At 40.8% G+C, this 72089-nt stretch overlaps 1 protein-coding gene across 1 annotated transcript; it reads left to right on the top strand.

Moving 5' to 3' along the window:
- The first annotated feature begins 7653 nt into the window (after positions 1 to 7653).
- naf1 (nuclear assembly factor 1 homolog (S. cerevisiae)) lies at positions 7654 to 25296 on the top strand. Its single transcript, XM_071521066.1, has 9 exons — positions 7654 to 7714; positions 14764 to 15070; positions 19801 to 19930; positions 20285 to 20378; positions 20764 to 20846; positions 21445 to 21605; positions 21777 to 21828; positions 22554 to 22644; positions 23416 to 25296. Exons 2-9 carry the CDS (start codon positions 14769 to 14771, stop codon positions 23832 to 23834), a joined length of 1332 nt encoding a protein of 443 aa, XP_071377167.1. The 5' UTR covers positions 7654 to 7714; positions 14764 to 14768; the 3' UTR covers positions 23835 to 25296.
- The last annotated feature ends 46793 nt before the right edge of the window (positions 25297 to 72089 follow it).

A 72089-nucleotide genomic window follows, 5' to 3' on the forward strand; every position in this document is an offset into this window, starting at 1 on the left:
AAATTTGACAATTTTGATGACAAAAATTCCAATTAATCAGTGTTTCCCCCAAAGTTTTATTGTTGTCAGGGTGGAAAAGCCGCTCCAGTGAATCCAAGGTTTGCCCAACTACTGGAGCTGGCAAATATAATGACGATGAATGTGGTGCTATGCAATATGATGTCAAGAGCCTCAACCAAGGGCAAGTAAAAATTAGCTATGGTAATAACTTGGATGAGTTGGGCAGCAGGTTTGGTTGTGATGTGGTTACCTATGTGTTACCTACTGGTAACGAAGTACTGTACTGGTGATGAAGATGAGAAAGTTGATGACTAGTTTGACCACCAACAACATCCAAATGTGTATGATCTAGCTCCTGTCCAGAATGAAAAAGTTGTATTTGAAGATGAACCAGCACATTGTCCAAAGCAAATATGTAACAATTGCTGTGCAATTGTTAAGTTAAACAGTAACTAAACCCCACCCAAATCTGTGGTGAAGCCAAGCTTTGTTCAGACCCACAGAACTTCATTTTAAATTCTAGTCAAGATAACAAGTTTTCCAAAGACACCAAATGTGTCATGCTGAATTACAGGGAAATGTGTAGAAAATGATACACAAACATATAGATTTTGTCCATTTGATGTAATGGTGCAGCCATAAAAACATGGTGTCTTGTATTTTAATATTTCATTCAATATAAGCAGCTAGAGCTTCAAGAAAGAGTTGGAAGGAGCAGATACAGAATATGGATGTGACATTGTTGTACAGTTAGGATTTTTTTTTTTTTTTTTAACTGTGAAGCTGCTTAAGGGGAAATTTAAGGGTAAAGTTAGGTAAAGTCAGGGCACAAGGGGTTAAAGATATGATTTTACCTAAAAATGATCATGCTCATAGATTTACAAAGGAGAACTACTGTACGACAATGAGAAATGGGGGAAAAGTAAATCGGCCACGGCTGGTGATAGCTGGGAAGATAGTTGAGTCACACACATTTGAGTGGTAATGACTTCCAAAATTGGAAAAACCTCTCTGTAGCTCATTAGAAACAGCAGGAATAGTCGACTGAGCACCTAGCAAACATGGAGAGCTGGCGCCATCTGTTGGAAAGATTGAAGACAGATACAGCCATAGATGAAGTCAGCCAGCATTTACTGGCTCTTCAAGTTAACCACTGGAAGGTTTTGAACAGACTTATTGCAATAGTCAGTCATTTTGCTGTCATTGTTAGCCTATGTTGCTCATGAGTTGTGTGTTCACTGTCCAATGTTGATACTGAGTTATCAGGTAACAAAAAGTAGATGTTCAAGTAAAGGTTATTTGCCTATTTGATGTCAATGAATTATATTATATATTATATCTACAGTACTGTGCAAAAGTCTTAGGCACCCTAGATGTTTTATATGAATTTCTTAGAAGTCTTAGATGTTTATTTGTTTTCTGCCTTAGTGTGTCAATAGACTGCTGTTTATTGTAAATTTTTGAAGAAGAAACTTTTCATTTCATTAGTTTTGAAAGCATCTTCGCTTCATGGATTTCTTTGACATATGCCTAAGACTTTTGCACAGAACTGTATATATATATATATTATATATTATATATATTATATATATTATATATTAAATTATATTATATTAGAGCTATTTCATCAAAGTGCATAATATACATACTAGGAATGTAATAAAATAAAATAAAAAATATAGCCGCAAGCGGCGATTGAGGGGTCCAAGCACAATTTGATAAGACAGACAGATAGACAAAACATTACAGAAGGTAGAAAGACACACACAAAAACTGACATGTTGTGAAGATCAAACATGCAAAACATTACAGAAGGTAGAAAGACACACAAAAACTGACATGTTGTGAAGATCAAACATGAAGTCTAACACCGGCTTTTGTGTTGGCCCATGACTTCGGTCAAGTTAATCTTTTCATTCCAACCACATTGCTTGTTGTTCAACAACGGTTATTCACAATGGCCAAACTTTCTATTATTTGACTTTGGAAAGGACAAGTCTGGATTTGATCCCACAACCTTCCACATGAAAGGCCGATACTTTACCTACTGAGGGTTAGTGAGGAGAAACTAACTAAAGGGAGAAGTACTGTGATACTGCAACCTATGATTGACAGACTGACAGTGCTAATCACTTTATAGAACATTGTAGTGCTCTCCATTAACAAATAAAACAATAGTGAGTCACATGGGCCAGAAAACTGCTGCTGCACTGCTCTCTATGGGTTGAAAGGTCTGGCCACACCCCAGTCAGTGATGACATTCAGGTATTTTGCCATTGACAGATGATGTCAAACACCTGCTTTGAGTTTTCTGCACTGTGTGATTTAGTGTTGATTTACTTTTCATGAAACTTCAAAATGGCCACAGTTCAACAGGGGCTTGAACTCACAACCTTGTGGTCTAAAGAACTATTTTAGTGAAGTTTTATCAAACATTTGGCAAAATAGAAAATGATGTGCATACAGTAAGATATTGAATATCACTGCGGACTCACCGTTTGACCGATCTGAACACCATTTGACACACTTGATATCTACCATCTAGAGAATATCTGTGTCAATTTTTTAACGGTCCCAGTGTCACTCATTGTGTCACTGATGACAAAACAGTCAACATAGATGTATAAATACACACACATACTCTATTACTTTACTTACATTACCACTGTGACAGCTCCATTCCAAAGACAATTGTGACAAATTCATGTTAAAGAAATCAATAAACTAACTTTGAAAATGTCAGGGTATCTGTTGAACACCTCAACATTTCAGCTCCAAATTTGAATCAAAGTGTAACTACTCCTCTTCCATCCAGGTCCTTTGTAAAATAGATTTTTCAGTCAGAAAACCAGAGTCAAGGGATTGGAGACTTGATGGAAGAGGAGGACAAAGTGATGGTCATAGCAATGGTTCTGTGAAATGATGGAGGTATGGTCAGGTAGGTACACAGTGGAGGTAATCCCCAGGAAGATAGCAAAATGGCACTGAGAGAGAAGTAAAAAAAAAACAAGACTAGGTCAGGTGTTCGCCGGACACCCGGTGACGCATCATCGTCGGGACCCCCGCCGAAATCTCGGCCGGATCACCGGGAACAAATCGGCGCCCAGCTATCGGCACTGGCCAGAACCGTGGCCCCGGGAAACTTCTGGAAGGTCGGAAATAAGCCCTCGGCGTGATGAAACCTCCATGCTTGTTTGTGTCTCTCTCTCCGCTGACAGAACAGAGGGCTGTCAGGTGGACTGAGCTCGCGCATATGCATCGACATAAACGGTGATATGATATAATTGTACAGATTCTACTCAGCTTACATGCATGATATTGGTCAGCCTGCTTACTGTGTGGGAGAAACGGGCTCCCCATCTCAGCGGAGATACAAGATGGCGGAGAAAACGAAACTTAAATTTCTGGCTCTGTGATCCTATGATGTGCCACGTGCCACGGCCGACCAATGGTGTAACTTGATCACTCAGTCAGTCAGTCACTCAGTCAGTGACAGACATTCGCGTTTGTTGGGCTGGCCCCGCTGTTGTGGTCCAGACAAAAAAAGTATATATATATATATATATGTACATACATACATACATACATACATACATACATATATATATATATATATATATATGTATCACTGCAATTCATCACCACAGATTTCTGTGGTTTCAAGAAAACATGTTGAATCTGTAATGATGTAATGACGTTTTTGCAATTAGGAAACATTCACAGGGTGTCTTAGTACCTCTGCAGTTTTCACTTTGCCTCTTTGCTATCAATGTACTATCTACCTGTTGTATTGTGAACACCACACCAGTAATTTGACCTGCAATATTTGTTCCAATTGATTGTTACTGCAAACTGTAGAGCAATCTGGTCTCCACATTTTAAACCTGCGCAATATAGATTGGACACTAAATCACTGATGTAAGCTGCAGCAGCTACAATATGGTCTCTACCCAACAGCTATAATTCATTCATCTAAACTGAGCAACAGACATGCAGTGTTGTCTTCTTGAAGTGTCTTTTCTATCTAAAGCTAAAGGGGACATTAGATTGCATGTACTGTCTCTAAATAGCTAGTACAACATAATATATGCAATGTGATTTTAGCCCAACTGATAGGTCCCTTTTTCTGAAGTGGATCTAATGTAAGAAACAACTCAATCTTAATGTAGAGGACATACCGTGTTATTTCATTCCCACTGATGTAGACTTAGGATAAACACCAAGCACTCCAGCAATTCCAGCAATGGCTAAATGCGTGGCCTTTATCCCATTGCATTCCTATATAGTAACTAAACCCCAAGCCCAAATCTGTGGTGAAGCCTGACACCTAATGATGAAAGGTAGGGTACTGAACTGGCCTGAACTGGTCATCTGCTATTGGCTGGTCTTTGGTGCCAGGTGATCTCACCACCTGTTGTACTAGGTGACATCACCTAGCGACAAAGACCAGCCAATAGCAGATGACGAGTTCAGTACCCTACTTTTCACCATTACGTTTCAGGCTTCACCACAGATTTGAGTGGGGTTTAGATGGGGTTTAAAGTCCGGAGTGTGGTTCCAGCATGGGTTTAATGTCCTTTGTGTGGTTCCAGGGTGGGCTTAATGTCCAGCGTTTGGTTCCTGCCTCAACTTAATACCCATTGTGTGGTTCCTGAGTCAGCTCAATGTCCTGCATGTGGTTCCAGGGTCGTTTGGTTCCAGCGTAGGCTTAATGTGCGGTGTGTGGTTCCAGTAACGGCTAAATACTTTGCGTTTGGTTCCATCGTGGTCTTAAAGTCCACTGGGTGGTTCCAGCAGGTGCTTAATGTCTGCCGTTTGGTTCCAGCGTCAACATAATGTACAGTGTGTGGTTCCAGTGTGGGCTTAATGTCCCGCGTGCTTCCAGCATGGACATGATGTCCTGCGTGTGGTTCCAGTGTGGGCTTAATATCCTGCATGTGGTTCCAGCGTCAACTTAATGTCCATTCTGTGATTCCCGCATCAGCTTCAAGTCTTTTGTTTGGTTACAGTCAGCTTAAAGTCCCACTGAAACGGAAGTTAGAGCATCTTTAGCTTCTGTACTGTGACGTATTTCCCAGTGAAACGGAATATTTGAGCAGTGTACAGTTACAAGAGGGATTTAAATCAAATCCTTCGCATTTGATTGGACCGCTACACAGTGGGTGGGGCTTAGAGTTTAGCGCGATACAGAGCTACAGAGAGAAACGGAGCTACAGAGGACTGTTGGCTCCGCACACACCAGGTTGAAGAGTGATTGATGGGTGGATGTCATGATATTATTTGTAGGAGCCATTTCCAGCGTTTCTGTATATGAAAGACACCAAATTGGTCCAGTAGGGGTCACCATTGTGCTTTGGGTCACTATATAGGTAGGAACCTTTGTTCAGGTAACTAAACAGGTGTTGCTGGACGGAGGAGCACATACAGTTTTTTGACCGCCAAGCCACGACATATGAACGCTTTGTTTGTTGTATTGGTGAAATGTTTGGCTTTATCATGGAGATTTATGCACACATCGGTTATGGATTCTTGCCTTTAACACGTTGAAGACCACAACGGTGAGCAATAAAAAATCCCATCAAAGCAAGCAACAGAAGTTGGACTCTCCTTTTTTTGCATTTTCACAAATAGAATAAAGGTTTCACAAATCTGAAACTGTGTTTTAATGAGTCTCTGGGGTCTCCTTGGTAATCTAGTCCAGATTTGACAGGTCTAAGTATAGTGGTTTTTAATCTGGACCTGGTCTAATGTGGTCTGGATGGAGAAATATCACTGAAATCGCCATTTTTTGAATTTTCACAAATAGAATAAAGGTTTCACAAATCTGAAACTGTGTTTTAATGAGTCTCTGGGGTCTCCTTGGTAATCTAGTCCAGATTTGACAGGTCTAAGTATAGTGGTTTTTAATCTGGACCTGGTCTAATGTGGTCTGGATGGAGAAATATCACTGGAATCGCCATTTTTTGCATTTTAACAAATAGAATAAAGGTTTCACAAATCTGAAACTGTTTTAATGAGTCTCTGGGGTCTCCTTGGTAATCTAGTCCAGATTTGACAGGTCTAAGTATAGTGGTTTTTGATCTGGACCTGGTCTAATGTGGTCTAGATGTGAAAAAAGCAGTGAAATCTCCTTTTTTTGCATTTTCACAAATAGAATAAAGGTTTTGAGGTCAATAAGAAAAAAATGCTATAGTAAAAATGAATAAAACTCAGGATTATGATACCCTGTGATGTCCCCTGCCATATTGGAGTATTGGTTTCTTGAGACTTTTTAATAATGAGCAGGTAGGACCACAGCAAAAGAAATAGCAATAAGACTGAAAATCACTTTACCATGAGTAAGAACAATAAGAAAAAAATGCTACAGTTAAAATGATAAAAATCCAGGATTGTAAATCAATTAAAGACCATTTCATTCTATGATTCATTCTCATTTCATCTTTCCCCTATTTGTTACGGTTTTTCAGTTCATGAATTAGCTTGAAAATGACTGAACAACGCCATCTACAGGCGTTATGCCACTTTTAAGGTGGACCGGAAAATTCCATTCAGAAGCTGCGAATCGGATGCCAACTCAGCGTCGTGGCTTAATGTCGTGTGGTTCTAGCATCAGCTTAATAGCCGGCATGTGGTTCCTGCTGCTACTGTTGCAGTGGTAGTAGTAGTAGTTCCAGGAGTGGAAAGAAAAAAAAAAAAAAGAAAAAAAAAACAAGCTACTTCTGCTGCTACTACTAATACTGCTGCTGCAGTTCCAGGAGTGGCAAGAAAAAACCGCTGCTGCTACTATTGCAGTGGTAGTAGTAATAGTACCAGGAGTGGCAAGAAAAAAATAATAAAAAGCTACTTCTGCTACTACTATTACAGTGCGCAGCAGCTTTGCGCACATCCGGAAAAACATTCCCCACGTGTTGACTTCCTTGGTTGTTCGAGGTTCAGGCATGCTTTAGTTGCGTCAGGCTAACAGACAGAAACAGAGCGCGACCGGAAGTAAATCCCTTTTGCCTTCAAAATAAAAACGTAACATTTGCCACTCCTGGGAAAAGGAATAATTAGGTATTGGGCTTATAGCCTACAGAATAACAAAAAAAAATCGAAATATCAAAAAGATTATATTGTATTAGTGCATGATATTTCACTGTCAATCATAGATGGCACGCACAGGGCATTTCAGTGGTGGCTTATTCGGAATAACTTTGCACCAGGAACTGGGGCTACTGTTCTGTAGCCTTTTGCAATTGTTACCACTGAAATGGGTTAAAATTCACATATACAAAATTGTTATTCTGACTGACTTGACACTAGGACATTTTGCTTCCATTCTATGGCTTTTAAGAATCAGTGATATGAATTAAATCAACTTCTAAAAGGCAGTAAACATCTTTTCCAGTTGTCTGGTAAATCAATATGCCTATATGACATCTTGCCCATGTCTTTATTGCTATTAATATATGCTGTGAAAAGGAGTTTTTGCTAAATATAATGAATTGTACTTTTCATTTACTACTTAGATATACTCTTTATTTTCACTTCTGTAGTTTGTATTACTCCAAAATGAAACGTTGAAAGCAGTAAGGCTATTATTTTGAAACACGTTCGTCATTAAGGCTTTTATTTTTAAGGTTAGTGTCGGAAATAGAAGGTTTTGTTCTGTCGAAATTGACACCCGTAGAAGACTCATGAGGTTGCAGCACTGATACAGTAGCTCTCCACGCAGGTATGTAAGTTAAGAAAACAACCTTAGCAGTTTGTTCATGTTTTTGCAAACCTGTTAAAAGTGTTAAAAAGTCTCTCAGGTCACGCTGGGTAGCTGCTATTCTCATTGAACCCGACTTGAGCCTCAGTTTTAACGTAGTTAGCCATAGCTTGTTAGCTAGCCGACACTAGCTTGCATGCATTTATCAGAACGTTTCTTTTCGCTTATTTGTTGATTTCGCTAACATTTGTCGTTTAACAGAGAAATGAACTGCTGATATTATAACGTTAACCGGGTCGCTGTTCGGTGAAGAACCGTGGTGTTCAGATTTACGTTCGAAGGGGAAAAATTGCCTGATTTTTCACAAGTGTTAGTTTATTTTTTATGTTTTTGAAACTATGAGTTATAATGGATTACTAAACAGTAACTCATGCACGAGCACCCTGGTTAAAGCGATTTTTTCTCACTCAGCGCATGTAATGCACCATTCAAAACTACAACTATTGTTTTTATTTATTTATTCGTAAATTATATTGTAAAGTTATGGCTTAAAGCCTAACAAGCAATTGCTGGTCATTATGCTCAATAGCATTTTCATTTGATTATGTTGAAATCGTAAATCAACTGTAAACGAATCTATAGCTTAAAAGGAAAGCTTCTCAACCTCTCTTTTCAAATTGAAGTGGAAATTGAATTGAAAATGTTTTTTTTCTGAATACCTTTCTAATTTCTCAACGTAGACACTTACATTAAATCTGTTTTAGTCAGGGCCACGGCACTATAGGCACTTGTCACAACCTTTCTTTTTTCAAAATGCCCAATCAAGATGGTCGACCTCACTATTCTGGGTCTTTTCTACTCATTTATTCTCAATAGCTTTCCCATTTTCCAAGATGGACACTAAAAAAATCAACTCTGTTTTAATCAGGGCCTTGTGAGATACTTTTCACAACCTTCCTTTTTCTTGGAGGACTTTGTGGTGTTGTTTAAGAATAGTGAAGACTAAGACCAAATGTGTGAATATCGAATCTCAATCTAAACACACCACAGTCCATTCAAAAATCTGGCATTTTAGTGTTGGCTTGCTTATCGGCAAAGGCACATACCTGGTAGAACATGACTTAAGTACTATTTTACTAATCTCCAATAGACCATGCAGCTCTAATTTACAACTTTTAGTGGTCACAAACGTCTCCCATTAAAATACAGCATGGGGGCAGTAGCAAGCAGTGGGAACTAATTCTAAAAGTTGAGACTTCATTGAAATAAAGTGCTGCTTGATGGATGATTTATATGCAGAATTTACCATAAGACCCCAACGCTTCCTTAACCCTTTAACAGTCACACTAAGAAATACATTTGCAAAAAATTATTTATTGGTAAAATTGTGTTCCTGGCTCAACATTTAGCAACTTTTCAGTTTTTTTTTTCAGATGACCCATTCAGGCAGCGGATACGCAAGTCAACCAGCCAGTTGACTTGCCCAGTTAGGGTAATTCTAGGCATGAACTAACAAGTATTAGGCATCAATGGAATTTTTTCATTTGTGCAACTAAAGTTGAAGTTTTTTCATATAAAAACATTACAGACAGTAGAATATGTTAACAATATTCATCAATTTATTAAAAAAAATCATTTTCTTATTATAACATACAATAAATGCATTGTAAAAAGTGCAAGTCAATGTAATTTAATAGAAATCTAAAAATAAAAGTAACATGATAAAATAAACAAATAGAACAAAACTAAATAATAATAATAAAAATAATAAATCCAGTAATAACATCTGTATAAAATGTATGGTAAAAGACGAATAGTCAGTGTAATATAATAGAAATAGATCTGAATAGAAATAGAATATAATCAAAATACTAAAATGCATCTAGTAAAAACATCTGTATAAAATGTATTATAAAAGGCGAACAGTCAATGTAATATAATAGAAATAGAATATAATCAAAAATGCTCAAATGCATCTAGTAAAAACATCTGTATAAAATGTATTGTAAAAGGCAAACCGTCAATGTAATATAATAGAAATAGAATAGAATCAAAAATGCTCAAATACAACAACAATATCTGTATAAAAATGTACTATACTATGTATGCATAAAAAAATTATTGTACTGTACATACTGGACCACAAAGTGTGACCCTATGATCCTATCAAACACATACATTCACCTCTGGTGATATGCAGCAAAGCACTGCTTTTTGTTGTTCAAACAAAGGAACAACTTCCCATCTCCACACTTGGAACATCGCCAACGCGACACTCCACCTTTGCACAAGTTGCACCTCCCTCGCTGAGTGCCAAATCTAGGCCAGTGTCCGACGCCATCGTAGCGGACTTCCTGGGTGGGGTGGAGAACTTGGGGGTTAGGGCGACGGACTTGTGGCTTGTGCTTTGCACACCAACCCTGGCTGGTACCTTGTTGGCTCCCTTCAACGTAGCTGCCACCGACAGATGGAACTTTTTGAGGGGCATCGGTTTCTCTTTGAGAAGGTCGCAGTCCATCTTGTAGATGAGCCATGCATTGGCGATGCTCACGTCGATGATGTACCCAAACAAAGGCAGGTACCAGCGCCGTGCCTTCATTGGCGTTTTATAGAGGTGCACAAGCATATCTGAGAGATCGATGCCCCCCATGGCTTGATTGTATGCCAGGACGACGGATGGGCAGGGGATGTCGACCTTCTGTTGTGCCTCCTTTGTGAATCTTTTCACTGAAGACAGCGGCTCCACCCCACAAGCGTTGCTCAGCAAGGTGATACACTTATTGTGGAACCACTTCACTGCAACGACTCCCTCTGATGAACAGAAATCGACAGCACCTCGGCCTCGCTTCACCATCTCCTTGTCGCTCATCAATGTTGCACCACCTGAAAGACACGGAAATATAAGATAATTTGTGTGTGTGAGCATGTCTCCTAATAACACTAATACAATTCCTATAAAAAAAACCCACAAGAATGTGTACAGTACATCAGCATCAGAAGAGAAAATGTATGTGCATACATGCATGGTGTGTGTTTGTGTGTGTACGTGTGTGGTTTTGATTGTATAATGATTAACATATCACTGAAAGTGCATTACCTGAGCGGTTTGCCCTGACGGTACCCACACTTCTCATTCCAGCATGAGCACTGCATCATGCCAGCACCATAGCTCCTGCATCACATTGCTAGCTTGCCTGGGAAGCTAAGCAGGTTTGGCTGTGGTCAGTCCTTGGATGGGAGACCACCTGGTGCTGGAAGTGGTGTTGGAGGACCAGTAGGAGGTGCTCTTCCCTCTGGTCTCATGCATAATATCCCCAATGCCCCAGGGCAGAGACAGGGACTCTGTCCTGTGAGTGAGCACCGTCCTTCGGATGAGACGTTAAACCGAGGTCCCGACTCTGTGGTCAATAAAGATCCCATCGGCACTCATCGCAAGAGTAGGGGTGTAACCCCGGTGCCCTGGCAAAATTCCCAAACAGGCCTTCCTTCCATCATGGCCACCTAATCATCCCTTGTTACCTAATTGGCTCTTTCAGTCCTCTACTCTCCACTGTGATAGCTGATGTGTGGTGAGCGTTCTGGCGCAAACTGGCTGCCGTGCATCACCCAGGTGGGTGCTACACATCGGTGGTGGATGAGTTGAGTCCCCCCCCCCACTATGTGAAGCGCTTTGAGTACCTAGAAAAGTGCTATATAAATGTAATCAATTATTATTATTATTATTATTATTATTATTCCCAGGTTAGTGTGCAGCGTCTTCACCAAGTTGAAGCTGGTAAAGTAGCTGTCGTAGAACACCACAGTTGCCTCTTTGTTTGTGATGGTGTTGCAGAGTATTGAGACAACCTTGGCGCCTACGAGGAGGTCTTCCAAGCCCAGATGTGCATGCTCTTCCTCTTGAATGTTGAAGAATGTTGTGGCCCCTTGGTACAGTATAAAGTCGTGGATGATGCCAGAGGAGCTGCCCTGACAGAAGATCTTGAACCCCCACTTATCCGGCTTGTTTTGAAGGTACTGCCGGAGTTTGCCAGCTCTGGTGCCCTTGTACGCCACCATCACTTCGTCAACACTCTGCCTGTTGGTGGGGGGAATGAGGAGGCATTGTTCTCTGAACATATCAAAAAGAGGGCGGATCTTGTGGAAGCGGTCAGTGCTGCCCTCCATCTGGAAGTTGTCGTTAAAGTAGACAAATCTTCGGAGCACTTTGAAACGCTTCACTGACATGGTGTCAGCCACTGGTGGGAAGCGTGACTCACAGGCCCAGTAATCTTCCATAGAGGGAAATTCAAAAACACCCATGTACAGCAAAACTGACAAAAAAATCCTCAATTTCAGCAGTTGTGGTGTTGACAGATGCCCCGTTGAACTGAGTACCGGTTGGTATGCTCAGTTATGTGCTCAATCATCTGGTCAGTGAAGAGCCTCGTGAAATATGCAAAGGGCGTTTGGACTGACTCTGGAACCGTAAAGACAGGCTCGGGCACAGTGAAAGTTGGAATGTCCTTCTTCACCCACTTTCTCTGTTTGGACTTTGCAGGAGGGGAGGGATTTTGATAGAGGTCTGAAGAGACCTCAACAAGCCTGTTCTTGTTCCTCCGTTTCTTTGGCGGTGGCGGTAAATCTTTGCTGCATGGAGGGACATAATCTGCATCATTTCCATCCTCTGGATCACTGAGATCTTCAGCCTCGGAATCACATGGATCAGTGGGTAAAAGTGCAACAGTGCTCGTTGTAGGCCTACTGCGTCCATAAAATGTGCCACAGTCCATTACGCCTGAAAGAGATGAACATAATAAACATTACTATACACAAGAACAGTGTTGGGAATAAAAAGTAACGCGTTATTCCCAACACTGTTCTTGTAATTACACTGTTACTGTAATTACACTACTTTTGGCAGTAACTAGTAATTACTAATTACTATCTAATTACTTTTTCAAATTAATAACGCAATTTCAGTTACTGAAATTTAAATGGGCTCGTTACTCGTTACTGGATTATCCGGTTTATGATCATCCGACTTTACGTGGCGCAAGTGAATCAAAAGACTACCAACCTCCCTGGAGACTTTATTTCTCAAAAGCGACTAGTGACAAATCTGTCGACTTTTTCTGACCGTGGGAAGCAATGTTAATGTGTTGAATCCCAAAGCATTTGGTAATAAATTGGTACGGCTGATGCCGGTTTTCTCTACTTGCTTGTCTAATCCAGAGAGGTCTGATGATCACAGCGCTTCCCACAGCAGGAGCTGTACGTAGCATAGGGTCCACTTGTAATCGTTACCGGCGTACGCCGAAACTGGCCCGGGTCAGCACTTCGAGTCGGCTACTCCGCAGCGTGCATAACAAGTGCAGCATTATATACTGATATGCAAATTATCGTATGACATCATCTGGCGACTTCTAGCGACTTTCTGAGCAGCCAATAGCTACTTTCCTTGGAAAAGAGTTGGCAACACTGCTGCCGGTCCAGTAACTTAGCCCACACAGTGTACTAATGCTTGATTTGAAGGCCTGTCCAGGCTACAATAAATACGCCTATCAAAACATATCTATTGTGTTTTATTGTTCCACTACTTTTCATCATAGTGATAATGGGTACAATGATAGATCAAATTTGACAGTTGTCTTGTCCCACACTGTGCCACAGCAACACTAAAATAATATAGCTATGTGTAATAAGACAATTGAAGCAGACATTTAAAGGTAACGCAAAAGTTACTTTCCCTAGTAACTAATTACTTTTATTATGCAGTAATTGGTAAAGTAATTCAATTACTTTTTGAGAGAAGTAACTGTAACTAATTACTAATTTTCAGTAACTTGCCCAACACTGCACAAGAATGACAAACCGTGTCTTGATTAATCAGTGCCTTGGGTACATCTAGCCATAAAAACTGAATAATTGTCATATTGATAAACTGTTCTCCCAACATACAGGCACGTTGAGATTTCTTATAAATTGATGGCATAAAAATGGCATATCCTAATATACTGGTATGTATAACGCATTGAATAACACACAACTATGCAATTAGACAACAAGAGACTGACATCAAGGTTACTATAGCAAATACAACATGGCTATCCAGATAAATATGCATCCCATCAATTACAAACCTAGATAGAAAACAAGAGATTGAAATCAAGTTTACTGTGCTAAATAAAACATGGAGAAATACGTCCATCCCTTCAATTACAGCCTCATATACATGTTATATTTGCCAGAGTAAAATTTAATGTTTATAGCTACTGAGTACTACTAGCTCATATCTTATTATGTAAAGAGTAAATGGCTAGGTAAAGGGTTAGGTAAAGTGGGTGAGCTTTCCAATCTGTAGGTAAAACACATACAATGCAGTCTAGCAAGGAAATTGACGATTGACTTTATGATTTTGCGCATCAGGTTCAGTTTACCCTAATTGGGCAACTCAACCGAGCGGTCACACACTTTTTCCGGGGTAAAATAGAGATACATTTTATTGTCATGTTTCTGCCATTCAACAAAAATATAATCGTTAGGGGGTTTAGAACAATGTCAATGTCCGAAGAGCAGCGTCACGCCAATACACTTTTTTTTTTTCCTCCGCTTTCAGACAAGGATATCTTTTTACAACACTGCCACCCAGTGGATATAATCGGCATTACGCACTCTATTCAATGAGGGGAATAAGGGCAAACAGCCAAAGATGGGTTTTGCCTAGTTTTTATTACAGCGATTTGATCGCGAAAAAGGTCAAAAAAAAAAAAGGTCATATAGGTCTTTCTATTCACACTGTGAATAGAAAGACCTATACACCATTATTTGTTGCAAATCAATCAGCTGTAGTTAAGATTTGCGCTAAATTATGGTGTAAATATACTGTAGGTCTTTTTGGAACTCTGAAGAACTGGTCCCCACTGACTTCAGTTGTTTTGGAGAAGGCTGCTATGGAGTTGTGCTGGCAACCTCCCTGTGTGTTATATGGACAAACTTCACTTGTGTTTCAACTGGCATGAGGGTGGGTCGATGATGACAGAATTTTCATTTTTGGGTGAACTATTCCTAAAATCCTTAAATTCTGTGAGCAGGTGAGATGGACGACAAGCCGTTAGAAGAGAACGCACTGGCGTTACCGACAGCCAATGAGGAGGAAGAAGAGGAGATGGAGGTTACAGTGGCGACAAAGCTAGAAAACCTCATCGTCGCCCCCGACAACGCAGACACGCCTTCAGACACAAACACGCATCCAGAGGCAGAAATGGGAGATGCGCACACACACTCCGCACCTGTGACGCCTTCTGTGGAGAGTGTGTGTGAGGAAGGGAGTGTGTGTAAAGGAGACGGTGTGTGTGCGGGAGAGGAGAGAGAAGACGACAGTTCAGAGGATTCGGACAGGTACACACACACACACACACACACACACACAGGGGTTCAACCAATATGGGTTTTTGAATGCCAATATTGCTATTTTTGCATAGAAGCTGCTGATAACCAATGCTTTGTGCCAAGATTCAATATCTTTAAATTTGATTATTTTCATGTAAAAAAATTTTTGTTAAACAAAATTTAGATCATCATGGGACACTAACACTCTCCATTGAAACCCAGGATGAAACCCAAAATGTGAAACACTGTTCCCCAGGCAACAGCTTATACCAATTATATTTGGATGTTGTAAGTGCTTTACATTTCAAATTCATATGTAAACTAGACTTGGGCAATATCCAAAATTTAATATCGTGATACTGTCCCGCCAAAATATCGCGATATACAATATTATCGTTTCAATTCAATACTTTATTGCCATGTCAACACAGTTGATAGGAATTTTCCTCAGTTCAGCTCTTAAGAACAGACAAAAAACACACACATAAGTTAATAAAATATATAAAATAAGAACAGCAAAAACAGTTATCACTGATTAAGTCCTAAAGTGCTTTGTGCTGCTACATTCATTTTAAAGTGCTTGTTGCCTTGTGCTGCTACCAACCTACTTTTAAAGTGCATGTTGGCTAATGCTTGCTCTACTACTACAAGTGTTTGTGCATCAGAGTTCAAGTAACAAACAGCCTCAGGATATGTACTGTTCCTGAGGCGAGAAGTCCTGCACCTAAAACTCGGTAATCTCCTTCCGGAGGGGAGGGGAGGGGAGGGGTTTGAAGAGGGAGCTAGCAGGGTGAGAGGGGTCGGCGATCATCTTCTGCGTCTTGCGTCTGATACGTGCGGCACATATGGAGGACACAGAGGGAAGGTCGCAGCCACTGATCTTAGACGCTCTCAAGGGCGGTTGTGTTGCCATGCCACACTGTGACTGAGAAGGCGAGGACACTCTCCACAGTCGCTCTGTAGAAGTGCAGCATCGCCTCCCCAGTCACGCCAAACTTTTTTAAGCTGGCGCAGAAAGTGAAGCCTCTGGTGGGCCTTGTTAATTATGTGGCTGGTGTTGACTTCCCACTTCAGTGTGGCATATGGTGGTGCCAAGGAATTTAAAAGTGTCAACCCTCTTCACTATCTGGTCATTGATGACCAATGGAGGGAGGACCGCCCACCCCTCCAGAAGTCAATTATCATTTCTTTTGTCTTAGCGATGTTTAAAACCAGGTTGTTTGCCCTACACCACTCCACTAGGACCCCCACCTCAGCCCTGTAGGCTGATTCATCACCGTTCCTTATCATGCTTGCCACTGTTGTGCCATCAGCATATTTAAAAACCTGCACAGATTCAGAATGGGATACACAATCATTGGTATATAGTGAGTACAGCAGAGGTGAGAGAACACAACCCTGAGGGGCCCCAGTGTTGAGGGCCTAGAGAACATGTTACCTATCTTAACCACCTGCTTCCTATCTGACAGAAAATCTAAAATCCAGTTGCATAGAGACTGATTAATTCCCAGCACCTGAAGTTTATCAAATAGTTTAAGGGGCACGATGGTGTTAAACGCTGAACTAAAATCAATAAACAAAACCCTTACATAGGTGGTGGGGGCCTCCAGGTGCTGCAGGATACTGTGTAGGCACAGAGACACAGCATCCTCTACAGACCTGTTAGCCCGATAGGCAAACTGAAACATGTCCATCTCAACATTGGATAAATGGTTGCAGACCAGTCGCTCAAACACCTTCATAACAACAGAAGTCAGAGCAACAGGCCTGTAATCATTCAGACTGACAACATTAGACTTCTTGGGTACAGGGATGACAACAGCACATTTAAAACATGCAGGGACTTTGGATAGCCTAAGAGACCAGTTAAAAATATCTGTGAAAACAGAGGCAAGTTGGTTGGCGCAGTGCCTTAAAGTGAATGCGGACACATGGTCTGGCCCTGCTGCCTTCCTGCTATCTTGTTTGCGGAGCAGGGTTTTAACCTCGTGCTCTTTAACCACAAAAGGAGGGGTTGCAGGCTCTACCCTAACTACTGCACTGAGTTGTTCGTCTGACTGCAAATCAAATCTGCAATAGAATTCATTCAACTTATCTGGAAGAAGGGGGTCAACATCCTGAGCTGTCTGTCTGTTCTTGTAATCATCTGTAGACCCTGCCAGACCCACCTAGTGTCTTTGGCATGTAGTTTGTCCTGCAGACCAGCAGCTTTAGCTTTAGCTTTTCTCACAGCTCGCTCAAATTCATATCTGGCTATCTTATAGAGATCTCTGTCTCCGCTCTTAAAAGCCTGGTTTTTCTTCACACATAAAGTTCTAACCTCCTTATCAAACCATGGTTTATTATTACTGAAGACAGTCGCCATCTTTGAGGGATGCATACGTTTTCTGAGAAATTAATGTATGATGTAACCGTGTCAGTAAATTCATCTAAATCACCACATGCATCTCTGAAAACAGTCCAATCAGTTAAGTCCAGACAGTCACTTAACATATCAGCAGCCTGGGGGGACCATTGTCTCACAGGCCTGATGGTCCGCTTGATGGTTTTCAACTGTTGGCGGTACTGGGGGATGAGAAAAATCATATTGTGGTCTGACTGACCAGGGGGAGCTCGCACCACAGCATGGAACGCCTGAGGGATAGTGCTATAACATTGATCAAGCGTTTTCTCACCTCTGGTGGCAATTAGGGATGCCGCGATCGATCGGCCAGCAATCGGAATCGGCCGATATTCAGTATAAATATGAGATCGGAGAATTCCGATAATGCTTTAATAGTCGCCGATTGCAAAAACCGATCGATGGCGCAAAACACGTGAGCCATTTCTCAGCGGAGTTGGTGTCATTGTCACATGCTAACTCACCTCAAAACATGTCGGCGGTGTGGATGTTAATTTAAAAACACAAATCTTCATGGACAACCAGTAACGTCGCAGTCCGTCACGCCCGCTACTTCCCCTCATTTAATTCTCTGCTTATTTAATGCATCAATTCATCGCATGCCATGTGCGTTTGTTTACATAACGGTCCTGCACCGCTGTCCGCGGTTCTGAACTGGACGACGGTCAAGACCCTAACAGTGGAGAGTAGAGATGCACCGATTGCAATTTTCTTGGCCGATTCCGATTTTGGCCGATTCCGATTTTCTTTCTAAGAACTATAATTGACAGCACACACAAACATTTTTGTAACTTTTCTTTAATGGAAAATTAAAATTCAATTGTAAGTTCATAATAAAACATTGACTATTAATAACTTACATTTTCTCCAAAACTGCACCAGGTTACAGGACCTTCTCTCACTCTCACTCAAACAAATCTCAAAATAAAAAAGTGCTCCAGGTTACTGGACAGAGCTTTTTTGAACAAATAAAATCCAAATAAAAATGAATTGCAGTATATCCCACTTTATACTTTCCCGAAAGAAAACAGGTGCAACAGATCTATATAACAACACACGGACTATTACTATTATGGACTATTATACAACAGGTAGTTCCGACCAAGCGATCTGAATGGTCAACTAGACATTTAGAACGTGATCAAATCAGCATGACAGCACACCTAGCCGTGCTCATCACTAAATATTACTCCGCCATATTATCATACAATGTATTTAAATATAACGCTACGCTAACTTTGTTCAGCCTTGATGTTACCAGACGCTCTGCCATCCATCAGCTGTGCCGGTGAGTCGGTGACACGGCGCTACTAGCTTAAAAATACATGTGAAGTTCGCGGAGATAGTAGCTAAATCTGTCAATGGAAAAATTATTTTTTTCAGCAGATATCTTAGTTACAACAAGATTGAGCTAGCAAGGCAGTTTGTGTGATGCGGTCAGGACCGAGGCGCTTGCGCCGAGGTCCGTAAGCATCACGGTAACGCACACCCTCTCGTGTACGTTAATATTGCTTAATTACAGCGGAGTTTTTACCGTTGTCTTAAATTTGACCGGCACAGAATCGGATATATGAGACTGATCGGCCGGTCACCGGTCATGGCCGATCAGCTGAAAACCGGCCGATTCCGGTCACCGGCCGATCGATCGGTGCATCTCTAGTGGAGAGGCAACAGAAAAGTCTAATTTCTCTCTCTCTCTTAAGAACATTCACTTATACAGAGCAGCACCATGTCGCCATACGCCAGCGCCATCTTTCTTGTTTCTTGTTTGTTTGTTTTTTGGTTTATTAATAAGACAGATGTTTCACTTCAAGTATGATTATTTTTGTTATTTTACTGTCCTACCACTAATAGATTATAGGTTCATAAGTTTAAAAGCTATTTGATATCGCATTTTCAGGTTATGCAGTTCTGGAAATCAATGAATTTTAGGATTAGAAACATGCTCAAAGTAAAGCTGTGTAGTGTTTACAGTGTAAGCTGCAGATAACTGTATATCGGAAAACCTGGGGTTTTGAATCTCGCCTGAGTTTCCTACTTGGAATTCCGACTTGAAGGAAAAAATTTTTATGGAAGTTGGAATTTCCAACCTGTGGCTTTGAATGCTTTAAATCCACTTCAGTCATTAAGGGGAGATGAAGGTGAAGCAGACGAGACAGATTAAAGAAGAGTTGTATTTTTGCACTTTGTCAATTGAAACATGGATTGTGCAAAAAAAAAAAGGGTACAGCTGAAAATTTAGAAGATGGTCCCACTGTATGTTTTAGCCGGAAGCAGGAAGAGAGTGGAAACAAATAACAGAATGAGTCTGATGCTCTTCCTCTCCTGTCCTCCTCAGCGATAGCTCCTCCTCCTCCTCCTCTTCCTCCTGTACTCCCCGTATTCCTGTGTTAGGAGAGGATGACGACGACGATGAAGGTTTCAGCCAACCAGCGCCCATCAAAACACGAGACGAAGTCCTGCTCGAGGTCAGTGTGTGTGTGTGTGTGTGTGTGTGTGTGTGCGTGTGCGTGTGCGTGTGTTTTAAGGAGAGTGCCAGTTGTTTTACAGCGACTTCCATTCTAAACGACGATGCTAAGCTTTGTAGTGTGTGTTTTCTCTACCTTTTCTCTGAAAAATACCAGTTTTCATTGTCAGGGTGAACATTTTATTTCATTTTTACTCTCCAGTATATAGTTTTATTAGTTTTTACTCTTTAGCAAATTAGCTTTTTGTTCGGCTGGTGAACAGCAATAATAGACCAAAAGCTGAAATATTATAGTATCCATGTGTGTGTGTGTGTGTGTGTGTGTGTGTGTGTGTGTGTGTGTGTGTGTGTGTAGGAGCTGCCAGCGGTGGAGGAGGTGTCTGTGTCATTACCAGAGGATGCAGAGCTCCAGCCAATAGGAACAGTCTCCAGTATTATACAGCAACTTGGTTGGTATACACACACACACACACACACACACACACACACACACATTTAGACATACTAGTTCACAGAGGAATGGTAAGACAGTAGAAAGCATATCATTAATTGCCAATGAGAAGTTAACAAAGAAGTGAGAAGTGACTACAAAGATAGAAGAAATATGTAAACATTCATTGTCTATTTGCCACCACAGAGGAAGAGTTGACAAAATTCTGCAGTTTACACCTACAACAATATTTTAAAACTGACACATACTGCTAATTGGCATTCAACATTCTTTGCCTGGCCTGTGTACCTATCTTTCCAATTGTAATTTAGTCACTCCTTTTTCATGTGGTGTTTCTGTTATTTTGTGAACTCTCCCTTTAACCCCTCCCTCTGTCTCTCCAGTTATCATCCAGTCTCTGAAAGACATGCCCTCTCTGACAGATGACAGCATCATCTTCAACGCTAATAGGCTGGCTTTGGGGAAGGTAGGCGGGCCAACAGAACGCCGGATCTCTATTTGACAAAAGGACCGCCTGTCTGGCACCTCTCTTTGTAGCTTCATCTCTTTATTTTTTTTTAGTTTCTTTCCCTTTCTTCCTGTCTTGCATGTTTTCTTTCTTATGTTTCATGCACCATGGCTGTTAATAGGGTAAGGCAAGGTGTTGCACTCACCATGCCTTAGCCTCAAGTCCCAATTTGGTCTTGTAGTTCTTTTTATTATAATGGAGAGCAAATATCAGGCAAAAAATCACCACACCTCTATTTGGAAGCCATATCTATATGAAATTCATGCCAAGGAGAAATCAAGATCAATGTTTCCTCTAAGCTGATAGTTGGGTGACCTACACCCTACCTAATAATTTATCACACTGACCAAATAATAATATCTAGTCAATAATATGTTATAATATGTTTGAACAGACATATGATATACCAATAATCCATCCGAAAAATTACACACAAAATGACACTCTGTGAATTGAAGTGTTTTAGCTTTTAGCGTTTTGTTTTTCATATCTTACCTGTTCCTACAAAGGACTACATGTTAAAATCTTTCCTTTATATTGTCTTTCTGTGTCCCAGGTATTTGAGGTGTTTGGTCCCGTGTCGTGTCCGTTGTATGTATTGCGTTTTAACTCCGCTGAGCAGATTAACAACAAGGAGCTAACAGTGGGACAGACTGTTTTCTATGCACCGGCCATCAAAGAGTACACTGGATACATACTCACACAACAGCTTAAACTGTGAGTACACACTCACACACACACAAATCTTGCAGTGCATGCTAGTTAGACCAATATATATAATGTAAAATATATATACTGTATTCTGTCATGACCATATGAACTACAGGTTCTTTTTACATTTAGAAGTAATTTGCTTTTACACTTGATCTGAAAGGGATTTTTTTTCAGTTTAAAGGGATCTGATGCATCTTGGAAGAATGACCAAGAGCCACCACCAGAGGTACACACACACACACACACACACAGACACATACATACTGGGTAACTGACAAAAGCTTAAAGTGTGTAGTATTTTAAACCTCTATATATCATTCTCAAATTAAGTGTTAACAATAGAGACTGTGGTGGAGATGATTGGATAGATTTCTGAAACTTGTTTTGAAACGTCAACATGGTTGGCAAGACAGAAGTACAGGAAGGACAAAACATTCCAAGAAGACTTTGCTCATAACGGTGCTACTTCATAGAGAAACGTAGAAACAGACTCTACAGTATAAATTAAATAAGAAACTGACATGGAAAACGTACAACGATCCCAACTTTATACCAGGCTTTCTCCATTTTATCTTTGTTTTTGTAATCCTTTGATGATGAGTCATACCGTTCTCTGTGTTCGCCACTTTTTTTTCCAAAACAACCATAGGAATGTCTCTGATTGGCTAAACGGATGGTGACAAATCCATCTGTCCACAAAAAGTGGGTTGAATTTTCTGTCCATCAAAACAGATGGATATCTGATGGAGACGGCCTAAAAGCAGGGACAGTTTTGTTGGAGTCATTGTTGGATTAATTTTTACAGTTGCTTGCACGATACATTTTGGGCAACAAGGAAAATACTTTTCCAAATATGGTTCACCAAAAAAACCTATTCAGACTACCAGTGTCTCGGTCTTCATCTCTCTCTCTCTTTTTCTGCCTCCTCTACACTCTCTCCTCTCTCTACAGGCTTTAGATTACAGCGATGACGAGCAAGAGCAGGAAGCAAAGAGGAAGAAGAAACATAATGCCAAGAAGAAGAGGGACAATAACATCACTGGTATACACACACACACACACACACACACACACACAGAATAACAACATTGGTACATGCACACAAGGCCATCAACACAGAATTGGAATTAATAAAAAAAAATCTGGAGTGACAATGAACTACAAGGTAACAGTTAATCAGATAAACAAAATTTTGGTTGGGAATTTACACTCATGCAATGTTGGCTGAAGACATGCTGGTCCCAGCTAGAGCTGCAACGATTAATCAATTAGTTGTCAACTATTAAATTAATCGCCAACTATTTTGATAATCGATTAATGGGTTTGAGTAATTTTTTAAGAAAAATAAGTCAAAATTCTCTGATTCCAGCTTCTTAAATGTGAATATTTTCTGGTTTCTTTACTCCTCTATGACAGTAAACTGAATATCTTTGAGTTGTGGACAAAACAAAACATTTGAGGACGTCATCTTGGGCTTTGGGAAACACTGATCGACATTTTTCACCATTTTCTGACATTTTATGGACCAAACAACTAATCGATTAATCGAGAAAATAATCAACAGATTAATCGACAATGAAAATAATCGTTAGTTGCAGCCCTAGTCCCAGCCCTACTTGAGTTGCTTCCAGTGTACCAGTTTTTAGTAGATCCCTTCCAGACCCTTCAGACCATTCCTATACAGATTTACCAGCCCTAGTCTCCCTTCGGGATAATACATTAAAGGAGGAGGAGGTGTTTTTGCCCTTCTTTCTACTCCCCTTGTCTTTCGTTCATTCTTTCTATCTTCTCTTTCCTCTGTTTTCCCCTCCAGACAACCCCGCCCACGTTACCCACAGTACCTTGCAGCAGCAGCAGCAGCAGCAGCAGCGTGACACCAAGGGTTTCCCACCGAGACACGCAGGGGCTCCCTTCAGGCACCAGGACCCGAGGCATGCACCTTTCCGGCACACGCAGGCACCGCCCAGACACGCGCACACGCTGTCTCGACACGCACACATGCCGCCCATGTACCTGCCCCCTCCCTGCCCTTACCCTCCTCCTCCTCCTCACCCGTTTGCATCCCCCAACTTCCCTCTCTACCCTCCTCCTCTTCTTCCTCCTCCTCCACCTCCTCATCATCCCTTCTGCCATCCCTCTCTCTCCTCTCCCCCCTGGCCCCTCCACTCCATGCCAGCTGCTATCCCATTCTCTGACCTCCCCCCCCCTCCTCCTCCGCCGCCTCCTCAGTGATACCCAACATGCACTCATTACATGTTACACGTACATACACACTCGTTACACACACACACACACACATACACACTTGCCCACGTTCATACTGGCATGTTTTTGTTGGTTAGAGGAATTTTTTGGTAGATTGTCCTGTCTATCAACTTCGCTGTTTGATGATTTTGGCGTCTATGTTCTCATCACCAATGTGTCCAAGGTAAATTGCTGGCTCTGGTGCTCCATGCTAACACTTCAGCATCAACGATGTTGACTGATAGTAGCTCCATGCTAACCGTTTAGCATACACTATGTTGAGTGATGGTAGGCTCCATGCTAACACTTTAGCATACACTATGTTGAGTGATAGTAGGCTCCATGCTAACACTTTAGCATACGCTATGTTGAGTGATAGTAGCTCCATGCTAACACTTTAGCATTTTTAGTAATGAAAAAAATGATTAGTGTTTTTTCTTATATGGCCTGCAGATGCATAAGTTATAAGTGACATATTAACTCCATAAAGCTGATGTAGCCAGGTTTATTTTTGGAACTATTTCAGGTGATCAACCATGTATTCACCTGCAGCACAGTGATTTTTGGCTGTACACAGTCTCCCATCACCCACCACTTTGACTTCCTGTGGCAACAGGGAAAGTAGTCCCTGGTCAGAAGAGTGTTATGTTTGTCTCCTACACAGAACTGCCACACTAAGGTTCATATCATTACCTCCGCCAAGGAGGTTATGTTTTCGGTGCCGTTTGTTTGTTTGTTTGTCTGTCTGTTAGCATGATTATGGAAAAACTACTGGCCCGATTTTGAAACTTCGTGGAAGGGTGTAGCATGGGCCAAGGAAGAACCCATTAAATTATGGAGCGGATCCGGATCAGACTCACGAACAAGCAATAATAGCACGAACTTTGGCGGAGGTCTGCGCTCTCCGAGTGCCCTCCATTTAGCTTTAGAGCTGCTACAAGTTCTCATTTTCTCCCTTTGATTATAATGCTATTGGCCAACTATCACTCAACATAGTGTATGCTAAAGTGTTAACATGGAGCACCGGAGCCAATGATCTACTGGGGACACATGGATGATCTTGGTGTCTACATTTTCATTACTGAATAGGTACATTGACCAACAGACCAACTCCCAAAAATTTGGTGTGTTCCTATTAAACAAAAAATGTTTAAAAATCAGTAGAATTACAAGCAGTCCCAAGTGATACTGTATATAATTGATGGTTTGTTTTTTTTGTTTGTATTTTTTTATCAGAAAGCTTTGTAAATGAACATGTCTACATTTGTGCCGATTGATGGGCCGATCCAGCATCAAATAAATCTTTATTTCGGAATTTGTTGGGACCATTGTCCTATATTGTGTCTATAGCATATCTATATGCTATATATGCTATATGTCTATATGCAGTATCACCCTGGTACTGCATATAGACAGAAATTAGATAGATTTGAAAGGCAGGACTTGTTGAATTCACATGTAACTCATAATGCAGTACAGGTCTAACATTTACATGTAACATACATAAAGAAACCACTTGTGACATAATAATAAATTAATTAGTGTAAATAGGCTATATCACACAATATCGGTCCTATCAAGAGCTCAATCATTTTGTGAATGAAATTTTTTTTGCCATCCAATCAAACACTGCAGAAAAAGGGTATTCTAATACCAAATTGGGCTTTTAAACAAGATTATGATGGGGTACAATTAATATAATTATAAAATTATTTAAACAGTGATTTAGCTATGCTTGAGGCTGTTGGTGTTTAAGTCAAGTGTATTTATAAGGCCCTTCATCAAAAGCTAACGAATTTACAATGAGCCTACCTAGATCTAAATGATACTCACAAAACAAAATGATGAAGAAAAAACTTACAAGGGAAAAAATGGAAGAAACTATTAGAGCCTAAACAGTCTTAAACCTCAGTCAACATCTATTTGGTTAATCTATTTTTTTTTACAACATTAACTGTATGATCACTTTTGGTCTGAATTTTTAAATGGCACGTTTATCAAAGTGATTCTCAAAATTTCTCTTGACTTGCAGCAGCCTGGTGCAGTTTCACCTGGTAACAGTACAACCTCTGAATGAATGTGGAAATTTCAATCACTAAGTACCAACACTAGCTTCTTTTTGTGTACACCAAGTGACATAATCTAGAAATACTAATACGGGTTGAGTGCTTTCTATGGAGCCCCTAAAGTCCCGAAAGGTGATATTCTTGTGCTGTTTAGAATCGCATTGAAGTCACTGTGGAGATCTGGATAGTTCTGATAATTAATTGGTAACATGACATAGCATCCACATGTGTTTGCTTGAGGACGACACTGAAATTCACTGGTTTCAATGAAGTTGACAGTGATGTCACTTCCAAACAGACGATCAGCCCCAGTACAGAAGCGAAGGAAGAGCCGTAAGCCATTCTCATCCAGTTCCCCAACATATCTCTTCAGGTGTCTGGCCACACAGCTCTGTGCTGCATTCATGGACAGTGGAAACTTCAAGATGTCTTTCACACGCTTTGGTGTTGGAACTTGCTGTTGTACAATCTCTGCTAATTCCTGTGGTGTCAAAGCTGCAGCAAGACCCTTCAAAATAGGTCTCCAACGCTCAATTACAAACATGGGAGTTTGTATGAGGGCTTTGTGACCCAGCTGTGTCACAAGTGCAGAGATGTTTTCCTCAGTTGGAATCTGATGGCATTCATGTGAATCTAGAACATCAATGAGGGTGTCTTGATCAACAGATTCAAAGTTGTGTAGTGCCTGCTCAAGGATTTCCCTCTCTGGTTTTGATATGTAGGACATGAAAGATTCTCTGATACTGCTGTAGGTGACACCATACAAGGCTTCCTCCAAGAATGGAAGTGTATGGGGAAATATCCTCCTGCAAGCCAGCCTTTGACAAGTATTCTTCCAATGGCTTGCCACTCATGAGTTTGGTACTCGTGTCTGAGGTAGGGGGCCTTAACATTGGCACCCACAGTGCATCTGCTGTAGAACTCATTCCAGAATTCAGATAAGCAGTCTCGGAATACACCTGAGCCTACTCCCTTTTCAAAAGATCCATTTGGAAGTTTCATTTTGATTGACACTTCTTTGTTCATAATTGCTGGATCACCGAATACATTCATTAGGTCAGTGAGACAAAACCCTCTTCTTACTTCAACAACCACAGCAGGATTGATATCCTCCACTGGAATCGTATCATCAGGTTTGCCAGATTCACTCTCAGGAAACACTGCCCCTATGAAAACCTCATTAAAGCTGTCCTCAATCTGGTTGTCACTCACATTTAAGCCATTCTCTGAATCAGCATTTGTCTGAATACTGTCAAGCGCATTTCCTGTTTCCTCACTCCATTCGTTGTGCTCACTCGTAACATATAGTGTTTGGTTCATCAGGTCTTGCGGTTCTTGCACAACATTTGTGTCTGAAAAGTATGTCTCATCTAAAACCATCAGGACAGTTGGTACTAGATCTTCACTGGTCTGTTGAATGTCATCTGAAGGAGGTTGTTCATCTTCATCAGGTGTATGTTCAGGTGACAAGATGACTATGTCATTTGTTTCATTAGGAGAACTGTGTACCTTCTCCAGCTTCCTGGTGCAAAGGTATACTCTTAGTAGTTTCAGTTCTCTGTGTTTTCGCTTTGTGGAAGGGTTGCAGAGTCTTGATCTTACTTTCTCTAACAACTGATGTTTTTTGTCCATCTTGTCTCCATCTGATAACTGATGTTTACGACAAAAGGCCACAACTGCTACTCTGTCACCATAACGGGGTATGTACTTGGCAAGATCATGATCTGACATAAGCGGAATCACAGCGGTATCAATCTGCAACAAGAAAACATTTAGAGGGGTTAGTATAGGATAGTAAAGGATTTTAATACTAGAATAGCAAAAAAATCTATTCAGTACAATGTTGAAAAAGAGAAACAAATCACAGTAAATAGAAATAAAGGATCAGTTTATTACTTTTAGTCAGAAATATATTGGCTAGTAATACTCTTTATTTTCTATCTCTGAAGTTATTCAAATGTATAGGTTAGAATATACAGATAGCCCCTGTGAATCGTTTTAAACAGATACAGTTGTTAGTCTATGCCTTTATTCATAACCATCTTTAGTGGTTAACTAATTTTGATCCATGGTGTGCAACTTTAGCTCACTTTTAAGTCGTGGCCTATTGATAATGTCAACTGCTTTTCACAACTCCATTCTAGTTTTAAATGAACCAACCATAGTAGCGCCTATAGAAACCTTAAATTTTCTGCTAAAATCCTGAGGAACATGATCCTGGCAACAATTGAATAATATGCTTTTGTGATCCTAATAAAATCTAATTGTTTTGTTTGTAGTACAAATGAATAACATTCAGAGAACAGAACAACTATAGCGTTTTTATTGAAGGCACAAAAAGGCTATGTTTTAAAAATGGAAAAGCAAATGAGCAATTTTTGCAGCTAGATCATATAGTCTAGATTAGTCACGCTATCAACAGTTTAAGGGGAAAAGGGAATTTTAAAAAGTTAACAGAGTTGAAAAATACACATTACCAGGAAATGGACAGTTTCCTTAATTTGCAAAAATTTTTCCGAAGTGCTGTATGTCTGCATGAGTTTTTGTTTATCCGTTTAAACCAAACTTACATTGTCCTCAACAATTTTCGAGATGATGGCCTCCTCAATCTTCCTTTTATGAAGAAAATCCAAAAGGGTAGAAGACTACATTCCCTAACAGTGAAAGAGTAAACAATATTATATCAATATTGTAGAACAAATTTTGTTCGCTCATTGAGGCTAATATGGCAGGCCCCATGACCAAAACATGTTAAAATTCAAATGAATACCTTAGAGCTACTGTATATTACTCCAATGTGTGCATAAGCCATCACACCATGATTTAAAACTATAGTGGACATTAAAGTATGAGTTGGTTACACTTATCATCAAACATAAACATGTATGCCAAAAAAGTAGAGCTAATGCATGGCAAAGTGTCAATAGAGCACAAGAGAAGGACAAAATGTGGGTTAGGGTTTTCTGACTAAAGTAGGTTTTTGCTACAAATAAGATCTGCAAAGAACCAAAAGTTTTCACTGCTGCACCCAACTTACTGAAAATCATCTAAAAGAAAACTGAAGACGACCATCACATAGGCTATTACACAGAAAGCCAGTCCAATACAAGATAAAGTAAACCCCTCTTGACAGACACAATGTTTGAGCACCAAGGACAGCGCATATTACTTTACCTGCGCCGTCAATGGTTCGGGACCGAACCCAAAGCAAATAGATCTCTCTTGCGACACAACAGACAAGAGCCTCCTACCACAAAGATCCTAGCTATAGGACATTCATTAATACAAAGGGAAATTCCAGAACACAGGGGCTCAACAGGGAGACGTGTGGATACAGGCCTAGGTGTAGTTATAGGGATGTTCCTTATCGAGTCTTGCTGTCACCTCACCTGGTGAGTCAGGAGGACTAATGACTGAACTAATAGCACACGCTAGTAACGTAACCAGCGTATTCCATCTCTACATTGTATTGTTTACCAGTACAAGATATTTCTAATTGGTATTCTCTCAGCAGATTATACGACTGTATTATAACAGATATGATACAAATTCACATTAGTTACCATCCTCGGATATTGTAAGAATAATTTGCCACTGAACGTTCAAAATGTTGTCACTGAACATAATCCGGAGTTTTGCAGAATGTCCGACAGGTTCTGTTTAGGCGGACATGAACACTTCGGTAAAACGAGCGAGTAGCAGAAAGCTATCTTCAACCAGCTCACCCACCAAAAACATAGCAAATTGACTGTTCAAATAAAGCAATGAACGCCGCCACGTTTCAAACATAGGCTACTTGAGAAATCAACAAACTCTTAAAAGCTATAAACGCAACTTACCCCCGTGGTCTTCAAAGCATGTCTTGAAATCATGCCTTATGCGCACAAGATCCATAACTTGTTTGCACAAGATAATAACTTGTGTGCACAAGATAAAAAAATATCACCTTTCGGGACTTTAGGGGCTCCGTAGCTTTCTTATCTTGTATGGAAACATTTTTTTCTTAGTTTCTGGAAAATGGAAACTGTAACTTGCTTGTTACACTAAATGAAAGTGAAAAAGTATGATTTCATGGGTTTTCATTTCAGGCCTCAAGACAAAAACTGCAATACTACTACAATATGTCTCTACACTACAGGATCCCATCCAAATCTGTTGAGATTCACATCAACAACAAAAATCAACAACTGTGTCAGTACTAAGGCTGATATTTTTGGATTGAAGCTGCTGATATTTGATATCTTTAAATTTGACAGTGTTTACCCCAGAATGTTATTCTTGTCAGCGTGGAAAAGCCTCTGAAACTGCATTTAGACCATCATGGGACACTAAAACTCTCCACTGAATCCCATGCTGATGCGAAGAAGATAGCATTCATGCATATTTGTGTCGTATCTGATCAAACTGTTGCATTAGAATCAGTTCACTTTAAGACAACCAGTGTAGTATTCATTAATAAATTGTAATCAAACTGCATCATATCCATCAGAGGTGGATGGCACTGACATCTGGCCCATATCTGATTTATATTTTATAACAAGGCCAATATTGGTCCGATAAATTGACAAACCAAGATCGGTCTAACCCTTGAATAATATTATTCAAGCAGACAGACAGATACATGAATCAAAGACACTTTTATGTGACATTTTATCACTCTTTTTCGAGGAGTGGAATATGTTTCAGTCACTGTTAACATGGAATGGAGCTTTGCAAAGATGAACTAATGCTTAGGGGAAGTCACAGCGACAGGATAAGGTTGCAGAGGTTTCGACACCACCCATTTCCTGTGATAAGTTTACTGTCTATCAGGTTCAGCTTCAGAAAACACGTCTTCATTACTTTTTCCATAAATAATAATAATAATAAATCATATCACACATTTTTTTAGACAGTTGATGTGATCTGTAGCACTTACTGCATATGACAAAGACACACTCTCTGACTTCATATGCCTTGAAGTCATTAACATACAAGACCTCACTCCAGTCTCTCAAACTAAAATAAATCTATTGCTTCATCTTCCTCTGTTATTTCCGTTGTCTTAGTTTTCACCTCTCACTGGAGAGTTTGAACATCAGCAAAGATGTCTGAGGACCTTTATGCCATGTTAGACATGACAAAGGTTAGACACAAAGGGGAAAGGGAGAAGGCGATAGAGGAAAGAGGAGAGTGGGAGGAGAGGTTGGTGGATATCTATGTTAGCACCGCTAGCCTTAGAGGTCATGACCCCGGCCTTGGGACACAGCAAGCTGTAATACAGGGCACAGGACAAAGGAGGAGGGCAACATGGAGGTAACACACTTTTATTTTGCTGAAAATATTAGCTTATACAGGCACCAAAAGCATTTTGTAGACTTCACAGAAAGTAAAAGCAAAAAGTAAAAAATGGAAGTATTTTTTTAATTAAAATGATATATGTTTGTGAAAAAGAGAAGCCATACAATACAAATACCTAATCCTTGGCCCTATACACAAGTTTTATAGCATAGTTAATTAAGTCTTGTCAATGATGTGAATGAACATCATTGTGTTTTATGTTTTTGTGTAATGTTTTTTATTGCTATTATTTTAGTTATTTTAGTTATTTTATTATTATATGTTTACTGATCTGTTTGTTTTGTATATTTCACAAATATAACAAAAAAATTGAATTAAAAAAAGCAAAAAGTAGCTCATTTAAAATGTACTCTGAGTAAAAGTTAGTTACTAAAAACAGACAAAATTGAAAAAGGACGGTTCCTTTAATTAAAAAAAAAAAAAAGTAGGGCATATCTGATATAATCTGATATAATGCCTCAGTAAACATTGAGTGTTATTATAAGCATGGTCATATATAATTATGAGTACATTTATGAGTGCCTTTATAATACATAGATACAGTAGTCATAGAAAGTGTTAACACATTTTGTAACAATTTGTTCTCTATCGTGTCGAGACTATCTCTCCTAGGGCTGCACGATTCTGGATAAAATGAGAATCTCGATTTTCTTGCTTAGAATTGAGATCACGATTCTCACGATTCTTAAGCAAAACCATTTTTATTAAATGACTGTAATGGGACTGTCACATCAACTGTGCGGGTCAAATGGGCTTCACACAGAGTACACACACAATGTAATTATAGACTAAATTCCAAAGAAATTAAAATTTAATTAACGGTATAAACTTCTCCAATCTCCAGCTGGTTTATCCTGCCATCCATACATTACATTCTGCGCACACTGACTGCACAGTGCAGCATTAAGTATAGCCTTAATTACGAGTCTTTGGAAATTTACCTGGCTTCCTGAATCTTTTTTTCGGGTTGTGGATCGGGTTCGGGTCGTTGTTTTATCTGTATGAAAATGGGTCGGGCGGATACATGTGTCAGTTCGGGTGGTCGCGGGTTGAAAAAACCTGACCCGCACATCACTAATGTAAACAGTAACCTGATAACTCGTAATCTGCTGCCCTACAAACGTTAACGGTAGGTAGCATCATTACCTTGTGGTATTTAACTAACGTTAGTGGAATTAGGTAGTTTAATTGATAATCGTATGACAATGCATTGAATTGAGTTCAAAACGCGCTGTCAAAGATATGCACTTGTTTTTTAACAGACAAAATAGCTTAATTCAAATGCTTGATGAATCCAACACTTATCATAAAATAGTCAACTTACATCTCTCTTCTTCTCTTATTTAGAGCACAACCTTTGAGCAAGTGTTTTCCCGTGTGTGTCTACTGTTCTCCGTTCTGTCTCTCTCTGGAGTTGTTTTCCTTCCTGCCGGTTTCTGCCGCTGTGCATGTGCGCATTTCGTCACGTGGTGAAACGCAGTGTTGTCACTTGTTAGGAGCGCTTGATTTGATGCAACGGGTGTCCCTAATGAACATGCGCCAGAATCGTTTAGGAATGAGATCGCATAGAGGTATGAATCGAGATCGCGATTTTAATACGATTAATTGTGCAGCCCTAATCTCTCCACCCTACATATTCCATATGTACGGGGACTGACCCCCACGGGGGCAGCTGACGTGGATACTCTTTAAGACACATCACCTGTGGTGGCCACGCACTGATTAGCAACCCGTGGTTATATAAGCACCACACATGCGTGGCCTCTCTGATTCCTTGATTTCCATGGTCAAGTAGTCAGACGTGTGTGTATCTTGACATTTAAGTTGTGCGTGTTTTAGCGTGTGTGTTTTGACATCAGCGTTGTCCGCTTACCTTGTGAGTAGGAGAACTGGTCTACGGGCCCCTCTCTGGATCGCTGCATTGTCTTTTCTACACAGGCTGGTGAAAGCATGGCAGCTTGCGGCATCGGCTTTGCCGGTCTGCTTGCATAGCCATTGTCTCACGTGAAATCTGACCTCGTCAGAGGAAGCGGCTGGCGTGCTTCCCAGCTGATCGCTACACCACCGTGGCCAAGTGTGGCTTGTGTGTATCGGCGGCAGCGCCGTCTAGCGCCCACAGCCGTAGTCCCTTGTGGAATCCGACCTAGTCGCAGGACGCGAACGGGCATACTTTAGCCGCGGGTAATTCCAAAGGGGAAACAAAACAGGGAAAAGCCAAGTGACTGACATGCCTCTTAGGTCCACTTGGGCTTCCGTGTCAGCGTGTTGAATGTATGAGGGGTGAATAGTGCCACTGAGTGCATACTTTCCTTTCAGTTCACAAGCATTCACATATTTTTTGTTGCGCAGAGAAAATGGCAAGCCCAGTAGGCCACACCTGTTTGGGCTGTGGGATAAGGATGCCTATGGAGGATGGTCATGATCAGTGTGTGCATAGCTTAGGGCTGGACCATGCACGCATGGCCAGCCAGGACCCGGCCTCCTGCATGAATTGTTTTATCCTGCCAGCTAGAGTGAGGGAGGCTACGGCTCTAGCATTTTCTCACAAACGTCCAGCTGCTCTCATTGGGCAGCTGCAGCAGGTGAAGCAGCCAAGAGTAGTGGTTTGGAATGACGAAGTGGAGGTGGAGTCTCAATCACCTCATACCCTGGGTGTGGCTGTCAGGAAAGGGTTGGCAATTCCCTCACCCAGCACCCCACCTCCGCCTTGGTAGGGCAGGAGGAGCTGGATCTGGTACGCCCCATGTCGGATGCGTCGGATGAAGGGGAAATTGACATCCTGGGGTTTGACTCAGAGGGCGAAGACCTCCCCCTAGGTCAGGTGTGTGTGGAGGCAAAGCAGGTAGAGCAGGAGCAGGAGCAACCACCTGCCCTCTATCACCAGCTCATTACTCGTTACTGGCCGCTCAGGCATTGGAAATCGGAATGCCAGCGGAGCAAGGCCGGAGGGCCTCCTGTTTTGATGAAGCGGGTCAGTCGCGCTCTTTTTCTATCCCACTGCTTCCTGATGTAGAGGAACTGGTACTCGGACAGTTTGCTAAAGCATCTGAAGCCCATGGCTGGTCAGGTCTATGTAGACGGCTGGCATGTGTGCATGGTCGAGAGAGGATTGGCTGTGGACCGCCACCTCCCATAGATCAGGCTTTGGGGGCCTTGGTGTCCCCCACCAAGTCGGTCTTGGGGAAGCCGAGCTGCCCGAGCAGGAACACTAAAATGATGGATGCCATGCTCGCCAGAATGCATGGAGCTGTGGCAATTCAGGGACAGCTGGTTAACACTGGGGCTATTCTGGCCTTGTATCAGCGCCAGCTGGCCAAACAGTTAGAGGGAGGCTCCGACCTAACTGCAGAGGTGCTAGCTAAGCTGATGAAAGAGCAAGCGGTGGCAACTGGCAGGGCCATGGCCTCCCTCTGGATGGTGAGGCGCCACCTCTGGCTGTCTCAGTCACAGCTGCAGGGGGAAGACCGGGCCTGTCTGCTTAGGCTGCCTGTGGTGCCATCTGCCATGTTTGGGCCAGATGCAAATAAAATGCTCCAGCAGGCCCAAGATGCCCGCCGGTGTGCTCGGGAGATGTCGGGGATGCTTTGGCAGGGCCGTGAACAGCGTGTCTTGACAGCCCCACAGGCTGGGCCACCCCAGCTGGCTTCTGTGGCTTCAGGTGACCTAAGGGTCCGTTTGGAGGCGTGGTAGAGCTAGACGCGGTCAGCGAAGTGGGCAGGGCCCTCCCCAAGCCCTCTCCTCCCCAAGCCCTCTCCTCCCCAAGCCCTCTCCTCCCCAAGCCCTGCCCTTAGTCCTGACGGTTCTGGGAACCCAGCCCCCCCTTGCCGCCTCTCGGGACAGCGCCTGTCCTGGGAGACCCTTGGGGCGGACCCCTGAGTCATGGTGGTGGTCCACCAGGGCTATCGTTTGCAGTTTCTGCAACCGCCCCCACTGACAAGGTCAGCCACCTTTTCAGTGGTGGCAGACTCTCAGCGCAGGGGGGGTTCTGGCTGCAGAGATTTACACTCTCCTGGCAAAGAAGGCCATCAGGGAGGTGAGGCAGCACGATCAGCAGGCTGGGTTTTATTCGCAGTACGAATAAAAGTTTTTGAGACCCCTACGATGCAAGATGTTGACTGTGCCGAGGGTTCGACAGGCCATCCTCCAAGGCGACTGGTTTGCCACGATTGACCTAGAGGATGCATATTTTCAGGGTTAGGGTTAGGGTTAGGGTTGGGCATTGAGAACCGGTTCCAAATTAGAACCGGTTCCAAAATTCTGATTCCAAAGGAATCATTAAGACATTTTAATTTCGATTCTGCTGATCGGTTCCTAAACAGATTTCACTCGCGTTAGTTTCAGTTTCCGTGGTGGCGGCATGCACCTTTGGTTTGTAGTCCGCCAGTAAAACCAACGAAGAAGAAGAAGAGGAAGTTTCCTGTTTCTTAGTTATGCAGTTTAGTCTAGTTATGCTAAAAGTGTTAGCAATCTAAAAGTCCGCTAGCCGTGATGCAAATTTTCGCTATGTTCAACTCCATTGAGTTATGCTAAAAGAGTTAGCGATCTAAAAGTCCACTAGCCGTGATGCTAATTTTCACTATGTTCAACTCCATTGAGTTATGCTAAAAGCGTTAGCGATCTAAAAGTCCGGTAGCTGCAGTCGAGTTTTTACTAAAAGTATTAGCTCTCTGAACTAATCCAGCACTGGATGGCGAGCCCACCCCACAAGATACAGAACCTGTTTCCTGCAGTAAGAAGACTGTGAACTAAGGAACATGTATTCCACACCTACTTCAAGTGCGGTAGGATTGAACTGTACACACACACACACATACAGCTCCGGAGACAGACAACATACATACCTTTTTTCATACCAGAGTCGGAGTGAGAACTGTGACTCTTACAAAGACTTTGAAAAATACCTGGGTCTTTGTTTTTTTTTTATGTGCGCACAAGTTAGAGGTTTCTGAATATGACTTGTGTAAAGTCATATTTACAAAAAAAAAAAAAAAAAAAGTTTTTTCTGTGAAATAAGCATGTGACCTGTTTTGACCCTGCCCCTCAAAGAATTGTAATCGAGAATCGTTAAGAACCAGAATCGGAATCAGAATCGTTAAAATCCAAACAATACCCAACCCTAAATATGGGACGGACACAGACGCTACCTCAGGTTCGACTTCGATGGCAGAGCCTTCGAGTTCTGTGTGCTCCCATTCAGCATATCGCTAGCCCCCGCATGTTCACAAGGTGCATGGATGCAGTCCTGGGACCCTTGCGTTGGGAGGGTCTTTGCATCCTCAATTACCTGGACGACTGGCTGGTGTGTGCTCGCTCGGAGGAGCAGTGCTGCAACAATGTGACCCGGCTCCTGCAGCACTTAAAGCACCTAGGCCTGCACCTCAACAGGAGGAAGAGCAGGCTCCAGCCCTCACAGTCCACGGAGTTCCTAGGCATGTGTTTGGATGCCAGAGCAGGAACTCTTTCCCTAACTCCTGGAACACAGGCCGCCCTCAGGGCTTGCTTGTCCCAGTTTCGTTCGGGGGCCAGAATAACCTGGAGATTGTGCCTCCGCCTCTTGGGGTTGATGGCTGCCACAGTGCACATTGTGCCCCTAGCTCTTCTGAACATGCGCCCAGTGCAGCACTGCCTCACACAGAAATCTGCAAGCCAGAGTGTTGGTGACACACAGACTGTGCGTAGCTCTCCGTTGGTGGGAGCAGCCAGCCAGCCAGCTTAACACGGGGCAATGCACTGGGGCCGGTGTTGCATCGCCAGGTGGTGTCATCCGACGCCTCCCTGGTAAGCTGGGGAGCCGTCCACGAGGGCAAAGGCATCAGCGGCCAGTGGCACGGACCCTGGTTAGCATGGCACATCAATCTTCTGGAATTGCAGGCTATCTATCTAGCTCTTCTGCACTTCCTGCCAGAGCTGAGGAACGGAAGGTTACATTGTAACCCAGGTTCTCTGAATGGAGAGACTATCTCTCCAGCAAAAAGCCGCTCCGAAAAGCGTTCCAATCAAGGTTGACCAGAGAGGCCACGCATGCGTGGTGCTTATATAACCACGGGTTGCTAATCAGTGCGTGGCCACCACAGGTGATGTGTCTTCAAGAGTATCCACGTCAGCTGCCCCCGTGGGGGTCAGTCCCCGTACATATGGAATATGTAGGGTGGAGAGATAGTCTCTCCACTCAGAGAACCTGGGTTACAATGTAACCTTCCGTTTTGTGTTAAAGACGGCATCCGCATAAAACTGTCTTGACATGAAGCTTCGGGAACGCTTTGTTTTCCGGATCCACAATTTCCTAATAATTGCCTAGAAAGGAACTCTTAGGAATCTTAGGAATTTTCCTGAAAAGAACCATTACATTATGTAGTAGTTATATAGAAAATGTAAGCAGTCTGGTGGAGTCGATAAGATACTGACGATTTCTAAAAGAATTTCCTGGAAAGAACTGACAAATGATAAACTATTTACTTGAAAAATAATAGGCAGAGGTCAATTAATTAAAGTAATTATTCATATAATTATATAATATAATAATATGTATTTGTATGTTGAATTCATTAATTTTAGTTAATTTTCTATATAACTAATAAACATAATTTCATGGTTTTGTCTTGGAAACAGCAGGAGAAATTGGAGGAACATACCAACTACCATTGAACTCTTTCTCCATTTCCCCTATAATTAGTACATAATTTCATGGTTCTTTCCAGGAAAGATTAAGTAATTAACAGTTCCTTTCTAGGAAATTGTTAGGAAATTGCGGACCTGGAAAATAAAGTGTTACCAAAACGTCAAGTTAAAAAAATGCCCTGATAAATTTTGCCTATTGCCTCTGCACTGACTCTTCTCTGGGTTAACAGAGCTCTTGCACTCTGGCTGGGGCTGCTGTGTCTTCTCCTGCTGGCTGGATTCATTGGCCTGGCCATTCACCGTGAGTCTCTCCTTCAATAAGTAGCATCTGACCTTGTTTCTGAAACTGTGACTGTGTTTGTGTGTGAGAGAGCGAGAGATAGAGAGAAAGAGAAAACATGCACAGAGGATCATATAAACATATGCAACTGACAATTTTAACATGTTAGTAGAAAGTAGAAATGCACTGATGAGTAGGGGTGGGTATCGTTTCAATTTTATCGATTCCGATTCCGATTCCGATTCCGATTCCGCTTACCGAATCCGGTTCTTATCGAATCTCGGTTCCGATTCCAATATTTTTTGGAGAGATAAAAAGAACAAATATTTCAAGAACAAAAAATAGCCAACCTTTATTCTTGGAACATGCAGGCTATAATCAGTAAACTTTCAACTGTGACAGGAAGGTTTCTTTTTCCCTTAATTTATAAAAATAAATATTACTTTTTCTTATAAGGAATGATCAACAAAAACAATTACAAACCAAAACTATTTAAATAAATAATGGAAAAATATAACAAAATAAAATAATAGAATATAACAAAATATTTAACAGAGAGTTGTTATGGAAGCAGCAACATTGTCAGAGTGGATGTCTGCAACGCGAGTCAACGCAAGTCAACAGTTCTTCTGAAGAAAAATCAGCATATCGGCCTTCTCCGGAAGGATGCGTGATCTCTCTGGGCTGATTGTATCCCCAGCAGTAGAGAAAACCCTCTCACTGGGGGTAGAGGAGGCCTGTACACACAGGTATGAGAGGGCTAGGTCTGACAGCAAAGGATACGTGTCTCTCCTGTTCCACCACCAGAGAGCAGGATCTTCAGAGGTCATTATAGGCGGAATGTCCCTATACATCTCCAGTTCTTTGTAAGTCTTTTCCTGGATGGACAAGGTGCTCTGAATTAGGTTCCTCTTCAGGTCATCATCTTCTGCAAAAAGCTCCTCCAAGGGAGTCATCTTGGCCTTCTTGCAGGTTTGAAGCTAAAAGAAAAAAAGAAGAAAAAATATACTTCAAGTTTAGCCATTTATAAAGTTTATGTCTGAGATGAAAATCAAAACAAAGAACACATAATATTATTAAGACAATCATATCAAGTATAATTTCAGCAATTTTTATCATGTTGTACTCACCGGTACAGTCTCATTCTCGCTCTCCTCCCCTCTCTCCTCTTCGTCTAGCTGGACTGTCCCCATGTCCCTCTCACTGTCACCATGCTCTGTCAGCTGCAACTAAGCAATTAGACAAGACAAAGGAGTAACATAGGACATGATGCAGGAGATGAGTATTTGATAATTAAAAGTCTAAATTCAATTCACGTTCATAATGAATACCTGCTCTGTTTCTGTAGGATGTGCTGCTGCCAGTACTTTGTCCTTGACCCGGTCCCAGACTGTGTCATCCTCCAGTTTATGCTTAAACCGAGGATCCAATGCGGTCGCCTCTCCAGGGAAGGCTCTGACGTCGACACTCTATGAAATGTAGATATCTAATTAGAATAATAAAACTTAATACAATTCTTCTTCTACGTGATATTGATTGCTTTTAATTATTCTTTTACCTGATATCGCTGGGACAGATCAGACCAGACTGTCTTCTTTAGGGTGGACACAAACACTGTATCTCCATCTTGCACAGTGAAATGCTCCCTCAGCTTTTGCAGTATAGGAAGGATCTGGCCGCAGGTGGGACTCTTCTCAGTTGAGACACAGAGCGTGGATGTGTACAGAACTCGCATGAGTTGGACAAAGTCCTCTGCTTTTCTGAAGTCCTCATCCGTTAGTCGAGCAAGTCTGTTTTGGAAAGAAAACATTTTCCATGTTCAGAAATCAAATTATGAATTATTCTTCAATCAAAGAGTAACCACTATTCCACTTAGCTAGGTAATTGAATTATTCATCATTAATTTCATCCCATTATGCCACCATGGACCACAACACATCACTGTGCTCAAAAGCTCAAAAGCCCTCTCCATTGGCTTTCTCAGCCGTTGATCCAAAGAGGCTGCTTGAATCGCAGGATACTGCTCAAGGAACCTCTCAAGCATGAGGTAAAGAGAATTCCAGCGAGTTCTGACGTCGAGAAGGACAGAGTGCTGGGGCAGGTCTACAACACACACAAACAATAATGACATTGTTAACTTTATCTGACTAATACTAATACATAGACAATAATATCTGATGTTTAACTTAATGATGATGAGTAATGATTCTTACTCAGAATCTGTTGCTTCTCTCGGAGCACAGTCTTGGCCATGGATGACCTCTTCATCCACACGATCACATCCCGGATCTTTGCTGTCCATTTTGCCACTGAGGTAATTGCGTACAGACTTTGAGCCCCAAGATTAAGCGTGTGTGCGAAGCAGCCTATTTTAATGATGTGCAGCTTTTTTACTGCCACATCCATGTTGGATGCATTATCCACTGTGATAGCTGCAACATTGCCCCTTATCCCAAACTCATCCAAAATGTCCCCAATTTCCTCGGCTACCACTGCCCCTGTTTGTGCTTTGTAGACGGCTTTTGTTTTAAGGACTTTCTGATTCATCCTTCCCTCAGTGATATAATGTGCCGTAACTGTAATGTAATGGTCCTGGCAAATGCTTGTCCAGCCATCACTGGTAACTGCTACTTTGCTGACCTTTTCCAGATCTGATTTTATGTTATCTTTTTCGATGTTGTACCAGGCTGGTATCAAGTGATTGGACAGACTGTCCCTGGTGGGAGGGTTGTATTTGGGATTTAAGGCCTTGGTCATCTCCCTGCAGAGAAATTTTACACTCACATTATTATGCTACACCTACCACAGGGTAGGCCTAATCATAGTTTACTGTAGACTATAATGTTAGCTATTCTGTCAGCTGTTTCTGATGTGCTATGACACAAGAAAATATCGAAGAAGGCTAAAGTCCATGGATATTGCTGTGAATAACCAGATATCAATAATGCATTTTGCATACCTAAACGGAGTAGACTCAACCGTAGCAAAGGGATGTAACCCCTTCACCACAAATCTTGTCACCGCTCGGTGACATTCATCCACTTTCTCCTTGCTCATCTTCCCCTTCAAGGCTAAAGTGAAAGGAGTTTCTGTACTAGAGCAGGGGGGTCTCTGGGGATGAACCAGAGGTGGAAGGGTGCTCTCTGAACTCGCATTTAGGAAAAATATATATTAGAATAATTTGTAGACATCATTCGTTTACCTTCAATATAAAAGGCGAATGCATACCTGCCAACACCTACCTGCCAATACCTGCATACCTGTATTAGCTATTTACTAGCTATTTTGTATAAACCAAGTGACATAATCTAGAAATATCGACACTTACAGAATGCTTGCTTATCTGGTATAGACAGGGATTAAAGTGGGCCGGAACGATCCGGAACAGCGTTCCGGCACCTTCGATTAATAAGTAAATAAATCTGACTGGCAGTTTCATACATAATAATGTCAAGCGAGTTATAAATGTATTATATTGTAATTTATTCCCATGCATGGTGCTCAGAGTAATCTCAGTCAGCGGCTCTTCCTCTCCTATCGCGCCGTGCGCACGCAGGCAGGAGTGAGAGTGAGTTGCTATGGTTACAGGGACGCTCTGTGTCTGTCGCTCTGAAACTTTCTCATGGTTCCCAATAATAGTTTTTTTAGGTTAGTATGCCTATGCAAAATCATGAATGTAAGCACCTCTAACGGAGGCCACCGATAGCAGTATTGGTAGTTAGTACATAGCGACCCAGTCGTAGTTTTACGCATTTACACAAAACATTGCAGTGTAAATAACAGGACAAGAGACATATAGTCTTTGTAATTAAAAGTGTATTTATTTATGTACTTTTCACAAATGCATTGTTTGTCACCTGTTTCTGTGCTGCACTCATGGATGTATTAAACTATGGATGAGGCATTCAAAGATGGCGGCCCATTCATTCCAATGAAAGTTGCTCACCCAGCGCATACGCCGAAAAAGTTTCTACGACTCCTACTTCCGTGGCCGACAGCACCTGCGCAGTAGTGTTTTTCTTGGCCCCGCCTATCCCACATGAACGAGTCAAGTGGCGTTCTCGTAGCGTCCGTGACAACGGCGCGTTCATGTGCAGCTTTCTAGGTTCTAGGTTCTAGCTTCTGATTGACTGTTGCTGCTGCTGACTCGGCTCTTCGGGGAAACCATCGTCCAGGTATGACTCTATCATTTATTCAAGCACAGAACATTTGCTTTATTTGTATAAATCTTACATCCGATGTGAAGTGATTCAGTCTGGATAAAGTTGAGCTAAGCTAACATTGGTAATAACGGTTAGCATAACGAGACGGAGTCAGCTAACATAACCATGGGTTAACGTCAGGCAAGTTAAACAAACAAACAAAACTCAGTTAAACATAGAAATGTTGGTTAGATCATAGACTAAACTTTGCATTTGTGATGTATGCTCCACTCGTGTTGCTCCACTTGTGTTGAACGTTGTCTTGTGTTTCTCACAGCGAGTCAAGTTCATGCCACACATCGCTAGCCAGGTCCATGTCAAGGGTTTACTCGCTTAACCAGGTGAGATTTATTTTGAACTTAATTTAGAGCATTATCGATGTGAGATGGTTCACATCGGTCATAGATAGTAATGACTTGGTAGCTTTTTCACCTCTACTGGAGCCAGTGCTTCACAAATTAAGTACTTTTCACCCTGTGCTGTAATCATCATGATGATGTATGCTAACTGTTACTTACTGCAGTTTCTTCTGTTACAGAAACTCCTGCTCCTCAAGAACCACTGACACTTCTCTGGAAAATGCTCCCAAAGAAATTAACTTATTTATGATGTGTACATGTATTTAACATGTAGAATGGAACGTGTTTTGAAATAAATCTTTACTTTACATATAACAGTTTGTCTTGGATCATCTCTTAAATAAGTCTTAGTTGTCATCACTCTGTAGTCCATTGCCCTCAAATTACTTTTCCGTCTCCATCTTACCTTGGTTATTACAATTACGTTATTACACATACAACAGTGTGAGTAATTTCTGACAATATTGACTAAAGCCACACATCTAGACCACATAGTCCAAGTTAACCAACTTGCTGTTGCCTCAGTGTAGAGATAGTATTACTTGTAGCCATTATTATTCTGCTGCATACTGATTTAATCCATGGGACTGAATTACACTGGATCAAAGGTGGGTCACCTCACAACATTTAGTCATGACATAAATATTGGTACTCTTATCAAACACAGTCCTATATGAACAGTGTATGAAGATAGGTTTGCATTATGCAACTTAGATGTAAGGTTTGCTAGTGAAAAAAAATCAGTTAAATTATCATTGGGAATATTCCAGGTTTGTTGTGTCACACCAAGGTTTATTTGAGTTTGCAAGTGTTACACTATCTAGACTGTCATAGCAAAATTTCTATAAGCTTGATCTTCCTATGCAGTGCCCAGAAACACACCTGGTTGGAAGAAGACTCAATTCCATTTACACAATAGACATTATCAGTAACTCAAGCAGGTTAACTCAAATTGGACATCTAAATATAAATTTACAGACAGTAATAGAAATGAGAGCAACCATCAAAGCCCAAATATATTCATAACTTTAATAGGATAAAGAAAAGTACATAGGCATAGTCTGTAAACGGAGAATTTTGAGATGTAAATAAATATACAATAGTAAGTAGGTGCATAGAACTGCATATGCTGGTTAACTACAGCAATGTTATAACGTTAGCTAGCTTGTAAGCGACCTATTTAATCAAGAGAGAAACAAAAACAAATTAGAAACCATCCGTTATTGTTCTGAAGTCTTGCCTGTTAAACCTAAGTGTCGGCGGACGTGTAGGTTGAGTTTAATGTGATCTAGTTTGATCACATACAGCTAAAAGCCTCTGCTAACAATCAGCTAGCTGTATAGCTTGTCAACAGTGGAAGTAGAAGCGGTGAATGCGCACGGAGCGTTCCCGTGGCCTGGAGGCGCGTTCACGGTGCTCCAGAAAATACAGCTTTATATGGCTCTTGGTGGCTTCCAAAGAAAAATGGACCCAATGATTTCAAAATTGATAATTCAAAGACTCCATTTTGACTATGTGCTACACCCAGAAAAATTTTCCCGGAGTTTTACAGGTGTTTCTTTCCCCATGTATCTCTATGGGAAAAAGTCTTTTTGGGCCCCATGGCGTCACGTGACTTGCAATACCGGGCTTGGCCACTACGCCAAAATCGCCGCACAGCCCAGAGCTGTTCCTGGGGGCTTGGTTGCACTGGACGATCCTCTCTTTTAGACCCGGAAAACCCGAGACGGAGCGTTCCACTTCCTTTTCTAGAGGGGGGTTTCCGGGGGATCGGACCAAGTGTGGTAAAGTGGCAGGGGTGTTTAATTGTGTGTTTCTTAGAAAGTTATTTTAATACTTTTGGAGTTGATCAATTGTTATTGGAAATGTCTAATGACCTGTATTATTATTGAATATAATATTGTGGGGGTAATATGACCAGCTAAATAATGCTATAAGATAATTGATTATCATTTACTAATGGATGTCTTAGTAGGAGCCAGCTAATATATAAAGGTGGAGGCTGGAGCTCCTCGGGAGAGCATAGCAGACCTTGCTGAGGCAGGCCAGAACACCGTCAGCTGCGGAGGGCCCTTATCAAAAGGGGCATTGCCTTATAGTGCAGTTTGGTGTATAAGTATATCTATTTTTTGCCTTATATATTTTTCTTGTCTATTTTTGCAAGTTGTGTTTTTCCTTTTTTCTTCAATTGGCCAATTTTTGTCTGCACTGTAAATAAGATGCATAGGACTGCACTGCCTGTAAATAAAACACCTGGACTGATAAACAGAACCATCTCGTTTGTGCCTCCGCCATTCGGCCAAGCGTTACAACTCCTCCTTTTTCCCTCAGTGTTCTTTACCAGTTTTCAAAATGATAGTCCAGAAAGTACAAAACTTAGATGTTTCTCTCAGAATTTTTACTATTACATCAAAGCCTGATGCAAGATATGTTGATTGGTTCTCGTTCCTGTGCAGATACGATGGTGATTAAAGAGAGAAACAACCTACAGTCCAGTTACCACAACCTGACCAAAGAAAAAAACAACTTACAGACTGGTTATAACCAGTTACAGGCCAGTTACCACAACCTGACCAAAGAGAGAAATGACACTCAGAAGCCTTGCGGTGAGTCAGTGACCTTTCACTCTATTTCTTGAGTATCATTGATTCACGCTCTTCCTGATTCGTCATTACTTTGAGGAAATGTTTATGATAAAATTGTGTAATATTGAAGTAACAGTAAAGATGGATTATTTCTCTGGTTAAAAGGAGCAAACTGCTCTAAGGGCGAGCTGAACATTGGCAGTAGTTGCTACTTCATCTCTACTGAGCAAAAAAACTGGGAGGAGAGCAGACAAGCCTGTGCAGACAGACAATCACACCTGATGGTCATAAACAGCAAAGAGGAACAGGTATAGTGTGTGTGTGTGTGTGTGTGTGTGTGTGTGTGTGTGTGTGTGTCTGGCATGTGTACCACAGCAAACACATTTTCTTTATAAATCATATTGTTATTTTTCTGTGATAATCAAAGTTTGTTTGTTGCTATATTTACCATTTTTTAGGGGTCCAAGCAAGGTGCTGGACCTCTTTTGTTTAATTATGATTCTTATTATTATTATTATTTTTCTTCCTCTTCTTCTTTTCAAAAAGGTACCTTAGAGACCTAAGTCGTACAGCAATGAAATTTGGTGGATAGGTTTCAAATCTCCTCCACAACTCAGGCAAAACAATTTACATAAGCCAATAACCCTTGAGCTGTAATCAAAAATTTGTGCGCCATTTTGAATTCCACATTTTTTACTATTTCTCCTGCAAAGTGGATTCAATCTCAACAACATTTTACACACAGCATATATGGACTTCCCAGATTATGGCTATAATCCAGAGTTTTGAAAATCCAAACTGTTTGGCCATGCTGCACAAACAGCAAAAATGATTGTTGTCTTGCTACAACATCATGCTAATCATGATTCCATTGGGTTCTGCTAGCAAAATGCTAAAGAGCAGAACCCCCCCCCCCCCCCCCCCCCCCCCCCGTCGCGGTAAATTGTGTTTCGTCTGGCATGGTGTATTACACAAAATTTTGATAATCCTAACCACCTGGCTGTGAAACACAAACAAATTGGATGCCAAAGACATGCAAACAGGAAGTTTCACACTTATCAAAGAACTGCATTATCATTAGAATGTTTTTTTTTTCTGGAAGTCTTTTTTCTGCACTGCCTCTTGGCACCTATGTCCTGTCGGACCAGAAGAATCTCACGTGTATGTTGCTTTGGATAAAAGCGTCTGCCATAACATTTCACAAAACAAATTAACAAAACACAAAACACAACATTTCACAAATGTTGTGTTTTGTGTATTGTTAATTTTTTTGTGAGGGGGACTCGTACGAGTGTGCCACGTCAGATTCACCAAACGCTCGTATCTTCAGAAAACACTCGTAAATGACCTGCGTAAACATGATGAATTCCACCTGTTCTAAATGAATGCGCGTTCATGAGAATTGTGAATTTGCATAATTGATGCCCCAATAATGCCATATAAAGTTGGGGGTCCGGCCCATATGTCGGGAAGCTTCATTCATAAACTGACACGGAAGACTAAGAAGAAGTCTACCAGCTCTGAGACTGAAGTCCTGCTATCAGAAATAAGTCAACCAAAGCATATAATATTTAATATAATTCAATAGTGGAATCAAAGGCCCTGCTAAAGCCAAGGAATGGGGAAAAATAACTTGTGCTGTTAATGCAGTGTTGTCTGTTGTGCGTTCCTGTACGAAAAACTACTATAGTATTCCTATACATTTTAGATGAATACTAAATAAATATCCCAACAAAGCTATAATTCCCTATAGGGATATTATAGTGATACTACGGAAGACAAAATACCATGACAAGGACACTATAAACTCACTATTGAGTACCACAGACACTCTAAGTCCCTATCAGAGTATTATAGGAATATTATAGAACTATAGTGATTTGTCGCTAGGGCACCGTCACAGAAAAAACAAGAAATGGCTTGAAATTAAATTAGATGCAAAAAGCAAGGTGATCCATGACTGCAACAGGAGGGCCAGGAGGAATTCTCCGTTACACAGACAGATGAAAGAATAGGCCTATACCTGCCATAACTGGCGATATAGCAGTGTCAGGTGTCCAGCGATGTCCTAACCTAACCCTAACCCTGGACAGACTTGCACCTCAACCTGGTAAGACCTAAAGCCATTTCTCTTTTTAAAGTTTAGATTCACTTGCACCCACATTAACGTTATCAACTGGAGTAAAATAGCCTAGAAATCAGATTTATCTCCCTCTATAATGTATTTCCCCCAATACAATCTAACCTTGCCTTTGTCTCATCTGAGTGTTTGTCAAATACCCTGCAAATTAGTGTTTTTTGTTTTGTCTTTGTATTGAGCGCACTTATAGGCTACTATGTAACCCACATGGATACTTATGAGATTTTATGCGGCTCTGGTAAAATACATTACGCAACACCTTCTTTTGGAAAAGCCATCAGTGCTCCCTTGCTATTTTTCCTGTGACTACAACCACTGTACTAGTTAATCTCAACATGATTATACATTACTTTACAGTGTCATTTATATATTCAAAGTCAACATTTCTTCAAAGTGACAGAGATACAATCCATTAGTCAACAACAAATTTTTTTTTTTTTTGCTTTGGAGAACGGCAGGTTGATTGTGCGTGACTCGTACGACAGATCTGGACCACTCGTACATTTTGTTCGTACCTAAGAGAAAATTGTAAATACAAGAAAATTGGTGAATGCGGCAAGTTCTCTTAAATCGCTCGTACGAGTGATTTAAGAACGAATCTGTGCGTACGAGTGGTTCTTGAATGAGGCCCATTGTGTTTTGTGATTTGTTAATTTGTTTTGTGAAATGTGTTTTCGGTTTGTTCATTTGTTTTGTGAAATGTTGTGATTTCAGTTTGGTTAATTTATTTTGTGAATTGTTGTGTTTTGTGATTTGTTAATTTGTTTTGTGAAATGTGTTTTCAGTTTATTCATTTGTTTTGTGAAATGTGTTTTCGGTTTTGTTAAGTTGTTTTGTGAAATGTTGTCGTATTTTGCACTTCAGGGCCACCATAGCAAGCGGCCATTGGTCATAAACATATTAGTAGGTGATTACACATCATCGAATGCCATTGGTCAGGTGGAACGTCAATTTCACAGCACATGGTGCAAGGGTAATCTCACTGTCATGTCTGACACACGGAAATTCCAGACGGTGGTTGAAGTGCCACAAAAATGAATGTATTTATCTGTCTTTTCGATGTTGACCACATAAATTTGAACACAACGCTAACTGAATGAATATAACATTATAATTTGAAGTTGATTTTTGCACCTGTAATTTTCTCAAACTACTTCAGCGAAGTAACAGTAATTCTACTTGAGTAGGACATTTTGGTACTCTTTCCACCTACTGTCTCTTATAATGCCTTGCACTGTCATAACTAGTACCTTTTCTTTTCTTGCTAGGACATTCTCGATATTTTGAACCGGAGAGTTTGGATCGGTCTGACTGACAAAGAGGAAGAAGGGACCTGGAAGTGGGTGGATGGCACATCGCTGACCACACAGTAAGACATTTCTTCCTTTTGTGATTCATTTCTTTGTCCTTTCAATAAATATTTTTAACTGTGTTTCAGAGCTAAACTTTTTGCTGCCTTGTATAAATAGTAGGGATGTAACAAAAGTTTGTGATGCAAAATTTCGCTACACAAAATTTGACACTGCATCAAAAATGTTACTGATTTCCGCTGCAGTCTAATATCTAAGAAATGACATTCAGAATGATCTTTTTTCTTTTACATGGTGTAAACACTAGAAAGCACAAGTCTAGGTAACACTAGCAACATGCTGTTTCTCTTTGAAATACTTTATTAGTGAGGAATTTTCCTAGTTGCGCAGATCTATACATCTCTGTTTTTTAGGGGTCCAGCACTGGTTTCAAATCTCTCTCACTAGTCAGGCAAAATCTCACAATGTCACAATACTGTATATGGACTGTCTAGATAATTTTTGAAAATCCAAACTATTTGCCCGTGGTGCCCCACTGAAGTTGACAGCGCATGAGGCATAATTCCTAAACGCCTGATGCTAGAGTAACCAAATTAACATACATACTGTACATGTTTGGGGTGGGCCCAGAAGTGTGTCAGAACACATTTTGTCATGCTCCAAAGCGCCACCATATTGCCACCTTGCAACCGCTTTCACCTACAAATTTAACACATAGCATATTTCAACTGCCGATTAGGGATGTACCCGAATCCGAATCCGTTATTCAGGAAAGCACAAATAATGAGATGGAAACAGATATTTCTTCTACCCGAAGTTGCTTGTTATTATTCGGAAAAAAAGCCATGATTGACATGTAAATAAAGGACTTGATTTTCCCTTTATCATTTGTGAAACAGAAAATGAAGAAGTAAAACACAAATGAAAAAAGCCCATTTTGGTACTGTAGCCACTGTGCGTCTTTCAGCACCAGTGACAGAGCGGAGAGGAGAGAGAGAGAGAGAGAGAGAGCAGCGCTCAGCAGAGGGAGGGGGGCTGTGTGCCCAGCCTGTGTGACACAGAGCTTCAGGAGAAATAGAGGAGCATAAAACATTGTGCTTTTTTCCACGCATGAAAAAAAAAAAATCAACCGAGCCCGAATTATTTATTTAAAAACCAAGCCCGACCCAGCCCATACCCGACATACAGTCTCGGGTCCCGTCGGGTTCAGGTCGGGTTGCAGACCTCTACTAGCGAGAGAAAAGCCTGGTGTGGCAGCTGGATTTCTTTCAAACCTCCGCAACCTATACATCAAAATGAAGCTTGGAACCTGTAGTTTTTTAGCTGTGTATGTTAATTTCCTCCATTTAAAAAACCCAGTCGAAATATTGAAAATATTTAGTTAAAAATTAAAAAAAAAAAGAGAGAGAGAGAGAGAGAGACAGAGAGAGAGAGAGAGAGATGAAAAGTACAGTATGAGGATGTGGAAATATATTTCATAATTAATTATATGCCAATATTAAATCAATTTGTTGCTTTGAAGGCACAAAAATTGCATTGCCAATGAATATTAGGTTAGAAAATACAATTTGCCCGATTTAACGTGACTTCCGGTATAAACACGCCCACTTCCGGTCTTCTATCCGAATACAGATACAGAGATAGATAATTTTGTTGGTTGAACAGATGCAGATAATGAGGTCTCTGTACACCTCTACTAACCACAGTGTACTTATCTCCTCCCATCTGTCTAGAAAGCCAGTTACAACCTTACAGTGTACAGATACAGATAATGATGTCTCTGTACACCTCTACTGCCGACATCATCTTTGTATCACAGAATTTTGATACTAATTAATACACACAAAAGACGTTGATGGCGAAGACATGCAAACTGGAAGGGATGCATAATTCCTTAATGCCTAGGCCTAAATGTTCGAGCAAACCAAACTTCATATAAATGTTTGCGAAGGGCATAAAAGTGTGTCAGACCACATTTGGTTGTGCTCTATAGCTTTATCATAAGGCCAAAACTGGCCCCTGCTAATGGCCGCTTGTGGCTATATTATTTTTGTTACTCTTCAGGCTTATTTGGGGATGAAACCTGTGGTCACCCTGTTTATGGTTTGTCCTTTTGTTTTCCCTCAGAGATAAAAAGGGATTTTTTCTGACATAATTGTCTTCATTCAGATTTTGTTCAAAATATGGTGATCATATCAAACCATGACCCCAGTATTGTGTATCAAACCAAACCGTTAGCTGAATGTATAATTACATGCCTAATAAACAGTATTAAATTCCATTCCATTTGACTGAACACTCCAGGTTCTGGTATCCACCTCAACCTGACAACAATGGACAAGGGGAAGACTGTGTTGAGTTCTACAATGGGGTTCTGGCCAGCAGAGGATGGAATGACAATTCATGTAATAAAGTTAACTACTGGATCTGTGAAAGAGCTATCTGCTGAAATCACCAATTTTACTATGTATTGGTGTAGATGGTGTATTGGTAGAGCTACATGCTATTGTATTAGTGTAGTGAGTTTGAGTAGATCCTTTGGTCTCTGGATAGACCTGCTTTTAAATTACAGCCTTGTTACTGTACCTTTCAGTTTATATTCACAATTTTTGGTTAACATAGCCTCCTCAGGTTGGCTAACAGCCAACTGTCAATTTTGAGTATTTATCCATTTTAATCTCCTCTTAAAATTACTTTACTATCCTTTTTAATATTCCTGTAAAGGACTTTGTAAACTGTGCTTCAAGATAACTGCTATATAATCAAAGTATATGATTATTTTCCCAAATAAATGTCAGTGATGCAGCCAGCAGTGAAGGAGCGTTGACATGCATCAATTTATACAATATATCCTGAGATACAAATTCTGACTAGTGTGATTCTCTAAGATGATGATGAAAGAGTCCCTGAGGACCCCAAGATGTGGAGTTGTTTCAGTACAACTTAGAAAACAGTCAAAGGCGTTCATTTAATCAAGCAGTTGGACCTGTGAAGGGCACCATGCAAGGAAGATAAGGAATATTTCCCAAACTACAGCAGCCTCAATATAAGATAAATGTATTGTGTATATTTCTTTATCCTTCCAAACACTGACTCTTGTGAGTCAGATACTACCAGCTGCTCCTTGGACAAGTTCTCCATAAAAATCGACTACGGCTGCTGTGCATGGATGATTTGTTCTAGTATCTCCAAAAAGACAGCTTCAGAAATTAGGGGAGGAAAGCTTTGTTCAGATTAATGCCCAGGCATTTTTGAAATTGTTACATTACATGTTTTCTTCATTTTATTTCCAATGTGGAATCTCTGTATTTATACAAAAATATGTGTGTGTTTGCTTATGATGAGCTGTTTTTTTCTCCTTTTTTGAGCAGTGACCCTGACTGGTTTTCAGACAGTGCTTTACAGAGTGATAATACCTTTGAAAACTTTGAAGAGAAAACACAGCGTTCCAACTAGATGTATCTGCTAAAACAGCTTAATAGAAGCAGAAAAACAAGGATTATAACTGAGTTTTTACTATTATATGCTAACTTTGAGGCAATGTTGTGAGAACATTTTGACAAAAAATATTGCTAGTAATATTTTCATGGTAAACCAGTTCATCATGGTGCTCCATATGACCGGTATTGCCTACATGCCTACTCCAACATTCCCTGTTTATTATACTGTAATAAACCTTAGTTTAGGTATGAATATTAACTGGACAGGCTGAAAAGCTTCTGCCACCACCTTTTTTCCCGGTCTGGTCCGGTGTCAGAGATCTGAGAACAACACACACTTAACGACGTAAGAAGAATATAGGCTCTTTGTTTTACAAAGATCAGTTCAGGCAACAGCATGTTCTTCGTGGACCGAGAAGAGCGGGGTTTCTCAACCACTGGGCCGCGGCCCATGTGTGGGCCGTGAGCGCCCTCTATTGGGCCGCGAAATGTTTTCAAGTTGAAGCTCACTTTTTGCGTGTGTTTCAGCAGATGGACTGACTGTCACCAGGCTGCACTGGACTCATCCCTGACCACGTAGATACGCTCTTATTCTTAAATAAACCAGTAGATTGTCGTGCCATTGTTTCCAATACATAAACTGTGGCAGCGCGGCCGGCACAACATAAACAGTTAATCAATGTATAGAAATTGATCTGAATCGCTCTGTAATGCGTCTAATGTGCGCATCACCTCATGTCTGTTATTTGGCATGCAGTAGATCTGTACTCAACCTGACAGTCCGTCTCCCGTTCTGAAAACGTTCATAAAAAAAATATAAAATTCCACAATTTCTCCCAACTCGCATGTGTTGTAACGGTAAAGAGTAACTTGATACTTTTCAATCAGACAATTCTAACGCTGCTCAACACTCAGAAAGTTAACGAGTGCAGTGCAGAGACTTCATTGCATATTCCACCAGTTGGGTTGGACACAATGTAAAGACAATTTAAAGTAATTAACACTAAAGAAAGTACATTTTCAGCCTGTGGGAAACACTGACGTCCGTTGTCGGGGGTCCCGACTCTTTTGAATTATGCTTGGTTGAGTAACTTGTTGAGTAGGCCTAAAGACAGCCTTCCTTGTTTGCTGTGGCAATTATTGAATCATTAGTTCAATAATAGGCCAGACTCCACTTGTGTATAATAAATCCCTTTTAACTGAGAATGCCCTGCTTTTATGGTTTTATGTTGGCTTCTGGCACACCCATACAATTTTAAAGAACCTGTTTGTTTTTATTGTATTTATTTAATTCGAGGGTTCCCGCCTGTATAACAGGGGGTGGTGTTGTTGTAGTTCATTAATACACTTAGAATAGATTATTAGATTAGATTATTAGAATAGAATAGATTAGCCAAGGTGGATTGGCTGTACCAAATTTTAAGTTGTATTTCTTTCACAGTGAGGCCCCTAGCTACCTGGTTTGATCCCCATTCTAATGTTTCTTGGCGTGCACTAGAGGAAAACAGAGTTTCTCCCTGGAGATTACAAGACATAATTTACGCAAATATCTCAATCAAACAGTGTCAGCTTCTGTTCGGCCCTCTTATCACGCAGATGATACATACGTGGCGTTTAGCACAGAGATTATGTTCAATTCAGTGTTTATGGCATCTCAATTCTCCAATCTTTAATAACAAGCAGCTGCTTATTGGGCGTAGGCCAGTTAATTTTTCGCAATGGGAAAGGAGAGGCATCCATGTACTGGGTGACATTTACAACAATGATGGTCTCAGGGACTTCCGAGACCGAGTGAAGCAGACGCACAGAGAGCAGCTCCTGAGTGATTTCTTAAATTCCTACTATTCACACCGTCAGTAAGCCTCGAGTGCACTCAGCGTTGTAGGAACGGACTTCAGTCTAACTTTGAATAATGTCTGGCAAAAATAAAACAGGCGCCAGGAGAGGAAAAACTTCGACCACAGACCCTGCCATGCTTCCAGTGGCTAAGCTAACAATGGCCACCGCAGCTGCACCTGGAGAAGCCAACTCTACTCTGACCATCGCCGACCTGATAGCTGAACTGGAGAAGAATAGAGCAGCGATTTCAGCCGAAATACAAGCTTCACTCTCTCCTATTCAAGCAACCTTAAATGCGGTTTGAATCAAGGTGGAGGACTTTGGCCCTCGTATGACTGCAATGGAAACCGCTCTCTCCGACCATAGCAACAGGCTAACTAGCCTTGAAGTACAGGTGAAACAACTCCAAACTGAGAACAGTCATCTTAAACACAAGACAGAAGACCTCGAAAATCGCTCTCGTCGTAACAACGTAAGAGTAGTTGGCCTACCCGAGCGCTACGAGGGACGCTCGGCCACGGATTTCATGTCTAAATTTCTTGTTGACATATTGCAAGATGACTCATTCACCTCACCACCAGAGCTTGACAGGGCGCACCGCACGTTGAGACCGAAACCAGGGGAAGGAGAACGACCTCGACCCATGATCATTCGCTTTCTACGCTACAAAAAGAGGGAGCAGGTGCTTGCCCTAGCGAGGAAACGAGGACAACTTGTCTACCAGGGTCAAAAGATCTTTATTTTTCCAGACATGAGCAGTGAGTTCGCCAAGAAGCGCGCCACATTCACCACAGTCAAGTCCAAACTTTACAAGAGAGGTATTAAGTTGGCGCTCCGTCATCCAGCTGTGCTTACACTCACGTACCAGGGCGTCGAGCACAAGTTTCACGCTGCCGAAGAGGCCGAAACATTCTACAACCAACACCTGGTGAACTTATCTAAATAAGTATGCTTGCAACGAACGTGGCTCCTGAAATACTGCTGAGTTTTTCCTATTCGGACCAGGACATACATCTGAAGATTTACAGATGTCACGCTGGTCGGCTGGTTTGCCTACTGTACACGCCGGCCCTTTTTGGAACTTGATTATTTCAACCTGACCAAGGCTCCTCGTTATAACACTAACCCTTGATTTTTGATTATGGACTTATACCATTGGAATATGGACGTGTGATCTGAACATTGATTGCGGACACTACAACTGGTCTTTTTTACCACTGCGGCGCTCGCCATAATCTCAGCTCCCTCAAATCCAGTACATGGAAAAACGGACAGCCTCTTCAATTAACTACTTCACTCATCGATTATTGTGGACTACCTCGGACGTGAATCAATCCTTTTCAAACTGCATTCATCACGAAATCAGGACCTGCCTCTTCAATTACGGTGACGCTTCAGTAAGGCAACGGTGTGGGGTTTGTGTATCTATGCGTATGTGAGTATGCGTGTATATATATGCATACAGCCTATATATTGTGCATTTATCTTTGGTATTAACTAAGGTCCTGTGTCGATGATGTCTGACGTTGGTTGGTTAACAAAAAAAAAAAAAAAAAAAAAAGGACTTGTGGGACGAAAATATACAATGCCCTTATGCTAAAAGATTTAGTTTATTGTATTTAAGATGTCACTCCCAGTTTACTTTATTTCAGATGGGTCTTATCATTGGAGTGCCCTACTCATGCTATTGATATTGTTAAATATGCCACAAGTTACGTGATGTGCGGCGCTCGCTCCCGCGTGTGCTGCAGCGCACTGATAATGCAGTTACAGCCTCTGGCTCCCTGCAGGGATAGTTTCGCCCCGATATTGACCGGCACGCATATGTGCAGTGGGTCTGTGTATTCTCAACAGTGTTATTTGTCCCACATCTCCCTGCAATTGTATGTAGTGGAGCATACAGCTTATAGTTATAGATTTAACGGTATGGGATACTAGTTATTCTTCCCTATATGATAGGCGTCGTGTTTGATTACTTATTTTCTTCTGACAGCCTTGCTAGGTCAGGCATCCTTAGTTATTTTCTAGCATTCTCGTGCTACTCTGCTTCCTGTTTTACTTCGAAATCTGTAGATGTGTGTTAATAGTACATATGCAAGCTCATCAGCGCTCTCTGTCTTGAGGATAGGAGGATAGTGCTCTTGCTTAGTTACCCCGGAGGTTAGTAAGTAGTTTTACCTGCAGCTCGTCGTAGGTGGGAAGATGAGCATAGGTACAAGGGGGGAGGACGGGGAGGACGGGGAGGACGGGGAGGGGGGGGGGGGGGGGGGGGGCTTGTGTGTTTTTTTTTGTTTTTTTGTTTTTTTCTTTCTTTTCATTTCTTCCTTTTACATTCAAGTCAACATGTATTTATCACTCTTCTTGCTGCAGTACCGTACTGGGTTTACACATATATCCAGCACTTTCTCAGCTGAACCAGATCATCTTGTTCCACTATCATTTGGATATCAGAAATTGTTATGACAAATAACCCAAACAGATCGGTGAGAGTGAGAGGCTCCAAATTATCTCGTGGAACGTAGGAGGCCTGAACGGACCTGTGAAACATGCTAGGGTATTCTCTCACCTGAAACACTTAAATACGGATGTCACATTCTTACAAGAAACACACTTGCGCACAATAGACCACCGACGACTTAGTAGGCCCTGGATAAGTCACATTTTCCATTCTACATTTAACCTTAAAATGAGAGGTGCAGCCATCTTGATTAATAAAAAAAGTACATTTTATTCCCTCTAATACCATCTGTGACTCTAACGGGCGGTATATTATAGTAACTGGCTCCCTCTACCAAACCCCAGTTGTTCTCGTCTGTGTGTATGCCCCAAATTGGGATGATGTAGATTTTATGAAGAAACTTATATCATCACTTCCCGATTTACACACGCACAAGCTAATATTTGGAGGAGACATTAATTGTGTGATGGATCCCAATCTAGACAGATCTAGCTCTAGAACGGTTACACCTTCCAGGATGTCGCAAGCTCTGGCTACCTTTATGGATCGGTGTGGCTGCGTTGACCCATGGAGATTCTCTCATCCAACTGATAGGCACTATTCTTTTTATTCACATGTCCATAACTCTTACTCTCGTATAGATTATTTTTTTTATAGATAAGACACTTCTTCCCTCTGTAACCTCAGTTGAATACTCCTCTATAGTTAATTCTGACCACTCCCCTGTGATACTTGGCTTAAACCTTGAAGCCCAACATAGAGAGAGTCGCTCCTGGAGATTGGATTCCACGCTTCTGTCTGATGCCAAATTTTGTGACCTTATCACTCAGTCTATTGGGCGCTTTGTGGAGACTAACAAAATCGAAGATACCAGTCCGTCTTTATTATGGGAAACCCTTAAGGCATTCCTTAGGGGCGAGATAATTTCGTACACTGCTCATACTAACAAGGCACGAAAGAGAAGACAATGCGAGCTTATAGAAGCAATAGCAGATCTAGACCGCCGATGTTCCATCTTACCGTCTCCTGAACTGTTCAAGGAGAGACTTGGTCTCCAGACTGAGTTCAATCTTTTGTCCACTAGGGACGCAGAGAAGATGCTGCTTAAAGCTCGGGGAACATTGTAACATGGGGATAAGGCAGGGTGCCTTCTCGCAAATCAGTTGAAGGGCAGGATGGCCTTGCAACAAATTTCTCAAATAACCAATAATTCAGGCTCACTGACAACTAACCCCTCTGAAATTAATGAGACTTTCAGAGCCTATTATTCTGATCTATACAAATCTGACTCACCTGAAGACGATGTTGACATGTTAAATTTCTTCAATGGGCTCAATGTTCCTAAATTGACGCCAGAATATCACAAAAATTTGGAGACACCGCTACATCTTAGCGAAATAACTGATGCCATGAAGTTAATGCAGAGTGGGAAGTCCCCGGGACCGGACGGCTACCCTGTGGAGTTTTATAAGAAGTTTTCCAATCACTTAGCACCTTTGCTTTTAGAAATGTTTGAGGACTCTCTCCAAAAAGGTACGCTACCACCAACACTTACCCAAGTCTCTATTTCACTGATCCTTAAAAAGGATAAAGATCCTAATTTATGCTCCTCTTATCAGCCTATTTCGCTTCTTAATGTAGATGAAAAACTACTTGCTAAAGTCCTTGCATGTAGAATTGAGACTATTTTGCCCTCTATTATCTCCGTTGACCAAACCGGGTTTATTAAACATCGTCACTCCTTCACAAACATACGGAGACTTCTTAACATCATTCACTCCCCGGCCCTTCTGTCTAATCCTGAGGTGGTTATATCTCTCAATGCGGAAAAAGCCTTCGATCGAGTTGAGTGGGGCCATCTATTCTTCACATTAAAGCAATTTGGGTTTGGAGAGAAATTTACATCCTGGATACGCTTACTGTATGCTTCCCCACAGGCCTGTGTATGTACCAACAATCAGCGATCACAGTTCTTTCCCCTCTCACGCGGGACACGCCAAGGATGCCCAATTTCCCCCCTCCTTTTTGCTATTGTTATTGAACCTCTATCAATTGCTCTTAAAGCTAATGAGTTGTTTTCAGGTATTAAAAGAGGCGGAGTCGAGCACAAAGTATCCTTGTACGCAGATGACCTGCTCCTTTATGTTTCTGATCCAATAGGTTCCATTCCGCATATTTTAGCCACTCTCAAATCCTTTGGCACCTTCTCTTGGTACAAATTAAATGTGCAGAAAAGCGAATGCTTTCCTATTACTCAATTGGCCCAAGGGATACCCCAGTCTAGTATCCCCTTCAAGTTATCTAGCACTAGGTTTAAATACTTAGGAATTACCATTACTAGCTCCATCCACTCCCTTTGTGAGGAAAATCTTACAGCTCTAACAACTAAAGTGAAAACTGATCTGCAGAGATGGAACGGCCTACCCCTCTCTCTAGCAGGTAGAGTACAATCTATTAAAATGAATGTGCTTCCCAGATATTTATACTTATTTCAATGTTTACCCATTTTTTTACCTAAACGCTTTTTTCGTCAATTGGATTTAATAATTTCAAATTTTATATGGGGGGGTAAAACCCCAAGAATTTGTAAATCTCTGCTCCAGAGGGGGAGGTTACAGGGGGGACTCGGTCTACCGAATTTTCAATTATATTACTGGGCAGCTAACATGCACAAAATTGCACTCTGGATCTCGGATACAGATACTAATTGGATTCAACTAGAAACAAATTCTTGTCATTCCTCATCCTTAAAAGCCCTGGTGTGTAGCAGCCTTCCATTTAAACCTAGACAGCACTCCTCTAACCCCATGGTTATTTCCACTCTGAAAATCTGGCAACAAATTAGGCAATAGTTCGGCTGGATTTCTCTGCCCCTAGCTACACCTATCTGTAACAATCAACTCTTTCGACCAGCCAAGATTGATTCTAGATTTGCCACTTGGCGCAGACAAGGTCTATCCTGCCTGGGTGACCTTTATATTGATGGCCTGTTTGCTAGCTTTGCACAGTTATGCTCCACATTCAACCTTCAGCACTCTGATCTGTTTAGGTATTTCCAAATTCATAACTTTGCCAAATCCAACACCTTAGCATTTCCGCAGGCTCCGCCGGCCTCGGGCATTGACCATCTTCTTGTAGTTACTGACTTGTCAAAAGGTCATATTTCTTTCATATATGATCTTTTATCAGCAGTGACTTCCCCTGCTCTGCATAAGATCAAGACAGGTTGGGAGACTGAACTGGGTATCACTTTGTCTGATGAATGGTGGGACCATGCATTATATGCAATAAATTCATCCTCTTCCTGTGCGAGGCTTAGCCTCATTCAGTTCAAAGTACTTCATAGGATCCATTTTAGTAAAGCTAGATTATCGAAGATTTATCCAAATCCGAGTTTGGTAGAATACTGGAGGTCTTTCTTTGATCTTATGTCAGAAATATTGGAACTGACTCTGGATCCATCGCCTCAGATCGCTATCTTTGGTGTCCCTAAGGAGGGAGTTAAACTGACTGCTAAACAAGTTAATGTAGTCTCCTTTGCCAGTTTAATTGCCCGTCGTCGGATTCTCCTCTTATGGAAAAATCGCTCTCCTCCCTCAAACACGTCCTGGCTGCGGGACTTAATGTCATTTCTAAAACTGGAAAAGATCAAATTTGCTGTCCGCGGCTCAGCTGAAAAATTTTACAAACACCGGCAGCCTCTCATCTCCCACTTCGAAACGATGCAATCTATCCCACTGGATTATTTAAATTATTCAACTATTATTATTATTATTGTTATTATTGTATTATTGTATTATTGTTTATTTACTTATTATTATTTTGTTTCTATGAGCAGGGAGGGGAATGCTGGGGGGCTAAGGGGAGATAATGGGGGGTTATTACTGTTGTAGTAACTGCACCCACACCGTCATTGTCATCACACATCTGGAAGGGCCTTGCATCCTGTGTGTGAGCCTCTTCCCTGATAACGGATCAGGAAAGTGGATGGAAAGTGGTTGGATCGTAAAGGAGGCCACTGACCTCTTGGTAAATCACTCCATTTTCACTCTCCAGAGCTGGTATCAAGGACCAGACCTGGTAAATAACCATAAAACACCAACACTCAGCCCTGTCTTTGGTAATCCCCAAAGAGACAGAGAGTCTGAGATGACACCCATTGGAATGTTACCAAAATCAAGAGAAATCTTTGATACAGACTCATGAAACCTTGGGTATCACATTGTGGTGGACTCTAATGTATATGACTAATTTTATGTGTAACTGTGATGTTTTATATAATAGTTATTTACGTTATTCAATTTCGTTATCTTTACATAGGGCTTCGATAGCCATGTTTGATATTAAAGTGTTCAGGAATTTGTGCTGAGTTTAATAATGTTAATGTTACGACGGTCAATTATATTGGATAGATCTGGAAACCAAAATTAGGGTTTCATGCATATGTAATGAGCCGTAAAACTAGACATGCCAGCCCACGCACACACCCCTCAACTGATCACAACAAAACCAAACACACACATTTCCAATGCGGATTTCATGCACTTTACGTGGTCGCGACACGTGTACTAACGGAGTCTGACAACAACTTTGTTCCAAAGTTTGTCTCCAAAGACAGACTCAACTGCATCATCATCATCAAGCCAAGTAGAAAGCCTGTTTCATCCGAAACAGTGAAGATTGCCTTGCTGCCTGCCTATCTGCCTGACAAATACACACACACACACCAGCACGTGTGTCTGTGTGTCCTGCCTGCTACAACCTCACTATCAGCTATCCTGCTGAGTTTAACTCTGAAGAATCATCAGAACCTCCAGAGTGGGTCGGCGTTAGCCTTGAGTGACCCACAGCCCTGTCCAGCAGCCTACGTGCTCCAGCCTGCGTGCTTCACTCTGTTGCGGCCTGCTGAGATCAACCGAACAGACGTCGGATCTTCATCCTCCAGCACCTCGTCCAGCCGAGACTCCTCACAGCCTCCCGGCCTCAGCGTGCTTCATCTCCCTCCGGACCTCCGCTGGTGTCGTATGTACTGATCATTGTCCGCTGGGCATCATATCATACATCACACATAGCTATTCCATTACATTCACACTTCACACACATATCACACACTTTATTACGGCTCCCTATAGTTATAGTGACTATTCAGTTATTCAAGGATTCATTTGAGTCAGTTTCCCAGATAGTTATACTGTCGCCCTTTATTCCTATCTTGCCGACTCATGTCTTCCACTGCTCATCTTCCATGATTGTGTCTGCTGAAATGTTGGTTTAATTATCAGTATTGCATATTTACATGATCATCTATTCCTATTGCCATTGATTCATCACAATTCATAGGTATACCTCCTGTATATACTGAACTATATTCACTTGTATTTACCTGATTATTGAGTGTGCTTTAGTTTAGTAATAAACATATTATCTTGCATAAAGTCACCTCCTGTGTTCAGTGTGTGGGTTTAAATTCAAACATGCCGAGAAGTCACTCCTTCAGATGAGACCTGTTGATGCTGTCTGTTATCTGGTGCCCCGTTCTTAATTCTCATTGAAGCTAACTCTAAATCATATTGATATCAGACACCATTAATACCTATCACCACTACACTGTCTAAAAAGAAAAGTATGAATCTGTAATATTGTTTCATCATATGTGCAGATTGTTGAATAAAATTTGGTTACAAAAAAAAAAATGATGGTCTCAGATGATTTCAGGACCTTAAAGGCAGCTATAACCTACCAGGAACTTCATTCTTTTATTTACAGTTTAGGGCATCCCTCAAGGCTCATGGTGTGCCGTGGAATCAACCCTTAGAACAACATCCATTCCATAGAATCATCAGTTCCAGAGGAGCCTCTAAAGGTTTAGCCTCCGCACTTTATTCAAAATTACTTGAAGCCTCTTATAAGAAACTCTCTGTGGACAGGCAATGGAGAAGTGATATCCCAAACTTAGAGCCGGATTTCGATTGGGACTCTGTTTGGGCTAACATTTTGCTGGCTTCCCGCAATCCCAACCATCAACAAAATCACCTGAACTATGTGCATAGAACTTACCTTACTCCTAGGAGGATGCAGCTGATCCCCTTTGTTCCTTGTGCCCTCTGGGGGTCCATGGAACCTTTTTCCACATGTTTTGGGAGTGTCCGCCTGTAGCTCACTTTTGGAGGGAAGTAGCCACCCATCTATCGAATATGTTCTCTGTGACTGTGCCTGTATCTGTACCCTCTTTGATCTTGAATGACCTTTCTCAATGAACAATTTGTGAATATCAGAAGCGAATTGTTTTTGCAGGCTTAACAGCGGCTAAAAAAACTCATTGCAATGCGTTGGAAACAACCCAACAAACTTTCTGTTACTCACTGGATTCTCACGTTTCTTGATGTTATCCACATGGAACAATCAACTGCCTGTATAAATGGGGTTAAGGAAGACAGCCTGAATCAATGGCATCTAGCTGCTAAGAAATTGAAGGCTCTGGTATAGTCATTATTTTACAAATGAATCTGTAGGTCTTTCCATCATGATCCTGTAGGTCCTGGGGGTGGGGTGGGAGGGTGTTGTATTATATTGTATTGTATTGTATCTCAGTCTGTCAAGGTTTCTGTCTTTGTATTTCCACTTGTGTAATTGTATTTTTAAATGTTGTACGATTTCTAAAATAACAATACAAACATTTGATCACAAAAAAAAAAGAATAGATTAGCCAAAATAATTTGGGATCTTTTTTTTTTAATGGGCCCTGGCCCCTTACAAGTATGAATAGTTGGGCCTTGAAGTAGAAAAGGTTGAGAACCCCTGGAGTAGAGGACTGGCAAAGCTATGACATAACCACCCCACACAGGTAAGCACACTAGGCAATCGACATGCGGATACACACACCCGTGACGTTGCAAAGAGCATTTAAGCAAACACTGAGCTTAATGCAGTAAAATACACACAGGATTTCACCCTAGATAGGCACACTTGATTTCACACTACTATGGGGCGTGTTGATCAAACTGGGCTAGACAGGCATGCATCCCCCCCATACCTATCAGCTAACTTTCCCCCAGCTTCCCCCGGTTCCCACAGATTACTGCTGTTCTATTTAAGATCTATTAAAATCCTACAAATAACCACAAAAATGGATGAGGACAATAATGAACAGGACTGAACACAAACACTAACACCTAACCTTTTCCTATGACCACTTAACTGTCCGGTTGGTCAAGACCCTCCCCCGGGCTTGTGGTGCTGGTCCGACACGGCCCGTATGCAGCAAGAGCCTGTGGGGGAATCGGCGGCTGACAGCGTGTCAGACGCCCACACACAGAGCTGGGAAGCGGTAGGGCACTCCTAGTTCCCCGGTCCCTAACTATCATCAGCCCTACCACAGGAACATCTCCCCCTATACTGCCTGTCTTCGCTGCCGGTAGCCCTAAACGGCTACGAACGGCCCCCACCCCTCTACCATGAGTGTAATGACAGTGGCTTCGTCGGGCAGATTACCCCCGACATGCATCAAGCTCCGCTCCCCAGGACAACTGCCACTCGCTCGGCTCTGATTTACCAGTTCACCATCTCAACAATCAAGTCCAGCCGAGAATGATCAGCTCACAGAGTCTCTGTCAGCGGCAGCAGTCCAGATCAGGTGAAACCCATTAGTCTTTGATCAGTTGTCACAGCCCCCACAGAAAACCACAACCCAAATTCACCACAGTACATTGCCTCATTGAGTTACATGTATTGTGTATCTTAGCTACAGCAGTGTGTAACATTGTTAACCTAACCACTAGGGATGTACCCGAATCCGAATCCGTTATTCGGGAAAGAACAAATAATGCGATGGAAACAGATATTTCTTCTACCCGAAGCTGCTTGTTATTATTCGGGGGAAAAAAAGCCATGATTGACATGTCTGTGCGTCAGCCATTATGTTTCTTCAAATCGATTCATATCATTGTGGATGGCCACAAGATAAAAATGCCCATTCTGTTTGCAACATAGGACTTTGATTTCACTAACTAGTCATTTCATTTACTACACATTATTGAAAAGTGATCGCTATTCTGTAGTCGCCCCCACTGAGTCAGGTGCGGGAGCTAGCGAGACAAAAGTCTGGTGTGGCAGCTGGATTACCCCCGCAACCTATATGTCAAAATGAAGCTTAGAACCTGTAGTGTTAATTTCCTCAATTAAAAAAAAAAACAATTTATGGTGGCAGTTTTCTGGACACAGATACAGAAATGGTTAGCAAATCATAATATATTTATTGATCTTGATATGAGATTATGTGTGATTGTGCATGTGCAGATGTATGTGTATATATGTATCTACAGATCATGTAAAAATGTACCTCATCTCAAAATCTGTAAAAAGAATTGCTGTAAAAACAGAATAATGTAAAAACAATATATGTATATGTCCTCCAAAGCGGGAGGGGTGGTGGAGGGGTTAAATAAAAAAAAATAAAAAAACTCAGTCGAAATTTGTTTCATTTACTACACATTATTGAAAAGTGATCGCTATATTCTGTAGTCGCCCCCACCGAGTCAGCGCAAAGCAGGCAGCAGGCTGAGAGCTGACCGTTCCCGGCTATCACTCAGGGAAACTCTTGCATTGAGGAGGCGGCGGCGTCATGTGCTGGAGCTAGTGAGACAAAAGCCTGGCAGCTGGATTTCTTTCAAACCTCCGCAACCTATACATCAAAATGAAGCTTAGAACCTGTAGTTTTTAGCTGTATGTGTTAATTGATTGATTGATAATTTTTATTTCAAACATGTAAAAAATACAAAAAAAACTGATAAAAACAAAACAAGAATAACAATAATATGAAATAAACAATAAACCTATACAACAAACTCAATAAACAAATTCTCAGAAACTACGCAAATTAAATATTACATTCGAAAAGGAGTAGGAAGAAGTATACACTTATTTTTGTCCTACCCCTTTCTCAACTACTCATCCATAAATTCTTATATACAATTTATAAACAACTATCCCAATTCCATGTACAACCCAATACAATTAATAAACAACTATCCCAATTCTATGTACAACCCAAAACGATTTATAAACAGCTATCCCAATTCTATGTACAACCCAATACAATTTATAAACAACTGTCCCAATTCGAAGTTCAACCCAAATATTCACCCGATGTCAATAAAATAAAACTAAACCTTTAACACAACCCTTCCTCATCCATATACCTGTTAAAAATATTTTTTTGTATATCTTCTTGAACTGATTTATGTTTGTACTTTGTTTTAACTACACATCCAAACCATTCCACAAATTCACCCCACAGATTGAAACACACATACTCTTCATAGTGGCGCGATATACTACTGGTATATAACCCGGTAGTAGATTATTTCTTGCTTTATACATTATTTGTACTGTGTTGAATTCTACCAGATCCATAAACTTAAAGGTATATGACTTTAAAAACAGCGTGTTGGTGTGTTTGCGATATCCTACATTGTTTATTATCCTTATGGCTTTTTTTTGTAGTATGCATAATGGCTGTAGGGTGCTTTTGTAGGTGTTACCCCAAACCTCGACACAGTAACTCAGATACGGCAATACAAGTGAGCAATACAGAGTGTACAACACTTTTAGATCCAGAATGTGCCTTGTTTTTCCTAGTACTGCAATGCTCCTTGCCAGCTTCGCTCGCACATGGTGTTTCCAGCAGATTTTGTGGTCTAATATCACATCTAGAAATTTATTTTCATATACTCTTTCTATAAAGACATTGTCTATCATCACTTGTACTTGAGTGTTTATTTTACAATTTCCTAACAACATAATCTTTGTTTTGTTCAGATTTAATGACAATTTGTTTGTCAAACCACCGTTTTAATTTTCTCATTTCTGCTGTGATCACCTCCAAAAGCTGCTGTAAATTCTCCCCAGAACAAAAAATATTTGTGTCGTCCGCAAATAATACAAATTTCAATATTTTTGATACTCTGACCATTTCATTTATGTACAGAATGAACAATTTTGGGCCTAATACTGACCCCTGAGGTACTCCACAAGTAATATCCATGCATGTTGATTTATGCTCACCTATCTTTACAAATTGTTGCCTGTTTCTTAAATAGCTTCTCAACCAATTCAGCACAACCCCTCTGATACCATACCTTTCCAATTTATCGAGTAATATATTGTGATCAATGGTATCAAAAGCTTTTTTTTAAATCTATAAATACTCCCACTGCATACTTTTTTTCTCTATACAATTAGTAATTTATTCAATTAATTCAATTATCGCCAAAGAGGTTGATCTGTTTGTTCTGAATAAATACTGACTTTCAGTCAGCAATTTGTGCTTCTCAGTGAATTTGTCTAGTCTTTCAGTAAAGAGTTTTTTCCAATATCTTGGAGAATTGGGAAAGTAAAGAAACAGGCCTGTAATTTGTAAAATGGTGTCTATCCCCAGTTTTATATAATAGTATTTTGCAATTTTAATTTTGCTTGGAAGTTACAGATGTGAGTTAGTGGTTTTGCAATTCCTTCGATGACTTTCTTGACTATTGTCATATCAACTTCATTCCAGTCAGTAGAATTTTTGTTCTTACATTTGCTTACAATGTCCATGATTTCCTTTTCTTCTACTGCTCTAAGAAAAATGTAACTCGAATTTCTATCCCCATAATCATCATCAGACCCCTCTTTGGTTGTTTCTGGGTCACTGATTTTTTCTGCCAATTTTGGTCCCACACTTACAATTTAATTAATTAATAAATTAATTTCATTTAATTTCCTCCATTTAAAAAACCCAGTCAAAAAATTGAAAAAAACAACGTTTTACCTTGTATTTCAGTCAATATTCATCTGTTTAAGATGTAACATGCTGTATGTATCAGCCATAGGTTTCATGGAATTTTGACTTAGCAGGTGAGTTCCCATTAAAAAATTAAAAAAAAAAAAGACAGAGAGAGAGAGATGGAAAGTATAGTAATGGAAATAGTATAGTAGTGGAAATATATTTCACAATTAATTATATGGCAGTATTAAATCAATTTGATGCTTTGAAGGCACAAAAATTGCATTGCCAATGAATATTAGGTTATAAAATACAACATTTGCCCGAAAAAAAGTGACACTGTCTGTAGAAAGTATTTCCTGACCCTGGGACAGACAAACTATAGATAATGCTCTGTAATATGTTAAGTAGGGTTCGACTGATATGGGTTTTTGAAGGCCAATACTGATACAGATAGTCAGTATCTTTACATTTGATCATTTTCATGCCAAAAATATTCAGCACATCCCCCAGAATTGTATTCTTGTAAGAGTGGAAAAGCCTCAAACAGCATTAATACATTTAGATTAATACATTTGAATGAACAATTAATTTGCAGAATTTTTTTTGAAAAAATAAATGAAAAAATTGAATGTGCATGTTCCTGTCACAGGGGAAATACATCAGTTTTTCTCAATTCACGTTTATATTTGGAGATATGATTTTTTAGCCACAATATTTATATCCACAGTATTTATTTATTTTTATTATTTCAGCATGCTGGTGTTTTTGTGTTGAAGCAGTATTTGCAATGTATAACAAGACACAGATCTGTTTCTACTATTCGTCTGTTTAGGCATCTAAGTTTCTCTGAAAACATTGAGACCACACAGACAGCTTGCATCAAAGAAGGTCCATGTGACATAATAAGAATGATGATAATAATAATAATAATCTTTATTTATGTAGCACTTTTCAAAACCAAGTTACAAAGTGCTTTACAGCAATGAAAACAGAGTTTAAAAAGTCAATAAAGCATCATACGAGATAAAGTACTACAAATAGAAAACACCAAAAAAAAGGCCTTTACATAAAAATAGGTTCTAAGAAGGAGACTTAAAAGATGATACTGGCTTTGCTAGCCTGAGATACTCAGGCAGGGAGTTTCATAGCTGAGGGGCCCTGACAGCAAAAGCCTGGTCACCTTTAGTGATGAGGTGTGTTTCAGGAACAACCAGGAGGGCCCTACCTTGAGGATCTCCGGCTGCGCTCAGGCACATAAGGGATGAAAAGGTGTAAAATGTAGCTAGGAGCCTGACCATGCAGAGCTTTAAATGTCATCAGTAAACCTTAAAATCAATATAAAAAGCCTACAGACAACCAGTGGAGAGAGACAGGAATTGGAGTGATGTGGTCTTGTCTTGTTGGTTAAGTTGGTTAAAAGCCTTGCAGCTGCATTTTGTTCCAACTGGAGGCGGGAGATGGCTTTCTTACTAAGCCCCAAGTAGAGAGAATTGCAGTGGTCTAACTGTGAGGAAATAAAAACATGGATCACCTTTTCAAAGTCTTTAAAGGATAAAAAGGACCTGATTTTAGCAATGTTCCTCAGCTATTTGGCCATCAAAAGAGAGGTCAGAGTCAAAGAACGCTCCCAGATTACTGGCAGCAGGTTTAACATTGGAGGACAAGGTGCCAAGAGTTGACTGGTAAAAGGTGACCATGTTTGGGGGGCCAAATAAAAGGATCTCAGCTTTTGACTAATTTAGCTGGAGAAAGTTCTGTGACGTCCAGCACTTAATGTCAGAGAGACAAGACATAACATGGGCCATGTTGCCTCCCTCGCCAGCTCTAAGTGGGACATATAGCTGAGTATCATCAGCATAACAATGAAAGCGGATACCATGTTTATGAATAATGTACCCCAGGGGAAGCATGTAGAAAGAGAATAGTAGAGGACCCGAGACTGACCCCTGGGGAACACCGCACAAAAGGGGGGCATTAGAAGAGGAGGCTTCTCCAATTCTGACCGAGAAACTTCTGTCAGTGAGGTACAAGCGAAACCAATCAAGAGCTCTAAGCATTGATTAAAACAGCGTGGTCAACCGTGTCAAAGGCAGCACTCAGATCAAGGAGGATTCAAATGGAACAATCACCAGAGTCAGCAGCCAGAAGTTGATCATTTAAAACTTTGATAAGTGCTGTTTTGGTGCTGTGGTGTGCACAAAAGCCTGATTGGAATTTTTCAAAGATATTATTATTCATAAAAGAAATCAGTTGTAAGGAAACACTCTTTTCTAAAATTTTGGATAAAACGGTATTTTAGACATTGGTCTAAAATTGTTTAAAACAATAGGATCTAGAGTGGGCTTTTTCAGGAGAGGTTGAACTAACGCATGTTTGAGGGAGGAAGGAAACACGGCAGTAATTAGAAAGTAGTTGACAATAGCTAAAATATTTGGGCCAACTGTCTGGAACACCTGTTTCAAGAATCTGGTAGGAATTATATCGAGGGGACAGGAAGTGGACTTCATATGGGAGATGGTATCCTCTAGGGTTGGAAGGGAGATTCCATTGAAATGGGAGCAGGGGGATCTGGACAGTTGTACATACAGAGGTCTCTGGACTCCAGGGAAATTTGCGATCTAATCGCTTCTACCGTGTTGACAAAGAACTGGAGAAACTCCTCACGTTTATCAGGAAGTGGTTCTACTGGTTGATTGGATGGAGGACTGATGAGTGAGTGAATGGTTTGAAATAGAATCCTTGGATTATTGGACTGGCTGGTGATTAATTCAGAAAAATATGCTTTCCTGACATGCTTGACTGCATCCTGATATACAGTCATTAAGCCTTTGAGGATATTGAGTGAAATAGTGAGTTTATCTTTCCTGCATTGTCTCTTAATGTCCCTAGTACTGTCATTGAGCCAAGGCAGGGCATTAGGTTTCCTAACTGTCTTTAAAAGGTGCAATAAAATCAAGAGTAGTCAAGCACAAGTGATTAAAATCAGAAACTAAAACATCAGCGGAGACGTTGGAGTGCTTAGAAGTGCTAGAGGAAACAGATTAGAAGGCCTGGCAGAACTGGTGAGATATGTATTGCTTCACTTACTTTCTTAGGTAACACTCACGGTTCCTGGATCGCACACACACACACATATTGTAATGAGCTTGTGAACCAAGAGAAAAAGTTTTAATTTTATTTGTTGATCAATGTTTAATCACTTTAACAACTAATTGGCAATGTACTTTGCATTCCTGCCTCCATTTTGTTGTTTGGTAGTGTAATTTTCTTCCCGTGGATAACTGTTTCGAGCACAGCTACGATGGAGTTTGATAGCATAAAGTGTTTCAGCGATCTAAACGATAAACGTCAGGCTTTGGTTTCAGTCAAAGAATCAGAGCAAGGGATTCTTTCTAGAGCTGCCATTTTGTACTAATGTTCAACAATCTTACAGGGAGAAATCCATTGCAGAAGAGGAGAGAGACCAATTTATCCACTGACAGTAGCCTCAATAGACCAGAATGTTTTGTTTTAAGTGAGACGCGACCCCGATCATAGACACACCCCATGAACTAGCTAGCTACATTTATATGGCTTTATTAGAGAGCATACAGTGGAGAGCAACAGGACTAGGTCAGGTGAATTGAAGACTCTAAATTGCCCATAGGCGTGAGTGAGTGTGTTCTGTGTGCAGTATGGTATATCATGTATACAATCTAGTAATAATGATGTATATGATGTAGTATATGACAAATAGTATGTATATGATGTAGTTAATGATGCATATGAAGTATGTATATGATGTAGTATAGTATGTATATGATGTAGTTAATGATGTATATGAAGTATGTATATGACGTAGTATAGGATGTATATGATGTGTATTTACTGTATATGTAGTATGATGTAGCATGTATATGACATGTACTGTATATGAAGTTATGTAAAGCCCTTTAAGACATGCTTGTGATAAAGGGCTATATAAATAAACTAGACTAGACTAGACTGATAGCGATATGCAACAAAGGTTATTGACCAAATTTGAATCCATAATCTCAGAGGTACAACCTGTTTCAAAAATAGGTTTACGTTTTTTTTGATAGGAGACTTCTTCCATTTGTAAGCAAATGTGACTATAGACGTGTTTAATATAATTTATCTACACCACAACCATGTGTTCTAAAATTCTATTATAAAGAAGAGATGAGGAATAAGACATAAAGGTGAGGTACCACAGGTCAAAAAGGTTTATTAATTTTGAAATATAATATTTTGCATGTAAAACTACTGTAGTTTGATGAAGTTTACAAACAATCATCAAAAATTCAACTTCACTTGTAGATATGGCCACCAAATTTGACCTGTTGCTTCTGAACAAAAATAGCTTGTAATTTACTGAGGCCGTTTTAATATTTTTGTCATTTATATTTTACGAGAGACAAATCTCAGATTTCCATCATATAATAAATAATTCATCAAAAAGCTTCTTTTTTTTTTCGAATCCCTCTGTAAGTTATCATCTATTTAGTTATTCATCACGATGAAACAGGAAATTCCACTCCTTCAACCACTAAGAATAAAATCTGCACACTTTTTTATTAAATACTAGCTATTTTTAATAAGTTAAAAACAAAATAAATAAATGTCATAATACAAAAAGTGTTTGTATTTGTGTCCATATTCAACTTGTAAAATGTCATTTGGAAAGGATGAAAGAGGCATAAACAATGTTTGACAAAGCAACATTGCCTCTTAAACACCTAGCTGTAGGCACAGAAGCAGGAAGACAGATGACAGAGAGGAAAAGGGGGAAGTGTTGAGTCATTTGGCTCAGTGTGAAGCGCTGCACATCATCAAACACA

This window comes from Centroberyx affinis, unplaced genomic scaffold (assembly GCF_046629955.1).
Source record: "Centroberyx affinis isolate AG114_WGS23_722 - 3 ecotype Tasmania unplaced genomic scaffold, CSIRO-AGI_Caff_v1 ptg000852l_1, whole genome shotgun sequence".
Taxonomy (NCBI): domain Eukaryota; kingdom Metazoa; phylum Chordata; class Actinopteri; order Beryciformes; family Berycidae; genus Centroberyx; species Centroberyx affinis.

Coding starts and splice junctions, on each gene's coding strand:
- naf1 (XM_071521066.1), top strand. CDS start 14,769: ATGGACGACAAGCCGTTAGAAGAGAACGCACTGGCGTTACCGACAGCC. Junction 21,606..21,776: donor CTCACACAACAGCTTAAACT/GTGAGTACACAC, acceptor ATTTTTTTTCAG/TTTAAAGGGATCTGATGCAT. Junction 21,829..22,553: donor ACCAAGAGCCACCACCAGAG/GTACACACACAC, acceptor CTCTCTCTACAG/GCTTTAGATTACAGCGATGA.